Raw genomic sequence first — 72089 nt, 5'->3', positions numbered from 1 at the left:
TCTCAGGGGTACTGTAAGTCATGTGGGGGATATAGCTACCCTGAATAGTGATGAAACCATAATCACAGTTGACAACAGTAATATAAAGCAGTCGATAATATGTGTCCTTCGCATCTGACAGCGCATGTCAATATACAGTATATAAATATATACTTGCGTGTATAGGCACGAGACATAGGTTAATTCAAATAGCTGTAGATGTTGGTGATCATCAAACAATGATATCAGCTGTTTGAGGGGTGACGTCCGGTCGGTCATATGAGTCTTGCGTGGTGAGAAGATCATCTGACAAGTCCTCGGCATCTGCATCGCTGGCTTGGTCCTGCTGGCTGGAGACGGACGCGCTGTCCTCTATTTGTGTGCCGCTGATACTTGCCACTGCCTGAAGAGCCCCTTGCTGTCTTTGCAGTACTTGGTCCAGGTCTTGACTTATCTTCAGAGAAAGTGATGAGTGCCTCGGTTTCTTTCCCCTGGGGTGGCGGCGGCGCGGTGCTTCCCCAGTTGATTTATTGCTTGATTGACCAGACAAAACCGTGGTTCCTGACGAGGAGTACCTGTCAAGCCAGTCCTCGGCTTCCTCTGAGGTGTTGAAGAAGTGTGTTTTCCCATTCGCCACTACTCTCAGGCGCACTGGCAATAGTAATGAGTACTTCAGTTCGCTTTGCCTGAGGCGCCTCTTTACTGCCATATACGAGTATCTTTGCTTTTGTACTTGAATGGTGTAGTCAGGAAAGAACATCACTTTATGATTGTCCACTTGGATGTCATGTAGTTTCCTGGTTTCCTGCAATATCGTGTCCCTATCTCTATAGTTCAACAGCCGAATCAGTAGAGGCCTGGGGTTGGATCCTGTCGGCAGGGGTCTAGCTGGCACTCTGTGCACTCTCTCCACTACGAAATGCTGGAAGAGGGTTCCTCCCGGCAGGAGGTCACGTAGCCAGGATTCTGCATATGCAACAGGGTTCCTCCCCTTTGTTCCCTCCGGCAAACCCACCACTCGCACGTTGTTGCGGCGGGCCCTTCCTTCTGCATCTTCCGCCCTGTCATCAAGGAAGTCCACTCTGTTGAGGAGTTGTTGGATGTTCTTGTTCGCTTCCGCCACTCGAGGGGACACCTCTGCCATCGTGGTTTCGAGCGCCCCGGTGCGATCTGTTAATTTGTGATGGTCTGCGTGTAATAGTGTTAGATCAATAACTGCTTTATCTATTTTACTTTCCAGGGCAGTTCGAGTGTGATTCAAGGTTTCCCACAGTTTTTCCACTGCGGCCAAGACCGCGTCCAGTTTGCCGGACATATTGGCTTGTGACTCCGCTCCTGTCATCTTTCCCGTCTTGGCTCTCGTCTGTGGAGGTGGGGCCGATGCGTCGCCTGCCCCGTGACATCGATCTAGGGGTGGCGTTGCTCTTGGGCTGGTGCCTCGCTATCTGACGTCCAGTGTGAGTGATGCTAAGAAGAGTGGTCTTTCCACCATGTCTCAGCGGCCACCTCCAGCCAGAACACCCTCTAAGGCTACTCCTGCACCCCCCCACCTTTTCCTCTTCACAGCAGTCAAAACACAATCTGTTGAGGGAGCCGAGCCACGAAGACACCGCTCGTCTAGGCAGTAGGTGCAGCACCAGGACTATTCATCTGGGGTTGGATCAGGGTATTACTGGGTCTCCCACCCAGGCTGGTACTGGACAACTTTGCTATGATGACATCTCTGCAGAGTCCAGGGGCACCCCCAGGTACACAACCACTGTGGAGAACACTCACGGATACAGACAGTAGCCACACTGCTCTCTCTGGTCACCTCCAGCGGAGGACACCGTGCCCGGCCCCAGGAGGGATCCCGCAAGTTCAGATTTCACCAGGGTCCTAGAGTCATATAAATCGCGGCTTGCTTACAGGTCTTTAGCATGGAAGCCCATCTGCAGGGGCCCAGGTAGCCCTCAGTGCCAGTCACCCTCCCGTGTCTAGCTCCAGGCACAACCAGGATCTCGCTCGGACCACCGCTCTCACCTGTGTTCCATACGCAGGAGAGCCAGGTCTTATTTAGCAGCAGGGGGAGCCGGCGGCAGGGCAGCAAATAGTGGGCCGCATTCTCCGGATTAGCAGGGCGGCAATGGCCCGGAATACAGCCACCGCAGCGCAGTCAGCAGTGGTGTGTATGTTGTGCGCTGCTGTATAGTGCTCGATGCAACAGTTTCCACGCCGGAGGAGGCCGCCAGGAGGCCACCAGTCTTGACAGAAGCCCCAGTACCTGTAGCGGGGGCTCAAAATACCTGCACCTGTCCATGGGGTGAGATGGTGCTCCAGTGGTGTGGCGTGAGCAGTTGAAGCGGTCAGTGCGGAGATCCTCCAATGGGGTCTGCGGGCATTCCGCATCAGAGCTCGGGATGCAGCTTATGGGTCAAGCGGTCCATGTGGTGCCGTGGCGCAGTGTGGCTCTGATATGCGCCGGCCGTCTATGACTGTCCACCAGTACCTGCGACGTCTCAGTTGTCCAACGAGGCTGCATGTAGGTTCAGGGCGTCATATATTCACTTCGTTGCAGGGCGACTCCGGCTCCGCGAAGTGGTATATCTGGAAATCAACTGCGCCATGCAAGTGGGCCTTGTGGGCGGAGCTCAGCCTCGGACTCGCGTGGTCCTCCTCTGAAGGCCGTCGCGGGCCCGCCTGGCTTGCCACAGAGCCGGGGGGTGGTGTCGGCATGGTGTATCGTCTTCGATTTCTACAAAGTTCACCTCGGAGCTTTGATGGGCGTTGAGGCGTCTTGTTGCCGATTTTCATCCACCACGGATCATTATAATCGGAGAAATGTGGCCATAACGGGGAGTTCTCGGTGAAGCTCTACCCAAGCACGTCTGCCACCATTGCTGGCTTAACCACGCCACCCATCAGGTTCAGGCCCTGATGCCCCGCCAGATAAACAAATGCCCCCCTCCTCTGGGTGGCAAGCTCGCACTTCATTACGTAACCTAAGTGTGGATGGGGGCAGAAGGAAGGTGAATTTTTGTGAGCATTACAATCTGGCTCGCAGAGGGAGGTCTGTCCCAATAAAAAGGACAGAGCTTGAATTACAACCTCATTTTCTCCTCCTTCTTTTTAAGGGGGATTTGGCTCATTTAGGACTTGTGCCCTGGACATAACATTTCACTTTTGATTCAAGCCGCCAAGAGAGCTGTATTCCTTGGTGCATATGATATATGGCTCCAAGAAGCTGGGTCTATCATCTGTGCTTTATGTGCAGTCCTCTATGGACTACGACAGAAAACGCTGCTGCCCTGGCATTGAGCGTATTCCACAAGAGGTGACCCAGCTTGTCCGGGAGTGCCCTCAGTGGTGTTTACTAATACCCGTAGTTGGGCATCCATGACCTGTCCTGCACGCCTGCTACTAGGATGACCTCCTCCCCCACTGCGACTATGCATCTGCAGACAATCGGCGGCCCTTCAAAACAAGCCTGCTCTCCTATTAAAGAAAGCACTCCATAGTGGGTGTGATTAATAAGGGTCTGGTGGCTTTGGAACCAGGAGGACTGCTTTTAATCCCAGCTTCACCATAACTAAAGTGTGTGACCACAGCCAAATCAGTCTATCCACTGGTAACTCAGTCCCTTACATGAATGATGTGACCACCAACATGATGTGCTTTCTGAAATAGTGCCAACAATGGATGCCACTAGTGACAGTGTCTTCTGCGCACCACTTTAAATGTGGAAAATTGACCTAATGTCTTTTTTGTCTGGGTTTGTTGGACACCTGCCAACAATGCAGAACTGTGGAAGGACTGATTACACCTTTTCCTCACAGGGCAGCACCATCGTCTGAATGACAAAGGGGCATCTCTGAAAGAAATCTCTAAACAGTGCATATTGCAGAACCCAGGATAATGTGCTGCATGGCTAAATACTTATAGGATCTCAAAGGTGACACCGATTGCATTGCAAATGCTTGTTATCCTTGCTGCAACTTCTTTCTTTTTATCAGTTGCAAAGGGGCCTTACATAAACCTATTACAGATTCTCTTCGTGTCTCTATGGGGACTCACCCCTTCTCTTGTGCATTAAGGTATTTCATTTAGGGACACTTGGAAGATTTCCGTTTGTATTATTTGAAACAGGAAGCCTTGTTATTTTGTTCAGATACACTATTGGGACCTTCATAGGCAGATCTGCACCTTATATCTCTAACTGGTAAATACCTGCAGGGGGTTGAAGTGGCATTAAAAAAAGGAACACTGACAGAATGGCCCTAATGTTTAACAGCAACAGATCCCTAAGAGACCGGTTTAGGAATGATTGGCACCAATTAGCTCACAAGATGTTCACATGGCGACAGAGAAACTACGGATTAGACATCCCGCCCAGCCTAAATTCATCAGTTTTAGCTAACCTATTGTACATCAAGGGACACAATCATGCACCTTAACCTGCTCTTTTGCACTTTTTTTTCCTTTTTAGGCCCCGTGTTTCCAGTGCATTCAGAGACAAACCCATGCACTTTAACCTGCTTAATACACGCATAGGCATGTCACTTTAGAGTTCCTGCCATGCATGCTGCACACGCACATTGCAATGTAGAAGAGCAATAGATGTTTTAATGGATGGTCATGCCTATAACTTATTAAATGCTCTTCTAAATATTTTTGGGTGTGAAAACAGACTTAAAACTGCTGAGTAGAGGAGATAATCAGTGATAGCTGACCTGGCCAATTGAGAACTATTTTCTCTTCTATATTTAGCAGTAGAGCAGAGAGTTTGGAGGGGCAATTACTCATGCTCATTTTGCCTGGACAAGCTTACAGGAGACAGTATGTCACATGCTCCGCTTCAAAAATGCTTATCAGCTGCATATAGTGGAATTTGGAAAATGCTGATTAAAATGGGCTTTTAAACATAGTTCTTCAGTTGTGAGGGCTTTTTCCTCAGGCTCAGTCTTTCCACCTGAATCATACTCTGGGGCAGATTTACAAGCCCCTTGCGTTCCTTGTACTGCCATTGCGTCACTTTTTTTGACGTAACGGCGGCGGAAACAATGCAGCCAATTTACAGCGTGACGCATCTAGGCAGATGCGTCACGTTGTAAAGCCTTGTGTCACATTATACCCGGGTCAGGTATAATGTATGCAGGGTGGGCATTCCCATGCAGGAAAGCCTCGTAGAAGTGACGGAGTGAAAGCCACAAGATTTCACTGCGCCACTTCTAGAATGCCACTGCGTCAAAACCTTACGCCTGCTTGGAGCAGGCATAAGGAGTGATGCAGTACAATAAATCAATGCATTTCTGGAGTTGCGTCGTGCTAGCGTCACAACCCAAGCAATGCGTGCCTTTTAGGCTAACAGATAGGTCAGAATTTCTGACGCATCTGTCAAACCTTGCGCCATGGTGCACCGTATTGTAAATACGGCACATCAATGGTGGCGCAAGGGTATCGCAGGCTGGTGCAGTGTAACTGACGCATCTCTACAGATGTGTCAGTTTCTTGTAAATCTGCCCCTCTGTGTTTTTCCAACACATATAAGTTGCCCCACAAACTAATTTCTAACTTTAGTGGTTGATCCACTGACAAAAACACATGCACTGGCAAAGCCAATCCATTGAGCTGCTAATGCTGCTGAGGGAGCTTCGCCCGGTCTGCACCTCTGGTATCGTGGCTATGGGTTCACTGCCAAAATGAAAGAACCAAGATAATGCAGTTATGGGGTGAGAAAAAAGCAACTTTGACCCCCACGGTACACGTCAAAGCCTCCTCTTCCAACCTTTAAAAACCATTAAGTGGTCTAGGAAAACAAAGAAATGGTACATAACCAAGAGCGCTCAAGGCTTCCCGATTAGTGAAGAAACACATTGAGGAGCCCATGGCGATCTGGCGTGAATACCAGGTACATTTTAAAGAAAAACACCCCGAATAACCAAAATATGGAGTGACATGTAAAAACACCGGGGCAAATTAACTTGAAATGTCATGGAAAGTAGAGGCGAGGTTGCATAATAAAGGTACCTTCTGTGTTACCCCACAGAAAAACACCCTGCCCCTCTCTCCGGGTAATCCCAGTGACTGCCAGTTTCTTTAAACTATCGAAGCAAATAGAAAACTAGTTCCCTGACATTAGGTGTGGAAGGACACACCATAGCAAAAATAAGGGTAAAAGTGCCATGCTTCAGGGCAAGGACAAACAGAAGTTCGGAGGAAAGCTACCAAAAAAGGCAGGGAAATGAGACTTTAAAAAAAGGCATATATTCATGAGCATGGGGTAGGGACTCTGTGGAGTATTACATACAATGCTGTCAGTGACAAATTGAGCTGTCTGAAGCGACAAAGTAAATACCTGTTGCACTCCTGAAAATTTCTGTTGTAGTTTCCACAAGTTGAGCTACCTGTAAGTTAAAATCCCGATGGGAGTGGTCTATGTCAGTGCCAGGGAACCCTTTTTCTTATGGGGTTATTCTGACATAACAAGGATCGATGTCAACACATAAGCTGAAGAATATTTTTACCAAGAAAATAAAGCAACAATATAATGCATAATTAACTTTAACAGGACTCTTAAAATAAACCAGCAGCAATGGATGCTTATTTCGTCCACTCGCTCCTAAAATTACTTTAACACTACTAGCTTAGCGATAATTTGTTTCTTGCTCGCGCTGTAAAATAATACATTCTTGTGCGCGCGCGATCGCCTTACCTGAATCCCCGCGTTCGCCGACAAGTTTTCCTGATCCGGTCGCGTTCTCCAGAGAGATGATGGATTGTTGGTAGCCATTTGCGCTGTCTAGCGACAGTTCGTGCCCGCAGTAATGTAATTGGTCGCATGATCACGTCTTTCTTCTCGCGATCATGCACCGCGAGAAGAGTGAAAATAAGATGGCCACGCCCGCGAGCAACCGCATGGGTAAGTTGGCGAGCCGCGACCATGCAGAAAATACCGCGAACGGGCGGGAAAAAAACTTCCGCATCTTTGCGATATTTCCGCGTGTTTGCGGAGATTTTTAACATTTTCGCGATAATTTGCGAAGGTCACTTTCGCAAATTCCGACCACCCCTAAACACTACACCACCCTGAAACGTAACTCTGAACTGAAATTTAACAATAACCATTTACCTCACCCTAACCATAACCTCCATAACTCTAAACCAACCCGTACTCTAACCCCGACCCTCATCCTAAAATATAAATCTATTCTTTGTCATTCTTGTTTGGACCGTACCTTATGTATTTTCGCACATTTATCACCTTTATTTGATTGTTTTTCAGTAACTATCACAAAAATAGTTTTTGACCGTTTTACTTTGCAAAAATGTAAAAATGTTTTTCCTTATAAAGACTTGCCTCTTTAACGGATTTTTTCTATAATAGTATATCTATTTTCTGATTTGTTTTAAATAACAGAATCTCACAATAGTGCTCAATTGTGCCTTTTGTAATGATTTGGGCTTAGAATATTTAACTTCCACCAAAATTGGCCTGGCCTTCCATTTCAAGTAAAAAATACAATTCCTGGGAAAATTTATGTGAATGCGAAAAGTAAATGAAGCTAATAGTTGACCATGGATAGTTCAGCAAACGACAAAAAACAGGAGCTTGTGCCCAAAGCCTCTGCCATTTGTAACAATGCTGCATTTCTGAGCTAAATTTACCAAGAAAGGAAATCGTGCCTTATTTTCCAGTCATTTTATTTTCACAATGTTTACAGCATGAATGGCTCTAAATTCCTATACTATGCAGCTGGACCTTTTCAACCTGAAATGCTTGCTTTCATAATAATGTTTAGGTAATTTTATCATGTTTGTTTTGAAAAATGGCATTAAATGAGTGCAATTTAACATTACATTTGTAAAGGGGAAGAAAATCCTAGTTACTCGATAAATGTTTGCGCCGATCCAGGATCCTGTGTCAAATGGATTTTACTTCTTTCCATATGAATTGTAAACTTTGACATGTACATAGAATAACCTTCTTTAGGTTAGGTCTACAAACAGGGTTACCTGTCTCACGTTTCCCAAAAATTAATCATAAAAATGCCTTCATTTGGCGTTACTTTTTTAAACCAATATGGTTCTAAGGCCAGGTATAAATAGGTCTCCGGTGCCCGGCAGCAGTTCTACCAGGACAAACCTTTAAGAAGCAAATGGCGCCCCTAAGCTGGATGACCTGTCACTTGGTTGGCAATAAGTCCTTGTAACAGCACAGGGTACAAGGGGCAGAGATCTCCACTCTCCATTCATTGTGAACTCCCATTCATATGTGTTTTTCATTCTAAGTGGACATTCTTCAACTCTTGAAGGTGGTTTCTCGTATAAAATGCACAGAGGCCTACGCAAAGTACACCCCGGACAGTATTTTATGTGAAAAAGGCCCTCCAATCATCTCCAAATTTCCACAAGCAAAATATTGTCCCTTGGGGGGAAATCGCATAAGAATGAAATGCACACTTTTACAGTAACCAAAACCAGCACATGTTTCTATTGTGGACACGTCGCCCAACATAGGTTAGGTAGGGTTTCTAGGCATACTCTGTGGGGTCCAGAACCTACAGCTGGAAAAAAACGTTTGTGACTACTGAAAAAAATAAGAAATCTAGGAAGCAATTGTAAAGGGGGATTGGTAAGTCATACAGAAATGGGCATTCCCACATTTAATTTCGTGGTTTTATTTCTCTGTGTTGAAATCAATCACCCTACAGCCCTACCCCCAAGGAAATATTGTGGCCGCCCTTGAAAATCATTTACCAATGCCTCTAATGTGAACCGGGTGAATCCAAACCACCTTGAACATTGTGTGGGTCTTCAGTCCATTTTGCCAGGCCCCCCCTTGTACCTCTAGTTATGATCCTCAGATGGCAGAACTCCACTCTGTACACCATCGGAATGGAAGGTCCGTGAACCGCAGTGCCTAGTCACATGTATGTCCCCCTATGTTACACTTAGGTGCACTTACGTGAACAATAACCTTTGTGCATCGGGCCCAAAACCTTGTTCTTTTTCACCACCTTTTGGCCTCCCCTCATTTGAGTTATGTGGAACCAATAAAGTATCATAGGCTGGCACTACAAAGCATGTGCCTCCCATTTATGTAAAAGACACAAACTCATTGCGTCGGCTGCTGTCTGCGCCTCTTCTGACATGGATCAGTGTCTCAGAGTCTGTTTTCATGAAGTCTAGCTGGATGACCTTTGTGCATGGCTCTTCAGCCACAAATCTCATTATGACGGAAAATCCTCTTACAGGATTTGCATCACACATTTGACCTTCCTGGAAGGAGCATCGCCTTTTTATTTTCACTGGTGCACTCTCCGTTAATAGCTCATTAGAAAGCTGATGCAGCTAATAGTCGAGGCGAAACTGAAAGCACACCGCCATTTAACTAGCGCCGCAGAACGAGAAAAATAATCACTTTATAGACATACATAGGTTCAGAATCAATTACTACCTGCAAATAGCAACCAGAATATGATAAGTCGAACCTGTAATTGATGTTGACCCTACTCCAGGGTGTTCCAGCAGAACCCCTGACCCTACGGTGGGGTGAATGGAAAGGGGAGCAAAGCGCTTGTGAGACGCAGTGCTGAGGTTGTCTAGCTGCTGCACAGATCAGACAATCATGGTTTCACAGTGTGCTTGCGACGACCTGCGCTGAAAAGGGAAAGGCGAACAGCGGGGCATGTTAGCAAGGGCGTCATCGCCACGGCGATATTTTCATCGCCAGAAGCTGTCACTAACAGCTGTTAGCGACAGCTTCCTGGCGAAAGCGACAGGTTTGGGTGCCACTTTGCATGTCAGCGATATTTATCGCTAATGACATGCAAAGTAGGCTTTCCCAACTTCAAGGCAACTGAAAGCAGTCGCTAACTCACCTTACCCCTATTACCAAGGGCCGCGAAGCGATGAAATATCTTGCGCTAACCGCGATTATCGCTTGAATCTTACACCTGCAAAAACCCTGACTTATGCATGCTTAACATGGGGGGGTGGATTATGGTGATATGACCACAGGGTCATATCATCAAGGCTATCGCCGTTTTGGGCGCAACATCGCTGGTTTTCCAGCGATGTTGGCCCATTTCCCTGGATATCGCTGGAATATTATCGCCCTGGAGTAACACGTTGTTAATAGCGTGCTAACCGGGCGATAAATTCCAGCGATAGATAGCGATAAACATAAAAGCACTAAGCGCGATTTGCGATATTTATTGGCGTGTGTTGCTGATATGCCCCAGCATTACATAGTATTTCACGACGTGGAATGGTAAATACAGCGATATGAAAACGAAAGCACCCTTTCTTTGAATTCCATTGCTTGTATCTATTTTATTTACTTTAAATATCTGTCCATCACCTGGTCGTCACCAATCCTTACAGTTGATACATCTAACCTCCTGTGCCTAATCAATCACACAGACTTCACGTTACCATCATTATAATACATGGGATTCTGCACTCCCTGTATTGATGCACATCTCTAATTTCTTTATAATCGCCTCCCTGTGGTACATTGAGTGCTGATTACGAAGAAAATACGACAGAACTCGACTGTACTTAGTTACTGAAGTCGAGTTCTGACCTCACAGTGCCTGCTGCCTGGTGAAAGGCAGACCAGGTCACCGAGCAGCTGTGTAAAGCAACGAAAATGACACATTGCTTTTCTTTCTTCTGCTCTATTTTTCTAGCTCACAATAACTAGCAGAAAAAATATGATTATTATTTACATAGCTTAGATAATTATAGAAAAGTTAGAATCTTTCTGCATGTTTCTACACGTTTTCAGTTACTGCAGCTTTTTGTATACTGACTTGTTCTGAACTGTTTCTAATATCTTTTTGCAATAAATATCTAACAGGTTTTGATGTGTTTACTTTTGCAGTAGAGGTTCTATTTTTATTCTTCATGTTTGCAAACATGCTCTCTCTTTCTGAAAGTGCTACGCACCAAGGTTTGAAGTGGTTTGTGGGAAAGGCGATGAAATGACACTGTATTATATGGGATAAATTACCCTCTACCTTACATGATAAGGATATTGCAAGTCACTTTGAAGTTCCATAACCTTATAAAGGAACTCATCCTTTGGTCTTGTTCCTCTGTATAGCTATGAAATGCAGTGACTTGCAATTTCTTTATGATGTATGGCAGGGGATACTTTATCACTGTTTCATTCAGTAACATATGGAAACCTCTTTAACTTCAATGACTTGAAGTAAACTTACATGCTATTTTCATTGAGTTACATTTATGTACTGTCCGGACTTGGTGAGGACTAGATGAACAACATGTACAGATTAATTTGAAACCATTGACTCTTAAGAGGGTGTGTTTTCTTTTTCACATCACTGTGTGCCATTGTTATACAATTGTTATACAATCAAAAGTAACAGTGAACATTCACTTTCGTTGAAATTTCTGGAGCATATTCTGCTTGCCTCAGGCTCCCTTAGAAGTAAACCTTAGAATGATGCGGAACTAGCTACAAAGCAACAGCATAGCACAAACAAATAAAAAGGGAGTTTGATACCTGTAACAAGGGTGGAGCTACTGAGGAGAAGGGTGTTCGAGAGGATCTGAGAGTGATATGGATGTCGTTAATTGAGATGCTGTGGAAAGAGAGGTGTCTTCATTTCAGAGGTGAATAGGAGAAGTGAGGGTGATTGTTAGCTTGGAAATCTTGTTCTAGATTCTCAAGCTGTAAAAGGAGAAGGCTTGCACCTTTGCTTTCTCCTTCGTGCATGACTTAAATTCCAATCTTATTGATGTCACTGCTCTGAGATTCTGGGATCCAATAGAGATTCTGATCTTGAAGACCCATTAAGGAGGGATCTTAATATGTCATGCTTTGTAAATGATATAGCACATTTTGAAGAAAATGCAGGCTGGCAAAGGAGGACTGTGGAATTATCTCGGTTTGAGTATGATCCTGTTGAACTTCCAAAGACGCGATCAGGCTGAGTGCTCGGTGGAGGATCCTATTCAGAGGGGTGAGAGAATGAGGAGACATGATTTGATATTGTTTGTGATATGTAGTATATCACTTACCTCTTGGATGATGCTAAACTATATCCTGTATTCAGTTTGGTGGTAGTGTTTGAGATTATTAGACTTGATTTCTAATGTAGCTCGGTAATAACCTTTTCGATGATTTGCCAAAGAAAGCTAAGATGAGTAATTGATATTTAGCAAGGTCATCTGGGCACAACTTGGGTTCCTCCCCAGGAGTAATATTTGCCCAGGCGTAATGTAGTGTGGGAAGATGCCTTGTGGGAGAGAGTCATTTATGATGTTTAGAAGAGGGGTTACAGCATCATAAGCAATCTCCTTTCTTCTACTATGAAAACTTTGTGTGTATTTTCTGGGTTGAGTTCACAAACGGAATGATTGCTTTTAAGAGTTCCCCGCTTCTCTTAGATGCTTCTGTGATGTTTTCAATGTAGCTGGTAGGCTTGCTTTGTTTTATGAGCTTCCTCTTGTATCTACTGAGGTTCTTAAGGAATCAGAGGTTTACATGCATCTACAAGTGATACCACTGCGTAGCCTGACTTTTGATTGTGTGTTTGCTGTCTTTCATTTCTTGTGTATAGTGTGGTTCCGTTGAGTGGGGTTTTACCACGGTGGGTGGAGGTCTGAGGAACTGATATTGGCATCAGTGTTCTATCCATTGGCATGAGTGATTAAGTTCACTTGGAGTACATTTAGGGAAAGTCTTTGTCAAACTGGAACTCTTGTGTGGATGGTTTTGGTTGTGTATTTGAGGAGCTGAGATGTGTGGTGAATTTAGTGCTGGCTTAGCAGATGAATACCTAGATCTTGCCTTTTAAAAAAAAATGTATCTGATGAACAGCTTGATTTCAGTGGTTTCTACTAGGTTGAGAAAGATGTCCTTCATGGTCTTGGTTGTGGTGTCAAATAGGACATTGAAGTTGATGAGGAAGACATTGTTAGAGGATCTGTTTGTACTGTGGGGACCTCAGAGCAGAAGAAGGAACTGGGCATGTGTGGGGGTTAAACAAGTTGGAAGTGATGTGCGGGCTACAGTAAGCAGAAAGTGGCAGGAAAGGATGAAAGGGCATCTGGATGGTTGTTGCAAAAGAGAGTAGGGCTATGTTGATCAGTGAATAATATTGATGCCTCCATCTGTTCAGTTTAAGTGCTGTACATTGAGGCCCCCATTTACAATCTTTTGACGTAGGGCAATGCCGTAAGTCTCCGTGCTGTGCTGCCCTATATCAAAGGAAAACAGTAGAATGAGCCATATCAATCAGATACGGTGCATTCCTGTCCTATCCCACTGCGCTGGTGAACAAAAGTCTGCCAGGCACCAGTGCAGGCACTCTTGAGCATTGATGCAAGAGTGTCTGCGTTTAAGGTGTGATTGTTTTGTGCAGGAAGGAATACCTTCCGCACAAAACAATCAATGGAGGCAATTTCCATTTTCTATGTGTGCTGCAGAGCAGCACTCATAAAAAGGGGCATAACCTCCTGCACCATTCCATTAGCAGGTGTTTGGCAGACAATGACACCGGTGACCCCGAGCAGTGCATACAGTGATCTGACCAGACAGATTTTGTTAAAGGAAATGGGCCCATTCATAGATACACCTTGTGAAGTAGTATTCAGACCTTACCCATGAAGTTCCTCAAGCCACCCTCCTGTTACCAGAGGGAACCTACAGTTTTCTCCTCGACTTCGAGACTGAGTGTAGAACGCTCCCCGTAAGGTTTGTCTTTTTTGTAGTTTTAGATTGAGGCACCCTATTGGATAAAGAGATAAATAATATCTGATGTAGTATGTTAGGCACTGACAGGTGGCGTCGCCTTGGAACACTTCTCCAATGCTGTTCAACTGCCGGCACCAAACGTTTTTAGGCTCTGAATTTGAACAGGTGGGATTTATTTATTACTCAAGGCTTATAAAGTAAAAATAAAGGTTGATAGCTAGCAACGTTGAATCTTAATCAATGTGGTTTATATTAAACATGAAAAGTGCATGCAGGTTTGATAACCTAGTGATAGTTTGTAACTAGTCTGGACAGGTATGCATCAGAGTTTGTTTTTAGTCAAAGAAAAATAAAGTATATACATGTGTTCACCATCCATCCTGAAAGGTAGATGGAATTTCCATTTTTTAAAACGTACGCCACACAATAGACTCAAGGCCGGTGAGGTCTATTCTCCCTTAAAGACTTATTTTGAGTCCAGTGACTTTTATTGGCTCTAATAGTGCAGCGAGAAATGCAACTAGGTTTGGTTTTAGCTCTTGGGCTCGTATTACAATAATTCCCCATTGACGCAACGAGGTAGCTTTACATGAGCATCAGTTACGTTACATTCATTTCTGTTAGGCACGGGGAGATTAAGTGATTTGCCCAGAATCACAGAATGTTGAGCATCCCTGCCAAGACTTGAACCTGATTCCCCAGCTCCGAGGTCAACCACCCTAGCCGTTAGGCCACATTCACTCTCTTAAAACAGGTATGCTAGGCACAAACCGGGAAGGTGCAACCTAATATGGTAAATGCGCAGCTCTCAGAGCAGCTGCGAACTCGTGCTGCCCTGAGGGCAGTGCATTCAAGTGAAATATGGAGCGGCTGCTTTAAAGCCCCTCCATGTTTCACAGTTCCGGTGGTACCAGCTTGCACTTTCAAGAGGGTTTAGAGATTGTTTTGCAGGTGGTGCAGTATGTGGCTACAACTGCCTGCACTGCAAGGGGATGGGAAGTGGCGTTTACTTCGCATGCGTTTCTTCGCATGCCGTTAGTACGCGGTCGTTAGTACGACCGCGTTGTTAGTTAGCATACCGTTTGTACGCATTTCGGAAATACGAATTGCAGTAAGGGGGGGAAGGTGTTGGATTTAAAATCCAACACCTTCCCTAGTGTCCGCATAGACTGGAGTTGGAATAGTAAATTATACTATTCCAACATCCAGCACCCCCTTACTGCAATTCGTAGTTCCGAATTGCGTACAAACGGTATGCTAAATAACAACGCGGTCGTACTAACGACCGCGTAGCAACGGCATGCGAAGTAAACGCATGCGAAAAAAAGTTATATATTCCAAGGGGATATCTGACTTTAGGAGGTGCACTGAAATTGCGCCACCCTTTTGTGGAGCAGTTTCAGTGTTCCACCTAAAGGCATGTTGCTTCTGCGCCCTCATCCATAATACAGAGAGTGCACAGATGCACAGTGATTCCCTCTCATGAAAATGATGGAACGCCCTCTTAAGATGGTTCTGGCACTACATGTGCACTAGGGCTATCAGTATTACAGAAGGGGTTGCAGAAGCGCCTACAGCCTCTTCTGTAACAACAGGTCTGTTGCGCCCCCGGGGCATTTTCTGTAATATGGCCCCAGGTGTTTAATGTTACTACTTCCATGTTTTGAAGATCGAAATAGGGGATAATGTGCAGTTGTGATTTCAATGCATTAAATCTACATTTCCCATGGTTCTCATATGACTTCCCAACCAAATTCCAGATGGAAGTGGGAGGAATTTGCACACAGACAGATTATAGGCATGAGCTCAAATTGTGCAAAACTCAAATTCAGGAGACTGGTGCAAAGTACCTTTGTGCCGATTTTGGAAATTGTTTAGTACTCTGAGTGAGTATTTGTAGTTAAATAATACATCAATATTTTGTATGCCATGATATTGGGTGACCACCAAATATTGCCAAGGGGTTCTCTTATTATATTTGGAAACAGGCAGAATATTTATGTCTTCTTTCTTAGAAAAAAGCAACTGAAATTCCAAATAGGGTTAATTTGGTTTCTAATAAATCATATTATCCTTAGAGTACCACTTGCAACAGAAGTTCTTGGTATATACCATTGACAACCAGTTGATTGATACCACTCTGGAGGCTGGTGCTGGCACAGAGAATATTTGAACAGGTTATGCTCTTTTTCTTATGGTCACAATGTAATAAGCCAGTGCTGACAAGACTTCACAGGCCTCATAAGAAACCTGAATTGCATCAAATAACGATTTGCAATTTGCGATTGCTTATTAGGAATCTACTAAAATGGATTTTGTTGAAGTGGGTGCAATTTACATACTGACTTCGACCAAGCTCATTGCTATTGAGAACCAATCTATGTATCAATAGGTTGGTTCACAAAAATACCGATTCGTAGTGGGTCGCAATTCGATGTACGTCATTATTATGCATTAGGTAAGTCACAAATTGGAACTGGTGCAGCGAAAGCTTGTCACTTCTTTACACGTCCCAGAAAACCTAACAAGAGTGATTTCTGACATAAAATGGATGTGCACTTTGCACCTGACTCTTACGTCACACCATGATTTATGCACACCTTGCATCTGACAACACCATTGCAAAGAGTCTTTACTGTAGAATGTACAGTCAATTGTATAGAATGTTTACTAAAGCTAAAAGAAATACTTTTGAACAATAATTTAGGAACTGTCTATTAGATATTCATTAATAAATTATATAGAACTAATAATTTGATGGTGATTAATAAAGTGACCAACATAAAATAACAAAATGTACAAGCTTCACTGCAACTGAAACATTTATGAATTGAATGTGTGCTACATTACAAAAATGAATATTAGTAATGTGTAGTTGATTCAAACCACCCTCTTAACTGTACTGCTGAAACCTGATTTAATATTCCTAAATGTGTGCTATATTGTCTGTGTAACTGTTAGGCCTACTGTTATTAGTTCCCAACAATCCTTATATGGGCAGTATCTTAGTATAAGTTGAATGACAAAGATTATCTAATCTTTGCATAAATATTACATGTAGTTACTTTCAAATGTAGCTCTAGGTCATACCTATTACTGTGAAATTTGATTGTTCATTATCTGCTAATGATACATAAACTAAAAGTACTAAAAGGAATGATATTTGTATATGTTTAAACATGCAGTTTAATGTCTTAAGTAGCATTTAACCGAAAGCCTAAATCTTTACTACTGCATTTCCATTGAGCTATTATATTGTTATTTCTGCTGACTTGGTTTCTTGCAGGTGTTACCAAGAAGAGTGTTACCTGTTGTTCCTCAATAGAAGGAGAAGATTGAAAGTGAATCAACAAGAGAGCTGGATTAGACTACGTGTGCGCTATGTGCGAAGTGGGTAATCCTTTTGTTGGATATTAATGCCCTCACACACCCTTTCAGGTGTCATGCTTCATCATCTGGGCTGCTCCTCGTCGGGCCGGCGGTGCAATGCCTAACGGGCTCCCTAAAAGGGGCACTTTATCGGAGTTCTTTTAATCCAACAGCCGTTTGGTGAAGTGCGGGTATGGGGGCCTGATTAATGTAGATATGAAAAAGTGATTTAAAACAGGGTCGAAAGTACCAGTGTAGGAATTCAATTTTATTCTAAAGGTCTCCTTCCCTGATTAAAAAAGTGTATTTGGCACTCGGTAGAGTTTAATGTCTCTAATTAGAGTGCTTAAAATTAGTGTTAGTGGTCAACATGTTTCTCGCTCAGAGCTCGTGCACTCGCGATTCTTTAGGACCTATAAAAACTATCTACAAAAAAAGGGGGGGGGGGGACTATACGGAATATTAGTCTCTCAATCACAACAAGTAATGTGAAAAAATCATTTAACTAGAATACCTGTCGTGGTCTGGTGCTACCTGTAAAAAAGGGGGACGGTAGGTTAAACAGATCATAGTTAAATCAGATATGACCACAGGTAATTGATAAATGAAGAACAAACAAACAAGCTGTCGAGGTGATTCATCTCAGTCATATTTAAAAGGATCAGTAGTGACTACTGATGCATGAGCGTCAAAAAACGCTCTGATTAAGTGGTGTACCATCAAAGTGAACTAAAGTGACTATTCACCTATGTGGAACAAGTAAAATATATATAAACAAAGCGGCAGAAAAGGTCATATTTCTTGCAGGTGTTGTCATGCATTACTAGTTTAGAATAGAAACATTTCTTGGAACAGCAATAGATACATTGACTGAGAAAGGAGTGTGTATGACGTGCACACGAGAACTGAACTCTTAGCAAAAAGGCTATTCAACTGATCAATGAGCATGTGAATAAAGGAGCAAGATAACTAAAAGAAAACCAATAAAGATTTGGGGCCCAGGAAACGCTGGATCAGAACCCACAATAGGTTAGATTCACAGACATGGGGGCCTGCTGGGATCAAATCAATCTTTGAAAAAATAATGCAATCCATTTTCCTAAAAGGAAATAGGGATGCATTTAAAAAAGAAAATATATTCATTCAAAATCCTTTATTCGATATTTAAAAAATATCATAAAAGTACAATTTACAATTAAAAACATTTCAGTGCAGTTCAATTTATATTTACATTGAAGGAGCCATTAGCATCAAAACATTCAAGGTAACCCTCTAGTGTGTCTCAGTCTTATTGCAACTCTAATAAAATTCATAATACAAGCTAACGTCAAAGGATTCTCGACCTTTTGTAAGTATAAAAGAGCAACTTTGGCATGTCTAAACTTCATTTGTTTTAAAAACCTCACTAAAAAGCGGCGTCTGGGTACAGAATAAAGAGGGCAAAGTAATACAAAATGAAGGGTATCCTGCGGAGACCTATTGTCGCAGCCGCAGGTACCCTTCTGCTCAACCGTGGCCGTAAAACCGGGCGGGTCAGCCAAAAGGTGATGTAAAAGGTTGAGCCTAAAACGAGTATTAAAAATCTATCTTGTGCATTGTATAGTAAGGCAAGATAAGGTTCCATACCTTCTACTAACTTAACTGAACTATAGATACGGACTGTGGGCTTACTTTCTTCTAAGGCGGCTCTACGTGCAAACTACTTTGCCAGGAAAGTTCTTTTAATGCTAGTTTTATCCTCAGGGGTGATTGTTGTGGGTTCAGTAAAGAGGTTCTTACGGTCTAATCTAGTCAGGACACCCTTTACATAACTCAACCATGGGATATCCATCCCCTTGTCTCTACCCACACAATCACTAATTATTTGCCTATCCCTATTAGTCCATATTCTTACCCAGGCCATGAGTGGTCTAATTTTAATCAAGTCCTCCAGGTATACCCTTCCCAATTCAGCATGTGTAATGTAGCTGACGTGCTTTGTGGAATTTGTAAAACCTTCCTCAGGAATTTATTTTCCTCAGTTTGAATTTGTGAGGGGTTCACAAAACCCCACACTTCTGCCCCATACATTATTTTGGGGCAACAAACTGAGCCATAAGGTGCATGACCTGTTCAGGCGACCACCTACCCAGCCTCTGTCCGTAGTTCCTTATGGCCCCTGTTGAAGCCACTACTTTTGCACTTCTCACTTCCATTAAAAACTTAAAATTTAAAAGCCCATCAAATAAAACGCCCAGATAGGAAAAGGTTTTATCCTGTTCCATTATGTGTGAGCCGATTTTGTAACAAAACTTTTTGCATGGTTTAGACCCTGCCAACAATACATATGACTTTGCTAAGTTAGCCGATAGGTCTAGACTGGCCATAAAGCTGACAAACCCATCCAGCAAAGTCTGGAGACCTTTCGGTGTTCGGGCTAAAAGTACCGCATCGTCAGCATATAACAACACCGGGACTGCTCGTGCACCTACTCTAGGGGTATCTGCGTTTAAATTGCATAGTGCCTGTTTATGTATAATGAAAATAGAAACGGGGCCAGGATACATCCCTGGCGCACCCCGCTAGTGCAAGGGAAGGGAGCTGTAATACCACCTTCCAAATTATAACGCCCTTTAGCTGAGGTGTTCCAGTGGAGTGCTCTTAAAATAACTACCAGGCCTTCTTCTACCCCCAGTTTAGTCATCAGGTTCCAGAGCTTTTCTCGGTTTACATGGTCAAAAGCCGATGAAAGGTCCATAAACCCCATATAAATCGTTTGGTTGCTTGCAATAGTATATTTAGCTGTTAGTAAATAGAGGTTCAGACACTGGTCTATAGTTGACCTTCCTGATCTGAAACCATATTGCAAGTCTGTTATTCCAAAAGACGGTTCAGGACAACTCTCCCCAATACTTTAGCTGTTACATCAATTAGGGAGATCGGTCGGTAACACCGGGGGTCATCCTTTTTCCCCTTTTTGAAGATTGGGACTATCGTGGCTGTAGACCAGGATCTTGGCATACCTGTAGAAACTGCCATGTTTATTACTCTAGTGAGCATGGGTGCCCAGAGATCAACTTTACTTAGGTAGAGATCCGGGGGAATACCATCCGGGCCGGGGGCCTTGTTCTGCGTCAGCCCCTTGATCCCCACTACCAGTTCGTCCACCGTAAATTCTATGTTTGTCATCCATGGGCAAGTTGCCTCACCCTCCCCCAGTTGCTCATTAGCATGATTATACAGTACTTTAAAGTGGTCAAACCATTGTTCTGGGAGAATGGTTGCACCAATTACTGGTGCAGCCGCGTCCTGGAAACAAGGGTTGTTTATTATTTCCCAAAATGCCCTAGAATCTTTTCTGTCTGCAGCCTCCCGTAGGTTTTCCCATGTCTGTGATTGAAGAGCCAATTTCCTTAGTTTGATGGCTTTTTTGTAGGCTATCCTGCATTGTACAATGCGCCCCTTATCTCTAGGGACCATTTTTAAACTTTCTTTCAATTCATTATGGGCCCTAGAGCAATCTCTATTAAACCATCTAGGGGAGCATTTCATTGGCCCTGACACGGGGGCTTTTAGTAATCCATCAATGAGGTGTGCCATTGCCTCATAGGCTTTAACCACCATGGGTCCCTCAAGTGAGGGATCTAAACATGCCCCAATCATTTCTTTCCCATCCTCCATTAGGGATCTATAAAAGGCGTCCCCGTCCACCCTAGCCCATCTGAGCCTTCTCCCCTGATCCATAGCTCTCAATGTACTGTTTGCCTTGTCACTTTTCTTATTTTTACAAGGGGCCTAGTCCTTAATCCACAAGACTAGTGGGTTATGATCACTGAATATACTCCATTCAATGCTAGCCTTGTTTAACCAATTCACAAAGGGGATAGAAACTACTATATAATCTATAATAGAGCAATACCCCCTTCCCTTAAATGTTGGTGTGATTTTATGGCCAGCTTTGGGTCCCATCAAGTCTATTGTGTGCCTAAGTGCGTGGTTATTCAAGACCCTTTCTAACTCCAGACCCTCCGGGGTGTGTTCGAGGTGTGGGCCTTTTTCCACTGTACAACCAGTCCAGGCCCCCTCCATCCATTTTAAATTGGGGCACAGGTGACAGTTTAAATCCCCCGCTAGGATCACATATGGGGCTACTGCTCTCTTCCCTGACGCTAGCTCATCAGTCAGTAAGTCATCTAAGTTTTGGATTATTGAACTCTTCCCGTTCCCTAAAACAGCATTATATACATTGATCAAAACAATATTCATTTTCCTAACTTCAAGTCCAACGGCTTGTATATTAGCTGAATTCCATTGCAAATCGACCCACACACCTTCAAGCTGTAAGTCCACATATATAATTAATCCTCCCATTGGTCTTCCCTGTGTCATTTTCCTTGCGGGCACAGAAAAACACTTATATCCATCAAGATGAAATGGATTGTGGTCCACCACCCAGGTTTCTTGTAGGCAGATTACACGGAATTTGCTAATGTACTGTCTCCACTCCTGGTTGTGGAATTTGGAAGCTAGCCCCGCAATTTTCCAGGAAATCATTTCAGACCCCTCTTTCCTTTCCAATCCTGATGGATCTATTTGGGTAGTGGGAGAGGCAACCTTTACTTCAGTGGAGGCTTTCTTTAATACACACTCGGTTTGTGCCACTTGTGCGTGATGGAATTGGGGGTACACCTGTACTTCTGGCTCGCTGGTTTTTTCCTCTTGCACACCCACCTTGTTCCTTGCCAATGTAAGTTTAGTTACAATGATGTTGTCCCAGGCTCTCTCCCCGACCAGATGACTAAGGCCTGATTCACTTCCTATGGGATGGACTTGATCGTTGCCTATAGGAGGGGTTTGGACAAAAGTCAATTTGTGTGCAGTTTGCTCCAATTGGCCTTCCACCCTTCGTAGTCAGACCCACTCTTCCATGAACAAAAGGGGATCAAACCTATTTGATAGAGTTATTCTGCCATAGTTTCTGGGTGGAACGTGTGATTTTATGCCATGTCCAACCTCACAAGTCCCATAACCCTCCTCATTTCCTTGGGTTGCCCAATTCCTAGATAGGGGACTTAGATCATTGGCATAAAAAGACCATAAGGGTGCGGGACTAATCCTGCTATCCATGACTGCCGGGCCCCAACTTAATATGTAGTCTACTGTTCTGCTGGCCCTAAAATTTATCACCACACAGTCACCCGGTTTGTTTTTTTCCTTATTTCCAATCCACCTGACCCTTCTTACGTGCAGAATTTCTCCCTGTTCGTTCCTTGGTAGTGGCCTATTTCTGTTCAGCCAGTGTGTGACTTTGTTTTTGACCTCGTCATGCATCTCTATTTGACCGCACTTTAGCTCAGGAACCCCTGTAAGAATAATAACATAAGGGGCCGCTTCTGGAGGTAAATTCAAACATGTCCCCTTATTGCCTGCTTTGGTATAAGATACCTCTCTCTCTGACTGGGGTATTTATTTCGTCCGGCAGTAGGGAGGGGATTGTGAATGGCCAAAGGCAGGGGACCTGTGTGATCACGTGAGGGACCTGCTACGAGGTTATCTGGTGGAATAGTGGGCGGGTTCTTGTTTGTTAGTGACTCAGCTATACTAAGGTCCTCCCTCTGTATGGGTGCTAAAATCGTGGAAGCTGTATAACCCAATGGGATAGAGGGCGCTAATGTTACGGGCGTTTTACTACCCCCTCCCTTGAGTTTTACTAGCGACACTACTTTATCCAGCCTACTCAAGATTTGTTTTGTCTGGGCATCAATCAATTGCTCGAAGTATAACTTCAAGTCACTAATAATATTTGACACCCAGCCCGGGGGAACCTGTACGCCCATTGCTTGATCCCTTATTTCTTCCGCCCTAGTGTTTGCTATGTCATTACTGTTAATGGCCGTACAGCCTCTACTTTTCTTAGACCTAGATATCTTTTTGCTGTTCACTTTCCTATTGCCAGCTTGCATATTAACTCCTTTGCCCCTAGAGTTTAAAAACTTATCCAGGGATATCTGTACTGGAGGGCTATCAGACTCTGGGAGATCCAAGACCAAGTCCTGAATTGACAGTGGTGAAATAGGAGAGGGCGATACCAATTGACTCAGTTGAGGTGTTAATGAGAGTCGCCTCTCCATGCGTGCAATTTCACTGGAGACTTCGCCAATAGCTTTAAGTAACATTCGATCTATTGCTGTCTGTGGCGCAGGGACCTGTGGAGGTGTCTTTAATGCTTTACTCTTTTTCCTGCTATCTAATTGGTCCGTAGTATTAGCTTTTGCTGCGCATGTTCGAGTTTTTGCAGGCATTCCGCAGCTACTGTAGTGGCAATATTTTTATGAATCTTATCAGTACTGTGAACTTATTCTAATGGTCCCCGGGCAGCTATTGCGTGACTTCCCTCCTCAATCGTCCCGTTACCTTGATACGCCTTCAGCTGCCTCGTTATAAGTGATGGAGTACTGGCCCAGCCCAGCCTCTTGTGGCCTCTGACGGCCGCAGACGGCCCGCCCTCTGCCCGGGCTCAGCCCGGGGCCGCCCGCGCGCGTCCCGCGAGGCGGTAGGGCTGGTTGCCTTTTAAACGCCTCCTGGCGCGCCCTCCGTGATTGTCTCCTGCCCCAAGGCACCTGGGAGCTGTAGTCCTCGATGCTCCGCCGAGATGGATGGAGGGGGCGGCAGCGGGGAACGTGCAGGCACAGCTCGCGGGTCAACGGACTGCAGGGCACTGGTGCAGGAATCAGGTATGGTTGGTCAGAGTGCTCTCCCACTCGTCGTCAGGGCTGGCTGCCTTTTAAACGCCTCCTGGCGCGCCCTCCGTGATTGTCGCCTGCCCCAAGGCACATGGGAGCTGTAGTCCTCGCTGCTCCGCCGAGATGGAGGGAGGGGGCGGCAGCGGGGAACTTGCAGGCACAGCTCGCGGGTCAACGGACTGCAGGGCACTGGTGCAGGAATCAGGTATGGTTGGTCAGAGTGCTCTCCCACTCGTCGACAGGGCTGGCTGCCTTTTAAACGCCTCCTGGCGCGCCCTCCGTGATTGTCTCCTGCCCCAAGGCACCTGGGAGCTGTAGTCCTCGCTGCTCCGCCGAGATGGAGGGAGGGGGCGGCAGCGGGGAACTTGCAGGCACAGCTCGCGGGTCAACGGACTGCAGGGCACTGGTGCAGGAATCAGGTATGGTTGGTCAGAGTGCTCTATATTCATTTACAAACATTTTTTAGTAGTGGTTCCATGTTTTTCTATACATTCCCAAAGGGGAAAGAGGTCCATTGGGGACCCGTCCCGTTTAGGACTGGTTACCACCAATTTGGATTTGATGGTAAAAGGTTAAAGTGTGGAGACCGGATTTAGGGCCATATTATCAAGGAACGGCGATAACATTATCGCCATTTTAGCGCAGGAAACTGCCGCAAAAGCTGCGATAATGGGCTTGATAATATGCCCTTGTGAATTCACATAGAAGCCCAGGTTGACACCAGAACCTGGGCTTCTATGGGAATTCACAAGGGCATATTATCAAGCTCATTATCGCCGCTTTAGCGGCAGTTTCCTGCCGCTAAAGCGGCCATAATGTTATTGCCGTTCCATGATAATATGGCCCAAAGTTTGCAAAACATTAATACATAAGTTAAGGAATCAGTATTTGGAAGGGACGCTCTTTACATGCCCCTTCCATATACCGATTCTGTATTTTGTCTGAAACCCAAATTGAGATTTGGTAACGTGTTACCAAATTGCAATTTGGATTTTGTACATTTAAAAAGGCCATTTTGCATTCGCAATAGCTCAAATTTCTCTTTTTGTGACTCTTAAAACGCTTTGTACAACAAGCTCAATGCCTGTGCCAATACATATGTCAATGTGCTGCAATCTACCACTGTGACATATAGCAGCTAAAAATAATATATTTTTTAAATCATTGCAACGACTTTACTTAAGTATTTGACCACTGTTGTGCAGCACGTACACTTTCACAATTTAAATATGTCAATATAAATGTTTAGATAAAAACGTGACTGCTTTTGGATTGTGAGTGCCCACAAGGAGTCTGGTGTGCTATTGTGAAGCACTTAGAAGAGAATGGAGCACGCTCTCCAGTAGTATAATGTCTGAACATTATGTTCATTCAGTGCAATTATCCCAGTGCCTGTTTGTTCCTGGAAGTTGACTGTAATTCAAGAATAAAAAGGATTCTTTGAAAAGGGCATTCATGGACAGAACTCGAAGATCTGTATCTTTCCGAGCTCTTTGTTTTTTAAAGGTAGACTAATATATATACTCGACAATTTTGGCAAATAAAAATGAAGGGGCATATTATCAAGAAACGGCGTTAAAATTATCGCCGCTTTAGCGGCAGAAAACTGCCGCTAAAGCGGCGATAATGGGCTTGATAATATGCCCTCAAGAATTCCCATAGAAGCCCATGTTCTAGTGTCAACATGGGCTTCTATTGGAATTCTCTGAGGCATATTATCAAGCCCATTATCGTCGCTTTAGTGGCAGCTTTCTGCCGCTTATCGGCAATAATTTTAACGCCGTGCTCGATAATATGCCCCTAAATTAGGTAATTTGAAGCGAAGCCTTCATTTTATTTTAGTGTTGTGCTTTCAGGTGATACATCATGTAGTGGTAGTTTTCACATTTTGAACAGAGAAAATGATATGGGGACATATTATCAAGAACGGTGTTAAAAATTATCGCCGGTTTAGAGGCAGAAAACTGCCGCTAAAGCGGCGATAATGGGCTTGATAATATGCCCTTGGGAATTCCAATCGAAGCCCAGGTTCTGGTGTGAACCTGGGCTTCTATTGGCATTCTCCAGGGCATATTTTCAAGCCCATTATCGCCGCTTTAGCGGCAGTTTTCTGCCGCTAACAAGCGATAATTTTAACGCTGTCCTTGATAATATGCCCCTAAATTAGTTATTTCTTATAATTTTCCTCTAAGTTAGAAACATAGTCGTGCTAGCCATAGGTACATTTTAACATTTTACAATTAAATTCAAACATCTGTTGACTTTTTTAAAAACTACGCGAAAGGGCTAAATAAAATGCATTTGAGTCATTTCACACTTTTTAAGAATATACTAATCTAGACTAAGCCATGATGAAATTCCGTAGCTACACAAACTTCGAGGGGCACAGACATTTGCCAGAGTTCCGTAGGCAGAAATTCACTAAGCACACGCTTAAACAAATATTATTTACTGGGTGCTCTGCGAATGACCGCAGGCCCCTGCAGACTGTGCATAGGCTCCTCTGCCAGTTCTACATTTTGCATAGAGAACCGACTGTGCAGCTCGAAATATCTTATTTATGATAAAAGGGCTATCTTTAGAATTGCAAACAGGTTCCCCTCTATTCAGTGTGTAATGCTGTAGATACAACAGCAGGGATACTATATATAATGCAGATTAAAGCCCTTCTGCCATGTTTGTTCCTCGCTATACATTCAGTTTCATTAATCTTTTTTAATGTATAAAGCCACTGTAGTTTTAAAAGTAAATTTAACAGGACGTTAAGGTGGGAATTCAAAATATCTATGTTTTTTTTAACAGCGCGGTTCCTATAGCTACCTCGACAGTCACATGCTCCCAAGGCACATCCTGATCTTTCCAGATGGGTGTTTGGACACTGGCTTTCGTGGTTTTCCTGTTCTCACAGCTGATGTGTGCGCAGCCCTGTAAGTACTTATTCGCTTTATCAAGCGTTTATGATCCTTCATCCTTGTTTGAATTTGATAACTTACCTTCTCCTTTCAGTTGTTCCTTAATTCTCAGAGACTTCATTATATATATAATCTGTTTCAAATACGTGGTAGTTGAGTAGGTTTACTTCTACTCGGGGGCCGATTCCGATCCGGGTCGGAAAGCTCTCCGACCAAGCCGGATCCGGAGTGTTTTCCGACCGAGCCGGAGTCCTGCAGTCCGACCGAGCGAGTACGATGCGGCCGTATGCTGCCAGACTCGGTTCGGTCGGACTCCCATAGAAGTCAATGGGAGCCGGTCGTACGACGCAAACATGGGCTCCCATTGACTGAATGGGTACGTCTTGCACAAGGGCGCTCCCTGCAGTGGGTATGCGTCGGTGCCATCCGCACCGTACATGCCTGTGTTAGGGGGACCCTTGGGTCTCTCCCTGTGTCCGAGTCATAGGGCTGCGGGTGACAGGGGGTCCGACGCGGACCCCCAAAGGCAACTTCCTGGACGTTTTGCGAGCCGAACACTCCAGCTCGCACAGGCTGTATGACGCGTGCATCGTACTGGCTCGGTAGTAAATCGCATCCATTGCATGCCACGGTTGGCTTACGGCCGAGACGCAGGGAGCGGTTCGGACCCGGAAACGACTCGGTCGGTGAATTTCACGTAGCTTGCATCGTACTTGCTCGCTCAACAGTTGTACGAGTCGGGTGAAAACATGCGTATAGCTCGTAGTTTTTCCGTCCGGATCGCGTTCGGTGCCCTTCTGACCCGGATCGGAATCGGCCCCAAAGTGTTGGGTCACCTGAGTTCCACATTCACTTGGGTTGCACGTCTTTAATTCATTTATTTTTCCCATTTTTTACCACTATGTTTAATTTTCATCCGGTCTCCCCTTTTCTTGTAGACATTTCTCCATGGACCGTGATCTGTAAGTGAAGAATACACTCAGTAAAAGCTCCTGGGGTTTTTTCCCTCCCTTCTTATATATGTAACTCCTGGTTCTCCATTTTTTGGCTTTCAGATTCCCTGCTCTTGCTTATACATTTTTCAATTAGTCCTGATGATGACCCTCAAGCCCCTCTGGTTGAAATGTCATTGTCACCTTATGCTGTGCCAACACAATACACGTATCAGTTGTACTGGATTCTGATTATTCGACACCATCGAAGTGTGCAAACTTGTATATTGTATATTCTGCCTACTGTTCCATTGCTGTCTTGTATTATACATACCACTGCACTGGCTTATTGCCTTCTAACAATGACCCAGGCCCATATAAGGATGACGTCCTTGTCCTCCCCATTCTTTGTCATGATGCGTGGGAGAAGATGCCCTAAGGGAAGGACTAGTATAGGCTGGTAGTGAGGTTACTTGGCCTCTTGCAAACTCTTAGGCTCACCTCAAGACCGAGCCTAGTGATTGTTCATCAACTACCACATGAGTGCACCTGGAAGAACCTGTACAGAATAAAACACTTTGTCATGGAATACATTAATTCTGGAGAGTAGAACTGTACAAATGCGCATTAGATCTGGACTAAATTGAAGATTAATAGTTTTTTTAACCTTTTTTTATAAATATGTTGACAGCACAAATTTATCTTTGCTCTCCCAATGTTAGGTAACAAAAACTCATGGAAAAGTACCAGATCTGTACTGTTTCCTAAAACTAGCAATGATCATAACACAAACTATCTTAAGGAATACTTTCATTCTTGAACATCACTAGAATAGAATAAGGAAAAGGTGAGAGAGGGGCTAATGTACAAATTTATGAAGATGGCCCTTGAGAAAAAATGAGAAAGTAAACACAATACATTTAGCTTACATCATTATTCCACATTGAAGGCTCAGCCACATACTGCTACAAAATGGAGGAGGCTGCTTGGATACCAACTGCACTTCACTGCAACCTGGTCTCACGATACTTGTGAATTTATTGCTGCATTACACTAGTTTTTTGCGTTGTATGGATTTAAGTTAAAACATTTGTTCCAACTATGATTCATGTATTTGCTTGCTACTAGGGTATACTGTGTAGGGATTGGAGAGAACATGCTGTCCAAGAATTATGTATTGCAAGATGTGTTGCATCCAAACTCACCCCTATAATCATTGAATAACTACTTAGCACAATCACATGTGACCTTTCAGCAGAGGTCTAGATTATTCTCTTGCTCTTCTTCTGTATCCGAAGGCAGGCTGTAAAACGCTCTCTCTACTATATAAATTTAATATGTGATGTAGAAATATGGACTGATGTATTGGAGCAGAGAAAGCTATGGATTCCTAACTTTACTACGCCTAAACTGAGACAAAATGCTAACTTTATGACTTTCGGTATTCACAAAGGGCATTTAGGAGAAGTAAAGTTAGGATTCCTAGCTTTACTACTACTAAATGCTTTCTGTGAATACCGAAAGTCGTAAAGTTAGGATTTTGTCTGGGATGTCCAAGCTGAGGCCCAAAAAAAGAGGCAAGCAAAGAATCACTTACATCCAACAGTAAGTTATAGCCTTCTCCTCTTATAGTATGATCTATGAAATCTAAGACATGAATTAATCAAAAAGAACCACCACAGGACACTATTGGGTCAAATTTAAAGGGTAATCTCTATTGATTAAATCCAAAAGAAGCTTGTGGTCTCTCTTATGTGTTACAATATCACATAAGAAAGACCACCTGCTTCTTTTTTAGATCGAGCCTAGCGGCAGCGCGCATGCGCTGCTCGCTCTGCGAGAAATGCCGTAGTTGAGTATACTTTGTAAGCCTCGCCCACTCTCCGCCCATACTTTTCATTGGCTGGTGTCATTGTTCTTGGTAAATACTGGCTTCTGATTCATTGTTACCGCCCTGTCTCCATTTGGTACTGAACATGAGGACTCGGTCTTTTACTGTGTCCTAACCCGGGAGCTTTCATTACCAGTTCCGAGAACTATTTACTTCATTAAGGGACACAGCATGCACGGGGTGCCAGCTTCGGTAATGGCGGCCGCTTCCTAAACTATTTTGCATTTCGTTTTCTGTTTTTTTTTTATTTCAAATTTTGATACGTAGCGCGGCGCCCGCTTCAGGGAGACCGCGCTCGGTTTATATTATTATTTTCCTTGTTTATTTTCTAGTGGACCCTCAGACTTCAACTCTGAACAGGACATGATTTTTCCCACTCTGGAGTTATCGGCACAATTGGTTTCAGTAAATATCTGCCACGCCCCTCATAATGAGAACCATATTTCGATAGTCACATCCCTTTTATTGTACAAGTCTCTTTTGCCCCCATCATCAGTATTTTTACTAACTTACTGTTTAGATCTGATGGACCTGCATTTTGTAGGAAAGGCAGATTTAACCTCACATACAAATTCTGGGTTAGCGAGTAAGGCAAAGGAACTGTGAGCTACATATTATTTTTAAGGTAAGGGTACAAAGTGGTGTGGTTTGAACAAGTCACTGCTCTCTGTGCACAGGTAGAGGTTCTGCAGCTCATGCATGCTTCAAGGCAACATGTCATCCAGAGAAAAATATTGAAATGTGTCAACTCCTCCCCACAACACATTTTTCAAAAAACAATTGGTAGTTTTGCATAGGAGTGGAGATAAGTTTATTGATATACATTGTGTCATTCCAGTGCAAGTGGGGCTAGCAGACTTGCAATACTAGTACTCAGCTAACTGACCTCCTGCAGACAGACAATTGGAGCATTTGAAGACAGCCACCTAAGCTCCTGCAGGTATTAATCTGTACACCTGCAGGTCCCCAAATTAGCTCATCCAGGCAGTCAACTGAGCTCCTGTAGGTAGCTAACGAAGGTCCTGTAGGTACTCAACTGTGCTCCTGCAGGCACCCAACTGAGCTGATGTAGGAAGGCACCAAATCAAGAGGAAACAAACAACCTACTAAGCTGTCTCCTACGCAGGTGAGCTCATGCAGATGTCCCCTAAGTCCCACAAGCACCTCAATGAGCTACTGTCAGGCCCTCACTGAACTCCCAGTGGCACCCCACTGAGATCCAGCAGGCTGCAGAATGGACAGGTCTACAGAAGCATGCTTTCTCCATCCTTGCACTGTTCTATGTTTTGTTCCTCACGCCCCTCTCCATTTACACATAATCTCTTCTATATTTCTCTCTACTGCTCTTCGTCATTAACTTTTATCCAATCTATGTTATTTTTATCCATTTATGTTTTCTGTAATTTAATCTTTGTACATCCCCAACTTTCATTTGCTTCCATCTTCCTACTTGGTGTTTCCCCCACTCACTCTTAGGTTTTATTTCTCCAACTCTGCTTCTCCCTTACTCTCTACCTCTTTACGTTTATTACCTTTTCTCTCGATCCCTCCTTATTCTTTGTCCCCTTTAAATGTCTTTTTCTCTTTCTCATCTCTGCTTTTGTCACTAATTCCTCTAATTGCCCTTTTAAATTCTCATCTGATAAAAGTGAATCCTGGCGTTTTGACCTCTACAAAAGATCTCAGATTACAATTTTTCTGGAGAGGGCCTAGTGTATTTCTGTACAATGGATCACACCTTTAAGCCCAGTACAACCACACTGCTACAACTGTTGAGCTGTGGCTTAGGTAATATCTAAACCTGATACTGTGTAACTTGGAGTTTTCTAAAAGGGCATACAGAAAGTGACTAAATGGAAACATGGCAGCTACTGTGCAAGCCACTATACTGATTTTCAAAGTGGACACTTTTGAAACGTTCAATTATTCACCCCCCCCAAAGTGTTTTGTGATATGATTAATAACTTGCACAATGGGGCATTCTGATTGGGCACTGACCTCTCAAAGTCAATAACTACCAAGTTTTTGTACCTTTTTTTAATGGTTTAGATCAGATGGGTCAACCGTAACCTTTTTCCAAGGTACAGACATATCTGTATAAGACTCCGCACTAAACCTCATTGCTTGAAGACACTTTAGTTATCTCTGTGCCAGTAGTTCCAATAGAGTTACTTTATTACTGGAACTTTAAAGTCATATCACCCAAGGGGGGTATCTAACAGCGTTAGCGATTGCACTCTTAGAGCCTGCTCACTACATTCTAAAGGGCATAAGCCTGTACAAAGTAGGATTGAGTCGTTACCAGGAACATGCAACCCCCCCAATCAACAGCTGGTTAAAGCTATCATTATAGATTTTCAACTTCTCTCTGCTTAAATTGACTACCATAGTAACAAGCATTTTCAATGCAATAGGTCTTGCAATTGCAAGATTTTGAGCTATCGGCATTGTAAATGACAATGCTTTTTATTTATGTGTTTAAAAAACCTGCAATGATAAAAGGCATTGCCATTTACAATACAATTAGGTCAAAGTTCCTAAAATGCGAGACCTATTGCATTGCAAATGCTTGTTTCTTCTTTTAACCAGCACAATAAAAGCCTCCAGTCTTGTAATAAAATGGAGATTTTCTTAGCTTTAGCAAAAGAAAGTCTTGATTTTATTAAAGACATGCAGGTGAGAATTATCCTTCCAACATGTTGTTAACCCCACCATTTGCAGGAAACGTTGAAAATTCAAACCAGATGTTATGAAGAAGACTTTCAGGCTGAGATCACCTTTCAAGACCCATCCTGTTCTTACTCGCAAGGTCATCAATTAAAACAGGATTTTCTCACCTTGCTCAGCTCTGCATCTGCAAAGGATCAATGCAGTGGTTTAATGATGGATTTTGCCAAAGACTTTTTTAATTTCCTGTTGGCTTTTTTGTTTGTTATTGTTTTTTTTCCTTTTGTTACAAGTTCCTTGATGTACTCACGTAAGGCAATAGAGCAGGTGATTGGTTTTTCTAGGCACCATGGCTAATGTAGTTTGGTCTTAGCTGTTATTTAATAAAGGCAATAAGAGAAGGCATAATACTCACGTCTGTGTCTTTAATTAAATGAAGACTTGAGTGGTATTCTATTGAGTATGGAGTATTTGAACTAGAGTGTACTGGTAATGCCTAGAATGTGATATTCAGATGGACTGGAGGTTGGAGGGGAGGAGGATTGTTAGAAATGGGGTTTCTGGTAGGCAGAACCCCCATGGTCGGCGCCCCACCCAAACAGGAACCACCACTCCACCAAGGGTAAGCTAGATACAATCTAAATGATAACCTGTGCTCACCGTCTGGTAGATTGCCACAGAGCACTCAGGCTTATTTAAAGAGGCAATTTGTAAAGATTTTATGCAACACACACACATATAGTAACACAATGAAAACACCACAACAATACTCCACACAGATTTAGAACAATAGATAATATTTGTACTGGTAAATCAAGACCAAATTGATAAAAATACAATAAGTTGTTCCAGAGTTATACATTTAAAAAATTAAATAAAAATATAGTGCTTAGGGTCATAACACACCAATTGGGGACATCTGATCGAGCTAGACCGGAGAAAATCCAAAGTTCAGGCTGACCGCGATGGAGGGAAGGCCGGATAAAGACTCATGCAGGTCCTGCTGAAAAAGTACCTTGGATGTAGGAAGTGTCGACATTGAGGACCTGATGCCAGGAGCAGAGGAGAAGATGCATCATTGCTGAGCCTGTGGCTATGGATGTTGGTTCCAAATCACGTAGTCAGTGAAGCCTCATTGGCAAACCCCTTTTCAATGCAGGCGATGTGTTTTATCACGCCATTGGATTCAGGATGGAATAATGCTATCTTCCTGTGCTTTATTCCTCTCTCGTTCAGAAACTCTTCTATAACTTTGGAAGTAAATTGCACTCCATTTTCTGTCAATAAGCTTGATGGGAAACCTTCCATCCCAAATAATTCTTCAAGGAAATCCACAATACTGCTCGTTTCTATTGAATTCACAATCTTCATATCTGGCTAGTGGGAGTACATATAAATACAAGTCACCATGTACTTGTCCACTGAAGAAATTCTAATTGGGCCAACAATGTCTAGGGCAATGTTAGACCTGGTACCATTGGCGTGAGTCTCCCTTCCATTTGTTTACCGATTGCCTCCTCTGTTTTTTATCTGTTTGCTGGTTTAGATGCTTTGGGCACTGTACCACTGCTATTCAGTGCCACAGTGCAAGTGCTCTCTATGTTAAATTGATGTATTGATTAGTGACTCCATGATTGAGTTATTTGATTTGCTTGTCAGACCCTAGTATAGTGCACCATGTGTGCCCAGGGCTTGTAAATCAAATGCTGCTGGTGGGCTTGCAGCACTGGTTGTGCCACCCACAGAAGCAGCTTGTAAAGTGTGTCTCAGGCCTGCCATTGGAGAGCCTGTGTGCAGTCTAGTACTGCCATGCTGACTGGGTAAGTGCATCCACTTCCCAGTCCCTAAACCTCCCCTTTCTTCATATCAGAGACCCCTAAGGTAGTCCCAAGGGCAGGGTGCATTATACGTATAAGGTGGGACATGCCCTGGTGTGTGTGGCATGTCCTAATAGTGAATTACAGCCATTTGCAAGGCTACCAGTCCCCATAGGCCAGAATGGGCAGTTTGATTATAACACCTTTTAATCCTAATTGACCCAGGGAACATGGTAGAAATTCGAGTTTAGTATGCCTCAACTCAGAATGATAAAATACATCTTTTAGTGAAGTTGGTTTTAACATTTTGTGTTTGAAAATACCACTTTTAGAAAGTAGGTATTTTCTTACCTAACCATCCAGCCTGCCTCTGCTATGTGTATTGTGTGTCTGGTTTTGTGAGTGACAGGGGGTTCTAGGAGACAGGGTGAGTCAGCACAGGGCTGAATAGACCTATCGGCATGTAGAGTGGTGGGATAAGTCGCACCTGGATCTGAATAGGGCTGTGCCTGCCTTCCACAATGCTGGCTCCACCTCCTGTGGTGCGTCTGATGTCCCTGGCCCACCCTGCCAAAGGAAAAAGGAGTCCTGTAAACAAAGTGCTCCAGGACTGCACAGAACTGGTTTGGACTAGGTACAGGCCCCTCTGCCTTCAGAGAACAAAGGATTTAGTAGTATAAATATGTGGACCCAGACCCCAAGATTTTAGATCACTTCTTGAACAACAAGACAAACCTCTGCCAAGGAGAAGAACCAAGGAAGCTGTAGGAGTTGGACTGCCCCCCTGCCAGTGTGCTGTGTTGCTGGGTTGGCCTACAGTGGTGTCTTCAGTGCCAAGCAGAGGAGAAGGAACTTTCAAAGGACTTTCATCATCTTGCAGATTATTACTCCAAGGGCTTGAACTTGTGCTTGCCTCCTGCTGAAGTCTCAGGGACAAAAGACTTCACCACCAGCTCCCCTCTGAATTTTCTTCCTGTGAATTCTGTCTACAGAAGCCTGCATGTCGCTGGGAGCTAGAAGCACTACTCAATGAGAAGAAGCGTGTCGCAATCGCAGCTCTTGCCGTCGCATCCCTGGAAAAGCGTGTCGCCGCTGCGGAGGTCGCCGCCACATCATTAGAGAAGCGTGCCTTAGTCAAAGCTGTCACCCGACGCATCACCGGAGAAGTGTGTCGCCGTAGCAGGGGTCACCATCGCATCACCGGAGAAGCGTGTCGCAGGGCCTGTCGTGGCTCCAAAGTCACAGACTTCACCGCACGCCCGCCGGGCGTGCACGCATCATTTTCACGTTGTCGCATCAAGGGCGCCATCTTATCTCATCGCACCGGATTGTCGCATCGAGGCGCCATCTTGTCGCATCGTAACCGGAATGCAGTATGACAATCAATGCATCACCTCCTCTCCGGTAAAGACCAAGACGCATCCCCTACTCTGTGCAAGCATTGAGGCGCGACGCATCGTCTCCCCCGAAGCAAGGAACCGACACATCTCCATCCCTGCAAACCTTTTGTTTGTTTTACGTTACGCATCCAGGTACTTTTGTGAGAACTTTGTCGCATTTATCATCAACTTGAATTAAGTGATTTCTACCATCTTTCAGTCTATTTTGAGTACAGTATTGTGGATTTTTGTTGTTTGTGGTCTTGTGTTAAGTCTATATAAAGAATACTTATATTTATAAAACCTGTGTGGTGTCCATCTGTAGTGTTTTCACTGTATTACTGTATGTGTTCACAAATGCTTAACACACTGCCTCTGAGATTAGCCTGTCTGCTCATGCCATGCTACCAAGGGGGTGAGCAGGGGTTATCCAGTAGTGTAATCCCCTTTCCCTGACTTAGAAGCAAGGGTCCCTATTTGGTCAAAGGTACCTACCTCTGCCAACTAGAGACCCCCAGTTCTAACAGGCAATATCAACTGATGGTCTCGAAGTGGGTTCCTGCTAGAATGTGATGATTCAGATGAACTGGAGGTTGGAGTTGAGGTGGATCTTGTGGATGGGGTCCTTATTAAAAAAAACACTGTAGCTCATGGAAGAACAAATAGGAGGGGACAATTGCCAAGCAACATGGATTTGTGGCATAGGGTGTAAGGAAAGAAATTAAAGTAGTAATCATCTTAAGGGGGGGCGTAAGGGGAGCACTTATCTGTTTCAAGGAGCTGCAAGCAAAGAGGGTGATTGCTGCTGTGCCTGCTACTTTATACTGCTAATGTCGTCACAATACCTTCGTTTGTTATCACCTCTTATTGCTGCTGAAAGGAACAGATTAAAGGAGATATTTGTTATGAAGGAAACTTCCATGCAGTATATGTTCTAGATTTGTTCATTCCCAAATAAGAGCAGACAGGTACATGACCAACAAGATCCTCAGCGCTGCTCTCTCAGCCGTCTCCGCCACCACACGCTACCTTGCAAATCCTGTATTCTATTCCTACCTCACCCACTTACATCATTGAATTCCAATACTCCACTGTATTCTATAACATTCTTTAACATAACAATGTTGCATATTTGCACGCCTTAATATCTTGCATTAAAATTAAAAAGCGAATGAACATGGTATATAAAAATATATCAAATCATTCGTCTCAGACCGCAAACAAGTTAACTTCCTGCAACCAGAAGAGTCGGCCACCTCTGATAAGGGTTACTTACAAGAGCAGCCACCTCTCAGGGAGGTATGCAGTCTGGTCTCAAACCACGGCTTTAGCCACTATCCCCATACTAAACTAAAGGCTGATGAAAACCTTAGGGACTATTTGCAATGCAGAATTTATAGTGACATTCTACAATATGTATGGCAACAAGAGACATTCCTTCTATCTTTGTGAATGAACTGCATAATTTACAGGATAGATACGACCTCTTAAATACAAAGACACCAATAACGACTATTGGGCAAAGCTAATCTCATTTTATGACAACACGCATGCCATTTCCTAATTTTTTGGAGTGATTAGAACTCACCTTAGTGAAGGTAGTGTTTTCTTAAATTGATACAATAAAACATTGCTATATGTTCACTGAGCCTTACTGTTAAAAGTATAATTATTTTGGAAGAATTTTAACTATGTAGCCGTGCTACTTGGATTTCTTGCTTTACTGGTTACCGTTTACTAATGCAGAAGCTAAGCACAAAGTCAATGTGTATTATCTGGTGTGCGTAATACACTTACTCCACATATACTTTGACCAACATCATTTCATGATAGTGTCTTCTGCAAGGTGTAAAAACAGTGTCTAACAATGAGCTCCTCACTGTATACCCATTACTTTAACTCATAGTGGGCTTAATTTGTGAATGTCCATAAACCAGACGACTGTCCACGAAGCGTATGTCATGACATTGAATTTGGGTATTAAATCGCTCTACATTATAATGTTTAGGTAATATATGCAAGGGAGTCGCATCTATCTATTTTGTACGAATACGCAAAATTTTCCCTGTGATATACCATTTAAAGGTCTTTCCTCTGTCTCTCTTCTGGGCAGTAGCTGTTTATGCACCCTGCACATACGAACACTTTCCTTATGTAACTGGCACACTTCCAGATACTTCTTTTCTTTGATCCGCAGGCTCACGCATAATCCCCTTAAACTCTATCACATAAGATGACTCTCGGTTCTGGAAAGGAATGTGTAGCACAAAGAATATTTGTACCAACGCCAGTGCTATCTCAATACCATCCCAGTTTTTTGTTTTTGTTAAATTAACCTAAAGTATATATATATTTGGATAATTAGAGGAAAGCAATTACCTATGGTATTATAATAGTGTGCATCCATTGTTGTTTCAGGATATGCTGTTTAATCTAGCAGGTTGGCTCAGTATGTTTAGTGCTCACCACTGAGGTATGGCGTGACCAACATCGGCAAGCAAGACTGGTAAGTTGATTAATAACAGTCCCGGTTGGGTACAGTGCTTACAGACGTTATAAGTTAGGCATGAAGCGCTTTGTAAAAAGCAGGGTATTATCATTTAAACGAGGAACGTATATAATATTAGAACATTGGAATGTTGGCAGCTCCAGTGAAAACAATGGTGTGCTCCGGGCTTATAATGGCTGGTATAAACCCGGAGCACCAACATTCCAATGTGTCTTTGTTCACAGCTCTGGCTGTGAACAAAGGCTTCAGGGAGCCGAGAAGATTTCAATCCCCTCGCGCTCCCTGAAGGCTTTGTTTTATTTGTTAGAACATTCTGCCCTCTAGTGGCAGAATGTTCTAATAGCCTTACAGCCATTCGTAGCAGGGCTATACCGGCAATTAAAGTCCCGCTGCTTTGTTAAAGTCCCTGCCTTCGGCTCGGGCCTTTAACGCTGCAGAGGGCCTTTAATATAGACTTATAGCCCGCCGTAGCGGGCTATTCCGGCTGCAGCGTTAAAGGCCTGAGCCGAAGGCGAGGGACTTTAACAAAAGCAGCGGGACTTTAATAGCGGTATAGCCCTGCTACGAAGAGCTATAAGGCTTCTCGAAACTCGAGGGTATTTAAATCCCCTCGAGCTTTGAGAGGCTTTTGTAAAACATTGGAATGTTGCTCTGCGGGCCTTTACCGGCCCGTAGAAGCACGGAGCACTCCATTGTCTTCGGCTCGGGCCTTTAACGCTGCAGCGGGCCTTTAACAGCCGGTATAGCCCGCTACGGCGGGCTATAAGGCTATAGTATAACACATGAATCCAGGACAGGTTGGAAAAAAAATAATATAGCCCAGTTACCCTCTACATATAAGAGAAAAAGTTAATTTAAACAACCATATTATATTTCAAAAAGTAATTTGATACAGACATGACACATTAGATTGAAAAAAGTATAAAAGAAAATATGAGGCCGTGTTTTGTAATTTAATACAAACATAACACATTAGATTGAAAAAAGTATAAAAACAAAATATGAGGCGGTGTTTTCTATTTGTGTGTATAGTGGAGATGTTGGCATCTCTATCCCACTCTTTCTTTTGGTTTAACATTTAAGAATGGGCAGATTAATCTTATTCCAGGATATCAGCGAAAGCTGTGTGTTTTCCGTGCTCTGCCAATTATCCTGCGCTTTCTGATAGGTTTGCATAGTACTAATCTTTCTCAGGACAGACATCCAGCAACTGACAGATCAACTGACAGATCTACTCTGTGCTAGACTCTATCAGGTCTTCAGTAAGGTAGTGGCTTGACATATATGCATCCAAATCTATATCTTTTAGGAAGTGTCTGATCTGTATATATGACCACTGTAGTGCATCCTTAAAAATATCTAATACCATATTCAATCTCACTCCTACTCTTCCAAACATTTCTATTAATAAAATCGAAAGCCATACTATAGCCATTACTTTCCCATTTTTGTATAATATGTTTCTCTATCAAGAAACGGTCGCCTACATACATATAAACTAGGCGTGTAGAAGCATTAATTAAAGGTATATTATAATACTTATATAGTTGTGTTTTCTGCTTTATTAACTATTGCAGGGTCTTATATCTAATTTTCTTGGGATTTTTTGCCAGTCTTAAGAAGTCTAAAATGTTATATTCTTGGGAAATCTTGCCTATATCTTTGGTGCCATTTGACGAATCTTCCCGAATAAAAAAAAAAGTGCCCCGGTGATTCTTGTTGTGCATGTAAAGTTTTGGGGCGATCTGTCAAGAGGAGGCTGAGAAAAAGGGGGTTAAAAAAATGTGCGTTTCCCATGTTGAATGCCATAGGAATTTTAGGCACGACTAGAGCTCAAATGCTGGATGAAATTACACCAAATTTGGTAGAAAGGTAGCTGTTGGTCCAGAAAGCAAACTTTTGTAAATTGGTGTAAAACCATGCAGTAGTTTTGGAAATATTAAAGGAAATCCAAATTTGTATATATAGGGACACGGATCCTCTGAGGATCCGACAGTCCCAGTGCTGAAATGTGATTGGCTGCCAACACTTCAACCCAGAAGTGTTGGCAGACATCTTGGGACTCGGCTTAAATGTAAAAAAAAGAGAAGAGTGCAGGGTAGGAATGCACTGAGCCCCCAGGGACTTTTTTTGGGGGGTGGGAGGGTCCAGCAGAAACTCCACTGGTCAAAACAGCAGTTTAAAAAAAAAATATTGGGACAGGAGTCGTGCAGGATCTACAGCTCCCACTGGAAAAAATAAATAAAAAAAATAAGTTCACACTCCTTCGCTTCTGTAATGTTTAGCCTCCGGGTGCATGAGGGATTATAAAAATATGTGGGGGGTGCCCACATGGGACACCCCACACCCCGGGGTCCACTATCTCCCTGGGGCAAATGCTAATAAAATAAATGTGGGGGGCCAGCATGGCCCCCTCACAGCCCCAGGGACCGTCACCTTCCCAGGGTATTTAAAAATATTTGTGCGGGCAGGCCCACTGGGCCCCCCTGCAACCCGGGGACTACCACCTCCCCGGGGCAAAACATATACCATTACGGCAGGGTGCCCGCATCGACCCAACCAGCCCCGGGGACTGCCACCTCGCCTGGCTGAAATAAATGAATGTAGGGGGTCTGTCGCTACATGAGTGCATCGATGGTCCATGGATGAATCCAAAAGTGATGTATAGGTGATTGAATGAATGTATGATTGTATAAGGATGATTAAATGAGTGCATGAGCAGTACATGGATGATTCAATGAGTGCATAACTGTTGTATGGATGATTGACTGAGTGCATGAATGGTGTGTGGATGATTTAGTGAGTGCACGAGTGGTGTATGCATGACTGAATAAGTACATGAGTGGTGCATAGGTGTTTGAATGAGTGCATGAGTGGTATATGGATGATAGAATGAGTGCATGAATGGTAGATGAATGATTGAATGAGTGGAAGAGTAGTGTATGGATGATTGAATGAGTGCATTAGTGGTGCATAAATGGTAGTATGACTGTATGGGGTGCATGGATGTTAGAATGAGTGCATTAGTGGTGCATGGGTGTTACAATGAATGCATGAGTGGTGCATGGATGATTGAATGAATGCATGAGTGGTACATGGATGTTAGGATGAGTATATCAGTTGTGCAAGGATGATTGAATAGTCAAAGTCAAAGTAACTTGTTGAGCGCACAAATCACCCCAAAAGGTCTCATAGAGCTTGCAGAACTCCAAAAGACTGACGGTCAGAACTGGGCAGCGTTATTTCTGATCAAATAACAATGTCTTTAATTCCTTCCGAAAATGCTTATGATCAGCGATAGAGAGAAGATGAGGCGGAAGCTTATTCCAGAGGTGGGGAGCAAGAAAAGAAAAGGATCGTCCCCCATTTTGTACGGTGCGGATTCGTAGTGGGGTGAGAAAGAATCTCAACTGTCTTCCTGGCTGATACCTGTGAAGCTTTTTTGCTGGATAGCAGGGTCCCGCATCGACCCAACCAGCCCCGGGGACTGCCACCTCCCCTGGCTGAAATAAATGAATGTAGGGGGTCTGTCGCTACATGAGTGCATCGATGGTTCATGGATGAATCCAAAAGTGATGTATAGGTGATTGAATGAATGTATGATTGTATAAGGATGATTAAATGAGTGCATGAACAGTACATGGACGATTCAATCAGTGCATAACTGTTGTATGGATGATTGGCTGAGTGCATGAATGGTGTATGGATGATTTAGTGAGTGCATGAGTGGTGTATGCATGACTGAATAAGTACATGAGTGGTGCATAGGTGTTTGAATGAGTGCATGAGTGGTGTATGGATGATATAATGAGTGCATGAATGGTAAATGAATGATTGAATGAGTGGAAGAGTAGTGTATGGATGATTGAATGAGTGCATTAGTGGTGCATAAATGGTAGTATGACTGTATGGGGTGCATGGATGTTAGAATGAGTGCATTAGTGGTGCATGGATGTTACAATGAGTGCATAAGTGGTGCATGGATGATTGAATGAATGCATGAGTGGTATATGGATGTTAGGATGAGTATATCAGTTGTGCAAGGATGATTGAATTGTCAAAGTCGAAGTAACTTGTTGAGCGCACAAATCACCCCAAAAGGTCTCATGGAGCTTGCAGAACTCCAAAAGACTGACAGTCAGAACTGGGCAGCGTTATTTCTGATCAAATAACCATGTCTTTAATTCCTTCCGAAAATGCTTATGATCAGCGATAGAGAGAAGATGAGGCGGAAGCTTATTCCAGAGGTGGGGAGCAAGAAAAGAAAAGGATCGTCCCCCATTTTGTACGGTGCGGATTCGTAGTGGGGTGAGAAAGGATCTCAACTGTCTTCCTGGCTGATACCTGTTAAGCTTTTTTGCTGGATAGCAGGGTCCCGTTCCATATATGAACTTGTGGGTGATGCAAAGAATTTTAAAGTGGCCTCTCTATCTTACCGGGAGCCAATGAGGGGCCTCAGACTGGGAGCTGTCGGAGATCTCGGTGGAAGATTTAAGACAAGCCTGGCGGCGGTGTTCTGCAAAATCTGCAGTTTGGAAAAAAAGATCTTCATTTAGGGAAGCTAACAAAGCATGCCCGTAGTCCAGGCGACTTACGATAAGACCCTGCACCAAGGGTTTCCTGGATTTAATCGGTATCCATTTGAAGATTTTACGTAGTTTCTGCAGGATCTCATAGCAAGTGCCCAATACGAGGTTGACATGATTTTTCATGGACAGTTTGTTATCAGTGGTTATTACAAGATTCCGCACTGCTTGTTTAGAGGATGTGCATGGGCCCAATACCTGGGCCACCACTCATTAGACCAATACTCTTACACCCTGCCAAACAAGATGATTTCTGTCTTATTACCATTCAGCTGTAGTTTGTTATTACCCATCCAGTCGTTAATATGGATCATGCAGTTCTTAAACCGGGTCTTTGTGTCAGCAGGGTCGGGCCCAAACGTAATCAGCAGCTGAGTGTCATCTGCGTATGACACGGCCTCAAAACCATAAGACCTGATTACCCTGGCCAAAGGTGTTACGTAGAGGTTAAAGAGCATAGGGCTTAAGATGGATCCCTGGGGAACTCCTACGCTTACTGACCTACTACAAGAGGCCAGGGTATCTATATGTACTGTGGTTGAATGGTTCATTAGGTAGTTTTTGTCCCAGTCCAGGGTTTTCCCCCGTACTCCCACCTCCCAGAGCCGCTGTCCTAAAATGCTATGTGAGATGGTGTCAAAAGCAGCTGACAGGTCAAGAAGGACCAACATAGCTGATTCTTTTTTATCCAGGGCCAGCCTGATGTTATCAACCACCTCTACTACTGTCATTTCGGTACTATGTGCCGACCGAAACCCTGATTGTGATGGGTCAAGCAATCCATGATTTTCCAAGTGGGCAGTGAGTTGTCTGTTTACCAGGGATTCGAGTGCCTTCCCGAAGTAGGGCAGTAGCGAGATAGGATGGTAGTTGCCGAGAACCGTGGGATCTGAACCTGGCTTTTTCAGAATGGGCTTGACCTGGGCTGTTTTCCATCTGGTCGGGACCATGGCTTGATCTAATGACATGTTGAAGATCTCTGTAAGATTAGTTATTAACAGAGGTACTAATTTCGAGAACAAACGTGGTGGAAGAGGGTCTGCTGGAGAGCCTGATTTGATCTTTGCTAGGGCCTCTAATGCTTGTTTACAGGTCACCGCCTTAAATTCCATCAGCAAAGGCAAAGTAGGGTGGCTATTAGCAGCCGAGAAGAGATCAGCATTGTTATTGTTGACTTGACAAAAGGACCTATATATGACTTGAACTTTTTCATCAAAATAAGAGGACACTGTGTCAACCCATTCTTGTGTGGGGGGAGGATACGTTGGTCAGTGTGAGGGGATGTAAACTCCTTCAGAATTTTGTAGAGTTCTTTGTTGGAGTTTGTGGCATTATCAATCCTATTGGTTGAATACAATGTTTTGGCCTGTTTGATATTATTTAGATAAGTATGGTGAATCTGTTTATATTTTTTCCAATCCTCAATAGTTTTAGTTTTTCTCCATTGATGTTTGGCGGTTCTGCTGGAAAATGTGTCAAATTTTAAAGCAGATGTGAACCATGGTGATGCTTTGACCTTGACCTTGACCCTTGACAAAGGGGCCACTATGCATGAGTGGTATATGAATGCTAGAATAAGTGCATGGTTGTTGCAAGGATGATGAAATTAGTGAATGAGTGGTTCATGGATTTACAATGAGTGCATGAATAGTTCATGGTTCATGAGTTCATGAGTGCAAGAGTGGTGCATTGATGACTGTAGATCTGCATGACTGGTGTATGAATGTTAGAAGGAGTGTATGAGTGGTGCATGGATGTTAGAATGAGTGCAGGAATGGTGCATTGATGACTGTATATGTGCATGAGTGGTGTATGAATGTTAGAAGTAGTGTATGAGTGGTGCATGGATATTAGAATGAGTGCATGAATGGTGTATGAATGATTGAATGAGTGCATGAGTGGTGCATGGATGTCACAATGAGTGGATGAGAGCTGCATAGATGATTGAATGAGTGAATGAGTGGTCCATGAATGATTGAATGAGTGCATGAGTGGTGCATGTATGATTGAATGAGTGCATGAGTAGTGGTGGATCAATGAGAAAGTGCATGAGTGGTGCATGGATGTTAGAATGAGTGCATAAGTGGTGCATGGGTGATTATATGAGTGCATAAGTGATGGATCTATACTACAATCGGTGCTTGAGCGGTACATGGATGATTGAATGAGTGCATGAGTGGTGTATGGATGATAGAATGAGTGCATGAGTAGTGCATGGATTTTAATATGAGTGCATGAGTGGCACGTGGATGATTATATGAGTGCATAAGTGATGGATCTATGCTACAATGAGTGCATGAGAGGTGCATGGATGATTGAATGAGTGCCTGAGTGGTGTTTGGATGATAGAATAAGTGCATGAGTAGTGCATGGATAATTGAATGAGTATATGAGCGATGCATGGATATTATATTGAGTGAATGGATGAGTTATTACTGCATGAGAGAGGTATGCATGTTAGAATGAGTACTTGACTGGTGCATGAATGTTTGAAAGCATGCATGAGAGTTGCATGGATGACTGAATGAGAATATGAGTGGTGCAAGGATGTTAGAATGACTGCATGAATGATGTATGGATATTAGTATGAGTGCATCAGTGGAATATGAATGTTAGATCGAGTGCATAAGTGGTGCATGAATGTTAGAATGAATGCATGACAGGCACATGGATGATTGAATGAATCCATGAGTGGTGTATGGATGATTGAACGAATTCATGAGTGGTGTATAGATCATTCCACAAGTGTGTGAGTGGTGCATGGACAATTGAATAAGCGCATGGATGCTAGAATGCGGGTATGAGAGATGCATTGATATTAGAAGTGCATGATTGGTGCATGAACGATTAAATGAGTGCATGAGTGGTGGATGGATGATTAAGAGAGTGCATGAGTGGTTCATAAATGTTAGAATGAGTCCATAAGTGGTGCATGGGTGATTCTATGAAAGCATGAGTAGTGCATGGATGTTAGAATGAGTACATGAGTGGAGCATGGATGATTGGATGAGTGCATCAGGGCTGTATGGATGGTTGAAACACTGCATGAGTGCTGTATGGATGATTGTATGAGTGCTTAAGAGGTATATGGATGATTGAATGAGTACATGGGGTGTATGAATGGTTCAATCAGTACATGAGTGCTACATGGATGATTGAATGAAGCCACAATTCATGTATAGATGATTGAATGAGTGCATGAATGGTGATTGGACAATTAAATGAGTGCATGGCAGTACATGGAAGATTGAATGAGTGGTGTATGGATGATTGAATGATTGGTGTATGGATGTTAGTATGAGTGGTGCATGGATGATTGCATGAGTGCAAGTGTGGTGCATGGATGTTAGAATGAGTGCAAGTGTGGTGCATGGATGATTGAATGAGTGCTTGAATGGTGCATGGGACATTGAAAGTTTGTACGACTGGTGTGTGGATGATTGAATGAGTGCATGAGTAGCATATGTGTGTTTGAATGAGTGGTGCATGGGTGATTAGATGAGTAAATGAGTAGTGCATGGGTGATTGAAAGAAAGGATGAGTAGTGTATGGATTGTTGAATGAGTGCATGTGTGGTGAACGGGTGATTAATTGACTACATGATTGGTGTATTTGTGAGTAAATGAGTGCATGAGTGAGTGTCTCAGTGAGTGAATAGGTGTGTGGGAATGTGAGTGGTAGATCAGTGCAAGAATAACTGAGTAAATAGGACCATGACTGTGTGTATGGGTGACTGAATTATTGTTGAGTACCTGTACCAGTAAGTAAATGGGTGCAATAGTGCATGTATAGCTGAGTGAATGGATGTATTAGTGCTGGTATGGGTAACTGAATTTGTCGATGAGTGGATGTATGGGCATTTTAGTGCATGTATGAGTGAGGAAATGGGTGTATCAGTGTGTCGATGGGTGAGTGAATGGGTGTTTCACTCTATATAAGATTGAGTGAAACAGTGGATGAGTGGCTGTATGGGTCAGTGATTGGGTGTGCGAGTGACAGTATAGGTGAGTGAATGGGTGCATGCATGCATGCATAGGTTTGTAAATAGGTGCATGAGTACTTGTATGTGTGGGTGAATGGGTACATTAGTTTCCTTATGACTGACAAATTTCTCTATGCAACAAAAGTCACTTGACACACTCTGGAAAAAGAAAAAGTAAGGAAAGATATGTTAGTATTTAATCTTCAAAATTACAGAATTATACCAACATAGATTACTTATCATGTAACAGTTTAAGACCACATAGTGAAAACATTAGTATCTTTTTTTCACTGTTCTTAGGTTTCGTACTTCTTCTCCATAAATACTGATTTGTATAAAGCATCATCATGGAACAGTAGGGCAAAGAACAATTAATGGATTGCATAGTACGTCTCTACAAATAAGTGCTTCTATGTGTAGCACTCACTACAATTCACTAATTAGGACCTTTTTCAAAACTTACTACAATATTGTGAGGAATGTAGACTATAACTGCTTCTTTTATTCTTATATCTGGTGCTATAGTGCTATATGGTGCTGAGCTCCAACAGGCCCCCTCTGAATCGTGTTTTAAATCAATGCTGAAAACCTGGCTCTTCACCCAACCTCGTTAATTAACTGTTTTGCACTTCGGTATTTGTTTTTTTCTGCCTGCGTTCAGCGCCGGGACACCTCCTGGAGAGGTAACTGTTCGCGCTCTATAAAATTCTGTATTATTATTATTATTATTATTATATGATATGTAATTGTGAAGCAGTCTTCAATTTTGCAGATCCTTTTGAAAATATCCTTCCTTGTAGGTGGAATAGTATAGAAAATGATGATGATACATGTAGACAAAATACTACACAGTAGTATGTAGTAGTTGTTGTTGGAGAAACAAAAGGCTTTTTTTATTTTGAAGACAGTTTTAGGTGGTAATGTAAGGCTGCTGTTATTGCATTATATCCATTCAGTATTTGACTGTACAAAGAGAATGTAGTGTTTAGATGTTATATAAACTCCATTGTTGAAGGTAAAAGGACTGTTGCGTTTCCAACAATCTTTTGAAGACATTGCCCCCAATAGGCCAAATAATGTGTAATAAACTGTAAACCACATCATAAAAAAACACTGTATACAAGTTTTTTATCTACAAATAATTGTTAGAATTCTGGCTGACGAAATAACAGATATGGTTTTGGCAATTTCCTAGGTAGTATTGATTTGGTTTTTAGATTCAGGTCATTGAATTATGTCCATCCAGATTGACATCTTAACTGTAAATGTATATGTCCAGTATTTGTAAAGCGCAATTATCCAAGGGTGTCAAGGCGCTGGGGGCCGTTGGGCTGATCTGCCACCGGGGATCGAACCATGAGCCCCCGGTTCCGGAGTCAGTCGCCCTGGCTGCTGCACCACACCTCTTCCCCCCAATAGACAGTATAGTGTCCAGACATTGTATTTACTTCTTCATGAAAGATAATTGCCAAAGTAGCAAAAGTCCTTCCTGAAAATTATAGTTGTTCAGCTACAAAAGTGTGGTATTTCAGTATCAAATTTTTAACCATCTGGTCTGCAGCATTGTAACATTATTCTAATGTATTTTCCATGGCTTGAACAACTGCAAAAGTGCCAAATAGGAAACTCACTTTTGTCTACTGTTTGAAAACTCAGCTTTCTGTGGCTGATTCTCACCAAACAACCATCACATCCAAGGACTGCATATTTTCCTTCTTCAATGTTTTCAGTAGCGCTACTTCTATATGTATAATGCTGAAGTATTTCATTTAGGTAAATACCTGCTTTTTAGATGTGTACTTCTTCTTGTGTAGCATGTATCCAGTATGTTAGTCTTCAGAATGTCTGCACGCTTGGGTTCAAATTCAGCATGATATTGTATTTCTGGGAAAGACTTTAATACTCTGCTACGACTCTTTGCAAATCATAGGCTAACCCACATAATTCCTCTTGACTTAGAGAATGAACTAGCTGTACTTAACCTGTCCTGCACTCATATGAACCTGTTTCTCTATGGGAAAGCATTTTCAAACTAAAACTGTACAATTTCTTTGTAAGACTCTTTTCAGCAGAAATCTCCTCCCACAACTCTTTCATCTCTGTCTTCTCTAACTTTGTAATATATATAGTGATGCAGCGAGCAACAGCAATAGAGTCATCTGCAGCAAATTGTAGATCCGCATCTTCAGAATGCACGGTTGTACTCAATATTGTACTTGGAGGCCTCTATTCTCCTTAGGTTGCATGTGTTTTTTGGTGATTTCCTTGTAAGAGTGTGTCTGACTGCAGACAAAAACCTACCCACTCTTCCTTCTGAGATGACAGGTCATGGGAATCCAAAACAAAATCTCATGTAAATGTTTCCTTTGGATCCATATGTTCGATGACAGTATTTTCCACACCTATTACTTTAGGAACCATAGAACTTTTTGTATTAACATCTGTTCGACACTGTCCTTTGGGATAGCACATGTCACATACTGCTCTATGAAAGACAACACAGACTCATCAGTGTCTATTCTAAAGTTTGGGGCATCTTCTACTCATAACAGTATGTGAATATGTGGAGCACCTCCAGCTTGGTACTCTTTCTGCCGAAAGAAGTCGATCACCTTACAGCGAGGAGGATTAGTTTTGTTGCAGATAAAAACCGTTATGGCTTAAGATCTGTGGTTAAAATATCTGCAAACCTTTTTTAGGGTCCTATGAGCAAAGTTTTCCTGGTGTCTGCAGATGGATTGCTTTTTATATTTGAATTTGCTTCTTGCAAGAATTACAGCAGGTCATCACATGCATACTCAGCACAACTGAGTGTTAGAAACAATGTAGGTGATCCTAAGTTACTCAACATGCATTTCAGCTCACCATGACAATGATACCATACTATTTGGTACACCACTGACAAGCCATGAGATTAGTTAAATTATATTCCAGCTGTTTATCTTTTCCATGAACTTTATTAACAAATTCCCTTGCTGATAGATTTTGAAGATTCACTCCTTTCATAATGTGATTTGCGGCATAAGACAACCCTGACAAGTCACTCTCAAATAGTAGATGAAACATAAAAGGGATACACTGGTGAAATCTTGGGTCCTCTGAATAAAGTCCAGTTAATCTGTACTTGGCTACTGACATTCATACAGGCCGCTCATCATACCTACCACCTACTCCAGTAGGAAACAAATGTGGGAAACAGCAAGCTTCTAATCTTCTTTCCCAAACACTTAAGGGAGCTCCTTTTGCTTCTTTCAATTGATATGGATCAACAGCATCATCAATAATTTCTTTAGATTGCAGGTGATGGATGCTATAGTGTTCATAAATATCTTCTGATCTGGATCGATCAACTTTTTCAATCTGACCTCTCAATGCAGATGTGTCATCCTCCTTGTATGTGATATCTTGAAGAATATCTACATTTCTATAGTAAATGTTAATTTGTACCAGATATACACTTGTTATTTTTTAACTTTGTTAACATCTACTAACTCTTGCCATATCTTTTTGCTCTTGGTAGGGACACCATTTATTAGAATTACAAGTCCCTCTTCCAAATCTCTCTACACCCCTAAAGTTCCAATATTTGGGTTAAAATCCAATGGCAAGAACACAACTCTACCTTTAAGACCTTTTGGAGCTCAGTTGGAGGTCACTTCCCTGTCTTTGGCTCCATACGGACTATTGCTTGAAATGGATCTATACATTGGATTAGTGTGGTTTCATAAACATTCAAATCTTTAAGTACTTCAGGAATAGGTACTATTTCTTACTTGTTAGGTACCGATCTAGCAGGCATTTTGTTTTCCTCTAACTTATTATACCAGTACTTAAATATAACTTGTCATATGGACAAGTCAAACCGTTCCTCGACAAATAAGCAAACTGCAACTTCACGCCACTTACAATTGTTCAGTTTTTCATTTTTAATTAACAGGTCAATATTCTGAGTTTGACTTTTGTAGTTAGTGCCTTGATAACAAATGCAAACACAGCTTAGTTTCTCTGAACAAACACTATTAAACCTTCTAATCTGTTCTTCAAAATTATCAACACTAATACCAGTGTGCACTTCCGGTACACCTGCACATACCAAATCCTCATTTTCCCTACACTCCTCTTCAGGACCAAAGAAACTAAACTTTACATTATCATAAACCTATTCTACCTCTGCCGCTGTAATATGCAAAAGAGCTCTATTCATTTCTCCGATACATAGAGCAGGAGTTTTGACATAATAAAGCCTACGAACTAAAGTTCCTAATTTTTGAGCGGTGTACACCTAACATTCTGAAATGATGAAAGGGGTTTTGCCATACTTCCTTTGATAGATATGCTACTGAGTTTCCCTATTACAGTTTCATTTGTGCACAGGGGCCTGTCTACACCTCCCTTGCACATCTTCATAATTACTTCCTCTACATTTTAAGGTATTATTATTTCTTTTGGAATAGGAGTAACATTCTTCATCTCATGACATCGTCCAGATTCATCAACTGCATGCACTACTGTGTTGGTTGTCTTGCAAGTAGCCTTCTTCATTAAAGAAAGGCTCAGTGCTAGAAGTATGTATCTATTAACCACTAACAACCTTGTAAAAGTTAGTTCTATTCACAAGTCTTTTCTTTTGGTTTCGTCTTCTCATTGACAATACTATTTTGTCTAGTGTCTTCATTCTGTTTAGTAGCAAAAAAAATAGCTTTATCTTCACAGCAAAGGCTTTATCGACTACACCCTCAACACATTCCTTTTTGTTTGATTGCTTCTCTTCTTCTTTTATACTTCTTCATACTTGTAATTACATTTTGTGTTATTCTCCTTCGGAACATTCTAAATCTGATTTCCTTGAGCTGTTTCTTTCTCCTACTTAAAGCCGCTCCTTTTCTCTTCAATATTTAAGTCTTCTTTCCATGTATTTGTTCACCTTTCTTACTGTGTCTGATATTTTCTCATTTATTAACTTCATTTTGCACTTTTTCCAAATGAGCACAACAATTTTAAGAAATGTCTTTGTCCGCTTACAAGCAGCTCTTTTCTCTTTTATCACTTTTTCTGCATTTTGCCAATTTTATTTCTCAGTTCCAAGGAGATGGTCATTTTGCTTCTGTTTCTTCGTGCTCTGACTTTTTGTTGGCATTCTATGTGTCTGTAGTTGACTTAAAATTGATGTCTGAAAAGAAAAAATAATATAAGTACAGTTACCTTTTCATTATGTCCTATTATATTTTATTTTTCAAGTATTTAACTATCATCATAAACAGTTCTCTTTCTCTACCACTTCCAAAAATATACCATTCATTTGTAATAGGGTCTGTGGAATGATATATAGCATACTGAATTTGCAGAGTACATGTGTTATCTTTTTAAGTACATAGCACCCTGCCCTATGGCCTACCTACAGAGTACCCCAGTCGTAACATATACGTGGGAGAAGAGCACTTTATACCTTGTGTAGGAGTTTTAAATCAGATGGTTGGCCTAGTTGCAACAGCCTATGCAGTGGCTCAAGTGTAGTTTACCTCAAACTTGATAGAAGGGCAACTTGTCTGCATGTTAGAGTAGAAAATGTCAGTACTTTAGCTCATATCCAAATGACTGTCTCTGTCCCTATCTGGGCCTGTGATTGCATATACATGTAAGTTTGTGCATAAATGACTGCTTCTGTTTTTCACCTCTCATGTTCACTAAAAGAGAATAAAATGGGCTGCATGCTTGCCTACTGGCCATTTAAGTGAGTATTTGGCTTTTAAATTATGTATTCAACTATTCCTCCCTTAGCACTACATACATATTAGTTATGCCTCTCTGTATCAGTAAATCTTTAGGTGCTTTTGTCACCGTTTCACTGACTGTTTTTGGTCTTCCTGGTTTTGTATTTCTTTATCACGGGTTTAAGTCTGGGTAGCAGAGTAGATGTAGAGTTGGACTCGCAGATCTGTAGAAGTGCATATATGTCAGACAATATTGAGAGTACACGTGGTACGTTTTAAGCACATATTACCAGACTATATGGCCTAGAGAACAGTAGCTCAGTGGTGACTTGCACGTAGTAGAAGAGCAATATATGCCTTATGTATGAGTTTTAAATCTTAAGGTCGGCCACCTATAAAACTGCATACACTGGCTGAAGTGTAGCAGGCCCAAAACATGATGGAAGGGTATTTCTCTGCATCTTACACTAGAAAGTGTTAGTTCTTTAACCCATATCCAAATGAGTGTCTTGTATTTGATACTCTGATTGCATGTGCATGTACGTTTCTGGATAAATAACGGCCTTTGTTTGTGACCTCTCAGATTCTCTAAAACAGAATAAAACCGGCTGCATGGATTGTGTCCTGGGTGTGTGAGTTAGTATTGGCTTTGTGAAATATATATACAACTATTTCCCTTAAAGCTACATACATATCAGTTCTGCATCGTTATGTGAATAAATAGCTGCTTCCTTGTCACTATTATGCTAAATGTTCAAGTGTCTGCCTCCTTTTCTATATACCTGCGTCAGACAGTGGCGTAGCTGGGGGGGGTGGTGGGGGCGGTCTGCCCCAGGCGGCACTATTTTGGGGGCAGACAAAGGCATTCAGATAAGGCTCGGCTTGCTTTCGTGGACATTCGGGGACGGGCAGAGAAGGACAATGTCCTCTTCTTTTTTGTGCTGGCAGCTGTCCCCCCCCCTCTTCCTATTATTCCCTCTCTTTCTGTCTTGCTCCTCACTTACAGAAAACCGTAACTTGAAGAAACGGTTCACAACCTCTTTCCTTCTCTCATTTAGTTGCTTCCCTGTGAAATGGATCCAAAAAAGAAAAACACTCTTGCGGGAAATGCCCTTTTTCTGACATTTTTCTATTCCAAAGTGCAGCGGGATGGAGAGAAATAGAAGGTTTTATTCACATCCAAACACATCAGCCTCACTTTGTTTGTTTTCTCGTCTTTCTCGTCTTTCTTTGAACAGCATTGTTGTCCCCAGGTGGGGAAGTGCACCATTCCTGGAGGTACTGCAATACCTGGTTGATGGGTGGATTGGAAAACAAAATGCGTACTATGGCTCTGTTTATGGATGTGGTCTTTGTAAACCATACTGCTTACGTTTATTAAGGATATAAGCAATGGACATTGAAACGGTTCCCATCAGGGCCCTGTAGTCATGTCCTTAACTTTTCAGGTAAAACCACTCACTGATTTCTGAATAGTGAGTGAGAGATCACTAAGGTAACCATGTTGTTTCTGCTTACATTTCACATGCTTTACTTAATCTTGCAATCCCTATGAGTGTTTCCTTTTACTTTTTAGGCAGCATATTACTCTTATCAAGTGCATAATTTGAATTGAGCCACATCCAAGTGTTTATAGCGGGCACAATTAGGGTGTAGCTGAAGGCAGTGAGAGTTTCTCTCAGTGGGGCAGTATGGTGTTCAGTGGGGGAGAGGATGTGGCACTATGGCCAGAGCTGTCGAATTTGGAACTGGGTTCAGCCTTCATGACCAGTCCACCAGACCACTCTACTGAGGGAGCATATTCCCATGCTAGACCTTACAAGGCCCCACTAGACCTTAGAAGGCTTGATGTCTTAGCACAAGCAGGTGTACCCTAGTGGTGTTAATTGTGAGTTAACTTTGAAGGCCTGTCCACCACAATCCATACTGAAGTTCATCTCCAGTCTTGCGGGCAGGCCTACGAAGCAGCACACCCTAGAGCAACAGTGATCCAGTCACTGTGACTCTGTCACTGAGGTCACATGAACCTTGAGCAGGTTAGGGCGATGCGAACGGTGTGACCGCACTGGGTACCTATTTCGGGTTGGTGCGTAGTGTTTGCAAGTATATTATGGTTTAAAAACAACTTGCTGCCTCCTTCCTGGCCTCCAGTAATTTTCAGAAACAATAAAAATGTCATGATAACTTCAGTGATTAATGTTCTTCCTAGAGAGAGATCTGAGTTTTGTCTAGTGGAAGGGTTGACTCCTGGAAAGGTAGCACTGAGGGTTAATGTGCCTGCTGCAAAGAACATGTACCATGCAGATCACAAAGTGCACTGCTTTAATGGGGTGACCATGATGAATGATCATTTAATGTCAGCTGTAGATGATGGATTCCTGAACAGTGTCATGTATGTGCATGTTTTCATTGTGCTGAAGGGATTACCAGGTAATTGTTCACGCAGCTCTCTGATGGATGTCACATGCGGTTTTTCTGAGTCCCCAGATAGATCATGCAGTCTGTGTGTTCTCTTTTGTACTGCCAGTCACTGCCAGTCACCGGTGTATTCAACTGTGTAACCTTGGACCGTGTCATGTATGTGCATGTAACTTGCATGATCGAGGTAACTATTAGCGGCGATACTACGTGTCTCTCGGTCCTCTTTCAAGTGCTTGCCGTCCTTTTTCCCCTGAAACCCCCCCCCCCAGGGGTGGCAATCTGAGGGATAGCCTCGGGTGCCACAAGCTCTAGCTACGCCTCTGGTGTCAGATTAAAGTCTGGATGCCAGAATGGATGTATAATTGGGCACATGGATCTGTAAAAGTGCATGTAGGTTAGAGAACATACAGAGTTCATCATTACACATTGAGCACATTACACCCTACCATATAACCTAGCTAGCAGTTTGCTGACATGTTCATGGAAAATGTGCCAGTGTGTGACTATTTGATGTGCTACCTTTATATGTCACTTAATCTGAGCGTACAAAGCTGAATGAATACCTTAGTACTTGTATTAGGAATTTGAAAGCTACATAAATGGCTGTGCAAATGTCGTTCACACTAACTAGTTAGTGAGTATGTTAGTGAATGTATAACTGTGTCTGTTGCTGTGTGAGTGGGTGACAGAGGCTATATGTTTTAGAAACATATATGTTATTTGCGTACAATCTTTTTTTTATTTTTTCAAATCACTACCACACATGCATTTTAACTGCCTTTCATTCTACCAACTGATACATTCAGGTGCAGGCTTCTCCTGTCTGCTACTACTCCATCCTTCGAAATGCTTAGAGTGTGGATTGTGGCCCAAAGCTATGTCTATTGGGCTAGTGAAGGTGCAAGAAAGAGAGGTATTGTTAGAAACTTGGGTTTGTCTAATTTGGACATTACTTGGATTGGCCAGAGAGGGTTAAAGTGTCATCAATGTGTGCCTTTGGTTAAAAGCATTGAGGATTCCCCGGCCCCTGACCTCATGATTGTGCCCTGTGGTGGCAATGACCTAGGCACATTGACTGGGGTAGGACTGGAAATCCTAATAAAGGACACCGTTTCTGAATTGATGATTCTTTTCCCTCACACTGTCTTGGTGTACTCTAACATATACTCTAACATATATCAAAGGCAGAAATGGAAGTGGTCTAATCAATTCTGTCCTCGGATTGACAAAGCCAGAAAACATGTTATTAAAACTGTTTCTGCATTCCTCAGAGCCCCTAAAATGTGATCTCTCTACAACAACATCCTGCATTTCGATATGTATGGAGTCTATAGAAGTGATGTAGTGCCTTTTACAGATGAAGACAACAGGGTATTTCTAAGCAACCTGAAACTCTGCATCCGCTCATATGTATAGCTGTCATATACACAGAATCAACACCACAAAGGCTCTTGTCAGAGCCACCCTAGTTCCCAAAAAATTGCTAATTTTCTTTATAAATAACTTTTTGTTCCAATTTTTAAAAATATTCTCGACTGCATCACGATAGTCGTGAATACATCGCGAAAGCACATAACAAAAGCAGACATTCAATGCACAATCAAAATTTATGACTAAAAAACATAATTCCAACCATCACATTAGATACATTATTTTCTAAATGACTATATAAAAAATATATTTAAACTCATGTTTTTTTAGTGAGTTTCTATAAAAATCATCTTTAAAGCCTACTTTCCGTTTTCGCGGTACCGCCATCCATTGCGACATCATTGCTGACTGTGACAATCGCACCTTTTTAATAAAGTGTCAAGCACTTATATACACACATTTTACAGTATTTTGTATGCTGGGGGTTTATTAATGTACTATTTAAACTCCTGTTTTCTTGTGAGTTTCTATAAAAACCATATTTAAAGCCTATTTTCCGTTTTTGTGGTGATTGATGCCTGGCGTCGCAATGAGGTCGGTAACTGTTATGATCACGAGTACACTGCAAAATCACAAAACAAAAGCAGACATTCAATAGCCACTGGTACATTCAAAATATATATGTATAAAATGGATTTTAACCATCACACAAGATATTATTATCTAAATGATTGTATAAACAAGCATTTGCAATGTAATCCGTCCTGCCTTTCGGACCTTATAAGTGTTTAGCCATTCAACACATATATGACATATTACGAACAACATACTTATTTTTAAAATATGTATTGAATTGCTGATACATTGGGTGGCCCTATGTAAGCTGAAGAGGTACAAGTGCTTTTCACATTGTCAGGCGACATGTTCTGAGACACTGGACTCAGCTAAGTACTGAGCGCTTGCACCACTTGAACCACCCTAGTGCCACCATGCTCATGGTCACCCAGAGGGGTGCTCCTCAAGCTTCCTGGAGTACAGGTGTGAGTGGCAGTTGGATTGTGAAAAGCAACAATGTCGAAATATGGCAATCTTGAACTTGGTTGTTTGTCATGTAAGCGCCATGATTTTCAGAAAAAGAGCATAGATAAACCTCATAATTTGTCCTCTCCATGATTGTGGTTGCCTAGTGGATATTAACAGAGGTTAACATTCCAAGAAAAGGCAGACTATATTCCAGTCATGTCAGTTTCCATTAGTACCATATAGAATGAGGCACTTTCCAAGGTGAATCACAACACATTTGTTCACTTATTTTTTGTCACATGCATCACCCTTTTCATACCCTTTTTGTTCCTGAATTTTGCTCTGTGAAGTTATAACGCTCTGCAAAATGACTCTTCTCAACACCTTTTTATGACTCTTTTCTCCTTTCTGATGTCAACAGGAGTTTTGTGCCTTGCTTTTCTCTTTGGTACTAATATTCATCTTCAATCAGACCTGCCAAGGAGAACTTTTGAACCCTTCGTGAGCGATTTTCTCTTAGCTGGGGAAATTTTAAGAAGACACTTGTTAACTTTCATGTATATTAGATTTGCTGTGCAATGAGGCAATGAGGCTACTGAGAGTGGTCGCCCTTTCTTCAGGCAGTCAGGAAGAGGACACACCAGACCTTCTCAGCGACTTCTCATTGAGGACTTACTTAGCCAAGCAATTATATAGACATAATAGAATGCAGGCACATCCTTTTATGATGGCAGAGAACCCAGAGGTGACTTGAACTACTGGGGAATAACATAGTCACATGTCTGGACTGGCCATTGTGCCACTCTAGCATGTTCCAGTTGACCTCTGCGATAGAGGGCTGCTTTAAAAGTTGGATACACTAATCCAACGATGAAAGCCTGGGTGGACACATTTTAGTCTTGGACTACTACTGCAGTGTGGAGTAGTTCTCTATTGGCACTTTGTATTCCTTACAACACATGGGTCCCAGCCTCACATCGCTTGAATGTCACTTTTGTCCACTTCCTCCCCTCCTTCCATAGCTGTCAAGAGACTCATAAATAAAAAAATCTGATAAATAAATCAAAAATTGCCTTTTACTGCGGTCTTACTTATTCAATCCATTCTTCGCAGAATGCATGTCACCAGGGCTTTTCTTTTCCCTGCGGTGTACTTACCAGCTGGATACCAAGCAGATACACAGGGAGATCAGGCACAGCACTGTGCAGGCCTCCAGGCAAACATTCTGCCACTCTCTGGACTTCACAGACACCAGTGAACACGTGTCTTTCCTTGCCTTTGCAGCCCCTGTGTACTGTTCTGCCTTCGCTTCCTTGTTTGACTTAGAGGGGGTTGCCTTCTCCCTCTGTTTCACGCCATTAGACATTTTGAAAAGTTGTAGACAGAATGGAGTGGTGGTGTGCAAGGAATGACATGTCTGGAAAATGCTGCTTAACCCAAGTCTCAAAAGTGGTCGAGCGCCCAACAGTTCTGCATTGCTTCAAACATGCTGCAGACCGAGGGTTAAAGGTGAGTGTGAGCTGCAGGGTGTTGATGATGGCATGCTTTCCTCGCTGCGGCTGAAAACCCCACAGGATGTTTCCTGAAGTTCAGCACTCCAGAAGTGGGGGGCAAGGGGAGTATAGGGTTGGATGGGTGCACCTGATCCTGGGAAATGTACGGCAGCTCAATAGGCACAATTGTGCACACAAATGTTTTTAGATTCCATTCAAAGGGTTTCCTTTTTAAAATAAGCCCTACATCTGAAGTCTAGCTTTTGGGGGTGGGGAGGAGGCATGCCTCTTTCTGAACAGCCACAGTTCAACCTAGACACAGCTGCTTGTTTGCCTGCCTGCCACGGGCAGTGCTTATAAATTGGGATGCAAAACAGCTGGAAGTTACCTCGCAGCTTCTGGAAGTTAAAAGAGTACCGAGGACGCCTGTTGCATTATGATTGAAAGCCTCTGACATTTCAATGCCCATACAGGAGAAGGGAGGAAGGGCCATCAGATGCTGTACAGTGTGATGGCTAACCAAAATGTTCTCTGAGTGAAATCGCCTGAAAGAGAGCTAAGCACACAAAGGAGGGACATTTACAGAAATGCACCAATAACAAGCCAGCATTTCTAATTGCCACATGAAACTACCAATGGCAATTGGTGGGTGTGTCAGAGCCCATAGAAGAGGATAGAACAGGTCGATCGAGGCTCGACCTAAAAACATGTATGACTCCCTCAATGTGTCTATCATAGCATGTAAGATTATTTCACTGTGATCTGTGACTAGCTACATCACAGTGTCAGTAAGCCCTCTCCTTCAGTGTATAAGTATATGAGTGGTTATGTGAGTGAGTGTGTCAGTCTCTCATTAGCTGTCTGATTGGGTGTATCACTGTCTAAGTGGGTCTATAACTGTATATCTGAGTCTCTGACTGAGGCTCTGACTGTGGCTCTTACTGGGTGCCTCAGTCTCTGAGTGGGTCTTTAAGTGGCTCTCTGAGTCTCTCAGTGGGTATGTGACTGGGTACATTGGTGTTTGAGTGGGTCTGTAAGTGGATGTCTCAGCACCTGAGTGGGTCTCTGAATAGATACATCAGTGTCTCAGTGGGTCTGTCAGTGGGTGTCTCAGTATCTGAGTGAGTCTCTAATTTGGTTTGTCAATGTCTCATTGGGTCTCTGAGTGGGTGCATCACTGTCAGAGTGGGTCTCTCAGTGGGTTCATCACTGTTTTAGTGGGTCTATCAGAGGGTGCATTAGTGATTGATTGGGCTTGAGAGTGGGTGTCTGAGTATCTGAGAGGGTCTCTCAGTGGGTGCATCAGTGTCTGAGTGGGTCCCTAAGTGATTGCATCAGTGTCTGAGTGAGCCTCTAAGTGGGTCTCTGAGTGGATCTATCAGTGTCTGAGTGTGTCTCTGAGTCAGTGTCTGAGTCTCTGAGTGGATCTCTGAGTCGGTGCATCAGTTTCGCAGTGAGTCTCTAAGTGAGTGCATCAGTATCTGAGTGAGTCTGTCAGTGGGTGCATCAGTGTCTCAGTGGGTTTTTGAGCGAGTGTGTACATTTATGAGTGGGTGAATCAGTTTCTAAGTTAATCTCTGAGTGGTTGTGCGAGTCTTTGACAACATCTGTAAGTGGGTGCGTCAGTGTTGAAGTGCGACTGTGAGTGGGTGTATGAGTCTGTGAATCGATGTGTCGCTGGGCGCATAAGTGTTTATAAGTGAGTGTGTCAGTGCCTAAGTAAAAGTTAGGGCAGGTGTGTGAATATATATATATATTTATTTTACCAATAATCGCGAAGTTGTCGCGATCAGCGTGAAATCCCCACTGCATTATACAGGGGGGGCCACCCTGGCGGTCGTGTTGTCGTTGCGATTATCGTTTATGCTTTGGCCCGCAAACTATCTTATATTTTGGATTTGTTAATCACCTATATCTTGGTGGACAAATACTCCTCAAAAGCATTCATCAGTCTTTGTAGGCCGACCAGGGTCCTCGATAACAAAACAGCATTGTCAACATATAGCATACTGGAATAGGTTGTCTGGCAGCCTGAGGAGCATCGGCTTGCAGGACCTGGAAATGGATACCCACCCATTCAATAAAAAGCACAAACAGTACATCCTTGTTGAATGCCTTGCCCTACTTTGAATGTAGGCAAGCATACGCCCTGGGGCCCAACGTGAACTTTACTAGATAGATTTTCATACAGACGATAAGGACACCCTGTAATTGGCCTTGGTGCACCAAGGAAAATCAATGGTGGCCAAAGAAGGTTATGGTCTGCCATATCGAAAACACTATTTAAATTTGCAAAACAAAGGTGTAGGCCACACGACTTGGCTCTAGTATATTTCCCAATTAGCAACTCAAAATGTATACATTGTTCAATAGTCCCCATCTGCTTTCTAAAGGCATACTGTGCTGGAGATAAAATAGATTGTTCTTGTGCCCATTCACCCAACCTGAATAATAAACCTCTACTCATTACTTTTACTGATGAATCCAGGAGAAAAATAAGGCGATAATTTTTATAGTCTGCTATGTCACCCTTTTTATGAATGGGTACAATTATAGAAGCTGCCAGGAAGGTGGGATCTTATTGACGGCAGTTGCGTAGAACACTCTAGTGAGGATGGGCCCCCAGAGTTTGGTAGTGAATTTAAAAACATCTACCAGTACCCTATCAGGTTCAGGGTCCCATCACCCAACACTGGCCTGTAGAGCTAAAGAAGCCATCTTCATTAGTAATGTCTGGTGGGATGATTCCCCTTACGTGCTTCACCTCGTAAACTCTATATTCAACATCGAAATTGCACTGTCTAAACATTTCTGAAAACTGTGTCACCCAAGCACCACAAGGGGCAAGGGAAGAAATGTTTGAGATACCTTCATTATTTAAAAACTGTGCATTGACCTTATCCCAAAATAACGTACGGGGATATTCTCAAGAACGTGTGATAACTACCGCAAAAGTAGCTTAACGCAACTCTTCACATTGCAGTCTGTCACGGGAAAATAACACTGCGTTAAAGTGGTATTCTCAACACGGCGGCACCATGCGATAGTCCCACCACAATGCGTCAAATCAACGTGTTAAAATCAACGCGACGCAGCAAAAATGCGTAACACCAATGCGAAAAAAGCGCAGATGACGCAAATCGCGATACAAAAATTTGCGACAACCAGCCAGAGGCCTGCAATCCCCACTCGACATGCGGGAAAATGCACTATAAAAGTAGGAAAAAAAACACGTACAAAAGCCAAACAACAGTGAAGCACAATGGAGTCAGCCGGAGCAAGTGCAGAGGACAACCAGGACCCCACAAGCTCCCCGGAGGACCCGTCTGGGACCTTGGGGTCAAGGAAGGGCAAGGAGAAGAAAAGTAGGAAGAAGCGGTTAAGTCCGCAATAAAAGAGGATCCTCATAACGGAGGCGATAGAACACCATCAACTACTGTTCGTCACCTCCACTGTGTCACTGGCAACTAAAAATGGAATATGGCAGACCATCGTGGACAAGGTGAATGCAGTCGGAGTGCTGAAGAGGACAATGGAAGAGGTCTAGAGGCGCTGGAATGATGTCAAGCACAAAACCAAGCATAAACTTGCAAACAACTGGAAGGCAGCAATGCAGACTGGAGGTGGGAGCCCAGCGCCATAGGAGGACCTGGATGAGATGGAGGAATTGGTATCCGCAGTCATCAGTGGGGAGACGGTGTCAGGAGTTGGGGGCCCAGACACTGCTCAACATGACTGGACACAACAGCAACATGGTGAGTAACCACCAGGGACTAACGGGACAGGGGAGATGGGCACAATGGCACACATGCACAAGTAAGCATCGTACAGCTGTGGACAAACCATGCCCCAGAACCCCAACTCCCACGAAGAGACCAATGCACCCAAGTAAGCAACATCTCAGCACTGTATAAGCACAGAAGTCAGAGGCACACCGCATGTAAGGGATAAGGGGCAGCCAAATCAGAGCTGCAGGGGCGACTCCCCAAAAATGCGGCACACACACATCCCATGCAGAGCACATCAACATTGACAATGATGTGGCACAATCCGCAACACGTCCACAACAGAACAGAGGACACAACTGGTGCCGCTTGTGTGCAGAAACTGGCCAATCACATATGGCATCGCAGGGAAATGTGAGTTGACAATGTACAAGTACAAACACACATCCATGATGTTGTTGAAATGTCCACTGTCGCGCATCATATAGGCAGCTCCTCTCAAACAGTCACAATGTACACTGTCATTCAGTCTGAATGTAAACATGTAAAATGCATCAACATACATGTGAACACAATGTTAAACTGCATCTACCCTTCACATTGCAGAGGGAAATTCAGCACCGCCTGCAGAGCAGTGCCAACCTCTTTTCTCTGATGACGAAGAGGACCACCACACCTTCGACTCCGACGCCCTCCAACTGCTCGTGGACAGCCTACGCAGCCCACTTCCAGGAGCAGTGCAGCCCAGCTGCTACGAGGAGAACCCACCTCCTGCACAGAACACACAACAGACAGCACCCACCACCACGGCTGCCTCCCAGGACCCCCACGACGAACACATGGCCTTCCAACTCCGTGTGTTGGGGTGCCAGGAGAAGCTGGCTGAACAGGTGCAGGTGGGGTTCGACCACATGGCAGCCAAACTAGACACCATACTTGGGTGTCTAAGTCCCGTCAGGGACCACTCACAGTCCCTAACAGACACCGACAGTCCGCTCCATGCCCTCCAACGAACCATGGCTGACATCGCTAGAGGCCTGACTCTGCAACAAGAATGACTGTCTAGCCAGAGTGGCTCCAGCGAGCTCACCCGGGAGTTGGGACTCATGCGGAGGCTCATGGAGAACATGGAGCAAACGCATGCGGAAAGAGCAGCTGCCACGGCTACATGCCAGCAAGAGGTAGCTGGGTCCCTCAATGCCATAAAGACCCTCCTCGTGGCATTGCTGCCACAAGGCCTGGCGCTGATGCTTGCTGCTGCTACTCTATCCACATCTCTATCCCCTGATGTGTCAGTGCCACACAGTGCAGCGGACAGCCCACCTCCGGCCCCTGAGGTGTCACTGCTACTCAGTGCTGGAGACAGAACACCACCACCCACATGTGAGGCACATGCAACAGCAGAGGATGAAGATGCAGATGAATCTGCCCTCGTGGTCAGAAGGAAGCGGTAGCATTCATCTCCGCCATATGGCCTGTTTCTGCTTGGTTCTGCCCTCTGCATCATCACCTTCCACTGTCCCCCTATGCACTCTGCGACACTTACCTTGGACCTCGACATGGACTGCCATATTCTGTTTGGTCACCAATGACACAGCTATCAGACTGCGGACTGAACTCCTCCTCTACTGATGTACTTGTCATTCCCTGAAGGACTCTGGCTGGCCCTCCACGGGCTAACAATGTAAAGTGGGATTTGCATGGCCCCGTACTGCTCCAGCTGCAACACTCCACTGAATGTGCATTAAACATTCATTTTCACACCGATGTGTCATGTCTATGATCTTGCAAGTGTGGAGCTATGGATGCATGTAGGGTCAATGATTTCTGCTTATGTCCATGTTGCTCATGTTGTGGGACTTGGGTAACAGGGTGACAGATTGCCGAATGCGTGCCGGGTGGCGCCAACACTAGAACAGAGACACACGTACTAGTTACTTCCTTGTCCAGCCCAGAACGGAACCACGCCCAGAGCCCAGGGGTCATTGTTCACACCCTTACGCTGGACTGGCAAACGCCAGACCAGCCTACTCCCCTTACGCTCACAGGGGGGGGCGACAACGCTACATGTCCCAGGTCTACCCTGTAGGGATCTGCTGCTCACAGGTCTAGTTGTCAGCCTGCCACAGCCACTCCCTCACGGCTGGTTTACACCCACACCACACCAATCCAGCACAGCCGTCACAGGACATGTGACCCCGCCAACAAAAAGGGCTTGGCGCACGTGCTGGATGCCATTTCCACTCTCTAACTGGGTGTCTCTGTGTGGTTATCATTTCTGCCTGAGGGCCTAGGGCCCGGGCACAGCACATTGCCCAGTGCCGGGGGTGACATGATGGCGTCCGCACCATGGGACTCAATCATAAAGGGTCCATGTCTTGCGGGGCACAGACTTTGTGGCACCAGATACACTGCGACAGGCACACTGCCATGGGACGGTGTCTTTCAGTGCACTGAGGTAGGGGCACCTTACGTGCTGAGTGAGTGTGCAGCCTGGAAGGATGCGCCGTCAAGGCGGTCCAGACTGGTGGCATTGGTGTTTAGCCCTGCTGGACCTCAGTGTAGGCCTAAGCCATCGGGCATTGCGGTCCTACTGCCACGTGGCGTCGCCTTGCGGTTCACAGAGTTAGTGGCACCTCTAGGGATGAGCGGATGTGCAGCCTGCAATGAGGCCGGGTGCACTATGTTCTCTGCTATAGCGAAATCAAGACCCAGAATAAAGTGTGTGACCTGGTGGCCTGCGGTGCGGGCTGCATGATGTGGAGGGTGCCATGGTCGCAGGCCCAAGGCTTGGGGCTCCCACCGGCACGTGGTGGGCCCTCTTGGAGACACGCCGGTGGCGGAAGGTGAGCAGTGTGGCCTGGTTGCGCAGGGCAATCTCCGCAGGGTGGCGGGAGCGGCGGGAGTGCAGCAGCTTGTGTGCACAGGGGCGGGCAAGTGATGATGGCGTGTGCTACTGTATGGACTCTGCCATTCATGTCTCTGGCAACTGTTTCAGATGAGGGACCTGGGGGACTGCAGTGTGTACCGGCACGTGGTTGGAGACACACCGGTGCCTGCAGGTGAGCAGTGAGGCCTGGGTCTACAGTGTCGGCACTCTCTCTCCCTCTCTTTCTCTCTCTCTCCCTCTTTTTTTTCTCTCTCCCTCTCTTTCTCTCCCTCTCTCCCTCTCTTTCTCTCTCCCTCTCTCTCTCTCTCTCTCTCTCTTTCTCTCTCCCTCCCTTTCTCTCTCTCTTTCTCTTTCCCCCTCTCCCCCTCTCTCTCTATTTTGCTCTCTCTGTACTTTGATGGGTGCATGATACACCTTCTTATCTGTATTTCTGCCTTGTTGGCTGTGACTTACAGAATGCCCAGAGAAGACCTGCTGTGCCTCTTCAAGATTGTTGTGTTTTTTTGAATCTATAATAAAGGTTTTATTTGGATTATGTGATATGAATGTATGATCTCCATTTTTCTGGCCACACCTGTATTTTAGGTGTTGTGGTTGTGCGACTTCAGGCGATTTGTTTGGTTCATGGTTTTGTGGAGTTGATGTGCATTCTCTTTGTCCAAAGGGAGGGGGTGGGTGGGTGGTGGGGTCTGGGGGGGGGTGGCGGTGGGTGCTGTGGCCCTATTGGGGCTCCGGGCTGCATGCTCAGTTGCTTGGGGGCATCTGTTGTTCTTCATGTTTGGCTATGGGCTGTGCTCCCTTGGCTGCTGCCGGTTGTCGTCCGACTTTACACCAGGTCAGAGCAGGTGTTAGTTTCCTGCTGCTAACACACCTTATCACCTGTTTTGGGATCTTATCGCCGATCTGGCTGGTCGTTGAGAATGTTGTGGAGTGGTGTTGTTGCGGCTTTTTGCTCGGGAACGCCTAATCTGCATCTCATTAGCGATAGTTGCAGGGTCATCCGTGGCGATGTTTTTTGAGGATGCTATCGCCGGAAAACTAGTGACATCGGCTGTTGGCACCAGCTTGTGAATAGGGTGATAAATTTATCGTGACTTTAGCTCCGATAAGGTGCCGATAACTCGGCGATAGATCCTTGAGAATATGCCCCTTAGTGTCCTTAGTTTATGCAGCAAGAGTCAGTTTATTCCACGCTTCAACCTGGACTGTTTTCTTCCAGCAGCCAGAGACTGTTTATTTTGTTGGCGAAGGAACTTAACAACTGCGGTATCCCGAGGGGAATAATATAAAGCCTGCTTCAGTGACCGTGAGGCCTTGGTACAGGTATGATGAAACCATCCTCTGTTAATTTCCCACATGGTATTCGGGGGAACGCGTCAAATGTGTTTGAATGGAACTAATAATGTGGTTAAAATAATCCACCAGCAAGTTTAGAGAAACATCCTCTTGTAGACAGTAACTTATTTCTGTAGAGTTTGTCGATACCTTTTTTTGTAACATACAATTGGGATCTATCCCGGACCACTTGATTCGTACACCATTGGTCCTAATTGGAGTGATATTATTTACTAGAGAATGATTCACATTTCTTACCCCATAAAAAGAAAGGCAGAATAATGGGGTTGTGATCACTTAATACTGAGGGGACAATACTAGGGGTAGCACACATAGCACTTGCCAGGTCAGACAGTAATACATGCTCAATAATTGTAGATGAGTTTCTTCCAGTAAATGATGGGACTTGCTCCCCATTAACATCACAGCCACATGTCAGTAATTGTAAATCATATCTAAAAATGATGGCGTTCACTATTTCGCCATATTCATTATGAAAAAAGTGAACACACCCCATCCCTAACTGATTGGTAAAACCACATTCACGAGTAGCTGATAGTGCACAAGCCTGAATGTTAAAATCACTGGACCATAATAATACAAAATTGGAATGGATGAAGCACAAAAAAACCTCAAGACCATGATCAAGGGCTGTAGTCACTCTACTGAGAGTAGCATCAAAGATGTTATTATAGAGATTCGCCAGTACCAGGTCTCTTCCCTCCTATCTATTCAAGTACAGTAATTGATTCTCCACTGATGTAATCTTCTTAACATTTACAGAGATCTCGTTCAAAATAAGAATCTGGAGCCGCCCCTTTAGCCTTCCCAGATTGGGAGGCTATGGCACCCAAGAAATGTGAGGAAAATCCCTCCAAAAAAGTACAAGGCCCATTAGTTCTAGACCTGTTTTACAGACACAAGAGCGATGGTTCTTTTTCTCAGCATGAAAGTGTGAAGGGGAGAAATTCGTTAATATACAGCCAATTAATTCTTGTTGTCGCAAAATAATCCACGGACAACTAGATAAAGTTAGTTCATTTATTACAAACCCAAAAATAACTGGCCATAGAGACACCTCAGCATGAGGGTATAGAAATATAACGGAATCAGTATGAAGCCAAATCTACGCATTCAATGTAGACAGTGCAGCATGAAGAGAACTATTAATTCAAGAAGTAGGTTACAGAGAATCAAGAAACATGAGTCCAACTTTCCCTGCATTGAGAGATGATGAATATAAAGCATCAATCTATCCCTACTCTAGCTCAAAGGTGACATCCCTACATAAACATTTTCAATGGAAAGAGAAAACAAAAAGGTGTCAGTACTTGGAGCCTTCCTAAGAAGTTGCTCCACCATCAATGGGTCAAGTAGCATAAAGCCACTATCATTATAAAGCGCTCATTCAGAGATGCTCTCTCTCTGGAGGCAAGAGGGAAGTGGGGCTCTTTCCCTAATTCCAACAACTAGTTGTCCACAGGTAGTATTACCATGATGCACCACGCATCACGCCATCAACTCTGGGGACAGTTCTGGATGTACTTTTCCAATGTGTTGTCCATGACCCTTCTTCACAACAAGTCTACCCATGTAATTGTAACTTCTTCTCTACTTGCCTAGTACTTGCCTAGTTTACTAAAACAAAGACATTACTATTCCTAAAGAATGCATCTCCAAATGCAATGGAAATGTGAGAAAGAACAGAATCTGCAGTGCACATGAAATTCAACTATTGATTCTAAAGCGAGAGTTTTCAGGGACTTGCATTCCAGGTCTACAGTTTCGGCTAACATAAGAATGCGCCACTTTTAACATTACAGTTCGCATAATCATTATAGTATTTCAATTAATACATTTACTCTGTCCCTGCTGTCCCTGCTGTCATCCTCATTATCTGCCCGGAGAGAGGGACCCCAGACCGCTCATGCTCACCAGTCCAAGAGAAGCGAGCCTGGGGATGTATGTATATGCTGCCGCTCAGGTATGAGTCTGTGAGGATCGACTGGAGGGATGCGTTTTTTGCACAGCACTCTGCCACTTTACCAGTAGACAGCAAGGGAGCACTCCATCTCCCACGGAGCATAGCGTCAGGAGCCGACAACATGAGCAACTCGCGCCAGGAGGTGCTTAAAAAGAACTACAGGGTCCCTCAGCGCAGGACGCAAGCGGGCGCACCCGGGCAAAGCCCGGGCCAAGGGAGGGCCTGTCAGGGGCCGGAGGAGACTGGGCTGGGCCCCCCCTTTACCATCTGGGCCCCGGGATTTCTAAGCACCATCACTGAGGTACAGTGCCATCTTTATTGTTGCTAACATCTTTGGTGGCATGAAAATGAGCAAACGGAAGACCATTAATGATCAGCCGGGGCCGGGAGTAGCAGGAACACTCAACGCTTTTCTCTTGAGGGCTGAGTCAGTCCTCACTCACGAGATTGAGTTAACGGAACATTGGCTCTCCTTGGAGCCTTTGATCTTGCAGAAACGTTTCTCACTTGGCAGTCACCATACGGGTAGTATCCCCCTACATCCCCCTCCAGCTCAACCCAAAACACAACTGGCTCCAGATCTACAAGCCCCCCGCATCTCCCGAGTTGGTAAATGGGCCTAATATAGTTACAAGGGGTCAGGTTGCACAAACACGGCAGGACAAAAACAATGAGCCACCTTTAAAAAAACAGAAGGGGTAGGAGACTGCAAAAACAAAAATCATCAACAGTCACCAGCAGTGGAAACCAAAGTGGGAACAGAGATTGCAAATTCAGCCCAAGTTCTGTATTGAGGACTAATATCTCAGTAACACTGCCTTCATGGACAATAGATGAGGACTTCTGGAAAAGATTAGAGACTAGGGTTTATGTTCTTATTAATCCCCTGTTACTAAAATTAACTCAAATTGAAGATAGACTCACAAAAATTGAGGGTTTGGGTATAAGTAATTGTTCCCTCCCCCAGGGTATATGTACTGGCAGGGGTCCCGGGCCATCAACAAATCTGGGGTTGGGGCTCGCACAATTGGAACCAACTCTGAGGGTGGCAAGCCACATTATTCTAAATATTAATGATAGCACTGTTGAAGCCACTGCTCAATCTCACCGACAAATGCCCCCCACAATCCCTAGAATCCATCGGGCATTTGCCTAACATAGAAGGACCCATAATTTCCCACATACAGGATTGTAGTATTATTATTAGGACCACACCAAACATATGGGTACCATCCTTGGGAGACGGAGGGAGAGATGCCCACACACAGCAGCAGCAAAGGCCTAACCTGAGATACCCTATAATTTCAAATCAGTTCTTGCACCTCCCGCAGGAAGCCACTCCTTATACGATTATACTGGCAAATGTCCCTCCACTTCCTGCTCATGCTAACAAGCCTTGGACCACCCTAAGAAACAAATCACTGCATTTGCTGAGCACCAGAACTGGTCTAACCAATATTCTCTTCTCTGAATTTAAAATGGCTAGAAGAATAGGTTGGGTTGGTAAAGCAAGTAAAGATTTTGCAGGTGACTGCGTGGTCCTAACCTTTAGATCCCCCCCTTATGGTGCAGACTATCTTTGATAGGGCTGGTAACCACTCTATCACGGCCCAGGGAATTACCATTTTCAAACTAGAGCATTTCTACCAACCATCAAAGGTACAGTGGAGCAGTCCCATGGCTAGGAGTTACCCAGGCATGATGCAGCATAGTCACAGGGTCCCAGTTAGTAATCGCTTTGACACCTTCAATACCATAGAAGACATAGACTGACTAACCCAAACTATAGATTTCGAACATACACAAAAGAAAGACCCCAATAGAAACAGATCCGGTGAATTAAACATATGTAGAACTATCCCTGACCATTTAGAAAAATAAATAAAACACACGCTCTATTACCGGCTCAGCCCAATCTGAGGGATGAGACATGGGGCACCAAACACCCGAATGAGAGCCTTAAATATATTTCAGTCATTAGCCCAAATCAGGTACTAACTTCCAACTGTGCATTAACCCCTGAAAATGTCACTGCAGCGAAGACCACAGGCAACACTTACAGTGACTCCTGTAACCTGGTTTTCTGGAACATCTCAGGTGTACGATCAAAATTGGTTAACCCATTATGGGGCGACTCTATATCAAAGTTTGATATAATGTGTTTCCAGGAAACCTGGGCAAAGGATATAGGGGCAGATTTATGAGGTTTTGCCGTAGGGAAGTGCAGCAGGCCTTCCTGCTGCGCTTCCCTACGGCAAAAGAAAAGGGCAGGGATGCGCCGTATCTATAAAATGCGGCGCATTCCTGTCCTTTTCCCCTGCGCCGGCGCACAATGGGCTGCCTGTGCCAACGCAGGCACCTCTGCACCATGGTGCAAGGGTGGCTGCGTTGCGGAGATGAATATTTTTGTACAGGAAGGGAAACCTTTCTGTACAAAAATAATCACAAGAGGTTTTTCCTCTTTGTATGGGTGCTGCAGAATGCAGCACACATAGCAAAGGGAAAAACGAGAAGAAAAAAAGATATTTCTCCCCGTTGCGCCTCCCTTACGCGTAAGCTTTTGGCGCTGCCTCAGATTTACGATTTCTCGTAAATCTGGGGCAGTGTCAAAAGGCCATGGATGTTGCTGGGAACGCCCCCAGCAACACCCATTGCACGCCCCTTTAATGCAGAACACTGCGTTAAAGGGATTGATATTTATGAGGCAGCATTAAACCACAAAAAGTGGCTCAGTGCTGCCTGATAAATATCACGCAGGTTTCTGCGCCACAGAACGTCACAAAAAGTGACGTTCCGATGGCGCAACGGGCCTCATAAATCTGCCCCATAGTACATATTTATGGATTTAAAACCTTTCACACTGCAGCTGTTGTAGCGGTCCATGGGAGAGCAAAGGGTGGGTTGTGTACCTATGTATCCAACAGGATGAATGTGAGAAAAACTGAGTCGCTCTCAGAAGAAATGTACTACCAATTGATTATACTCCACATTGATAAGCAATGTATTGCCCTGACAAGTTTTTCTAACCAAATTCCCCCAGCTAAGACCGGGATAGTCGTGAAACAATTAGGTAATGATTTGAAAACAATCTATAGTGATAGTGTAAAGGACATATTCATAATCCTGGGAGTTGATTTTAATTCTGCACTGTGTTCAAATGATGGGGGAAAACTATGTGGGTTTACAAACGAGGATGGGACTAGCCATACACACTTCCGACACTCTAAACTTGGCGAACTGTTCAACGAAGTGATGTTTTACCTTGATTTAGGGCTTGCCAATGAGCTATGTGTCCCACCTGTCCCCCTAAGGCATACTTTTAATGGGAGAGGATGTTTTACAACCATCGACTATATTCTGCTGTCAAATAGCCATTCGAGTAGAGTCTAACTATTTACTACTCATGATAACCTATTGAGTAACCACTTTCCATTGAGTATCACTTGCTGAGTGCCGAAAGGCCAGTTTGGCTCTGGGGATAAATTTGCACATGTTGCACAAAACTTAGCTATTAATAAAACTAATGATTATTCACTACACTGGTCGATGGTGGAGACCTCAGAAATCTTAAAGCAAGTGATAATTAAGTGTAAACCAGCTTTTGTAGTCTGCTTGAGTGAAACGATCATGCCTGATAGTGTTTTGACTTCTTTACAAGAAGTATCAGGAGCTATTACAGAGGC

The sequence above is a fragment of the Triturus cristatus genome, chromosome 2_1 (genome assembly GCF_964204655.1).
Source record: "Triturus cristatus chromosome 2_1, aTriCri1.1, whole genome shotgun sequence".
NCBI classification, from domain to species: domain Eukaryota; kingdom Metazoa; phylum Chordata; class Amphibia; order Caudata; family Salamandridae; genus Triturus; species Triturus cristatus.
This window is presented reverse-complemented; position numbering follows the sequence as displayed.